Source organism: Bombina bombina, chromosome 3, assembly GCF_027579735.1.
Source record: "Bombina bombina isolate aBomBom1 chromosome 3, aBomBom1.pri, whole genome shotgun sequence".
Taxonomy (NCBI): domain Eukaryota; kingdom Metazoa; phylum Chordata; class Amphibia; order Anura; family Bombinatoridae; genus Bombina; species Bombina bombina.
The window spans coordinates 358,972,761-359,044,849 of record NC_069501.1 but is presented as its reverse complement, the minus strand read 5'-3'; the positions used below and the strand labels follow the sequence as shown (position 1 = coordinate 359,044,849).

At 39.1% G+C, this 72,089-nt stretch overlaps 1 protein-coding gene across 1 annotated transcript; it reads left to right on the top strand.

The window, feature by feature from the left end:
* The first annotated feature begins 17,252 nt into the window (after positions 1 to 17,252).
* Positions 17,253 to 65,703, top strand: C3HXorf38 (chromosome 3 CXorf38 homolog). The gene is made up of 7 exons (XM_053706479.1): positions 17,253 to 17,556; positions 26,102 to 26,236; positions 27,449 to 27,571; positions 58,866 to 59,015; positions 59,537 to 59,731; positions 59,814 to 59,922; positions 63,874 to 65,703. The coding sequence occupies exons 1-7, from the start codon at positions 17,356 to 17,358 to the stop codon at positions 63,888 to 63,890; spliced, it is 930 nt and encodes a 309-aa protein (XP_053562454.1). The 5' UTR covers positions 17,253 to 17,355; the 3' UTR covers positions 63,891 to 65,703.
* The last annotated feature ends 6,386 nt before the right edge of the window (positions 65,704 to 72,089 follow it).

Below are 72,089 nucleotides of genomic sequence, written 5' to 3'. Positions count from 1 at the left end.
GTAAGTCGGGAAGAACCACCTACGGGGTCCCTCTCTAGTTGTCATAAGATTAATTTTAAGGCTAATGGGGGCATGATCTGATATGGTCGCAACATCTATGGTAGTGTTTGTGATCTGTTGTCCCAAGGAGTGTGTTGTTAGGAATAGATCTATTCTGGATAGGGTGTCCTTGGCTGGGGTGGTGCAAGTGTAGTTTCTTTCTTCTGGGTGCTTATCTCGCCATATGTCTGTCAGTGCTAAAGAGTGTTTAAATTTAGACAAGATCAGGGAATCTCTCCTTGCATTTTTATAGGTCGTGTTATGTCTTGCTGCTGAGTTAGGGTCCCTGAATCTGTCTGCTGGGGTTTGAGGGGCTATATTATAGTCTCCCCCTAGAATCATCGGAGAGTCAGCAAACTTTGTTACGATAGTACTGAAAGTTCTCCAGAAGTCCTTTTTATCAGTGTGTGGGCCATAGACTCCTCCTATGATAATGTGTTTATGTTTGAGTTTGATTTTTGTTAACACATATCTACCCTCGGGATCTATCAGTTGTTTTACTATAGTGTAGTCTAGATTTTTTCTAAAGAGGATAGCTACCCCTCTAGCTCTTTTCCTTTCATACGTGGTATGGATAACTTCTCCCACCCATCCTTGTCTTAGCTTCTGATGTTCTGCGTTAGTCAAGTGAGTTTCTTCCAAGATTGCTATGTCTGTGTGTTGGTTTCTCAAATATTTTAGTATGGTTTTTCTTTTGATGGGGGACGTAATGCCCCCAACGTTCCAAGAAACCAGTTTCATGAGGAAGCTTGAAGGGGTGTGTGCTATGGTTATGTAAGAGTGTGGTAGGGGGAAATAGAGTGGTTCTGTCTTTCTCACTTACCGCCCGCTGCCCAGGGGAGAGCACCTGTAGCTATCGAGGTGTTTTGTAGTAGTATTATTACTGATCAGGTCTCTGCAAGGTTAAACAATAAAATAGTACAGTAGATGTAAACAAATATATATATTATCTTACTTCTGTCTACAGTTGTTAATTTATATCAGCTGATTCTGGTTCATTTAAATTTTAAACAGTAACTAAACTTGTAAACTTTCCAACGTTCAAAACTTCACAAAATCCCAAAAGCCCTCCCCCCCTCCCCATTCTTGAAAAGGATATGTATGCAGCGTTTAGCACCAATTTCTGTGCATTATGTCCCTCCAGTCAGCCTTGGTAGGTTAAATAGTCCTGAGTAAAAGATTCCAAATCCTGTTTGGTTTTGTCCTCTTTCATGCATCATCTTCTTCTTCTTGTTGGACCTGCCGTGGTCGATCTGTACGCCTCTTGGCTTGATCTAGAAATAGTTGAAGGTGTTTCGGAGATTCAAATATCTTTGGACCTTGTGGCGTTTGAAGTCGCAATCTGGCTGGATACAGGAGTGCTATAGATTCACCTTGAGCTATAAGGTCTCTGCAGTAAGGCGTGAATTCTCTCCTTTTCTTTGAGACATCTGCAGAATAGTCCTGGAAGATGAAGATTTTCCTCCCTTCAAAGTCAATAGGTGTCTTTTGTCTGTACGCTCTGAGAATTAGCGTTTTATCTCTGAAATTTAAGTAGCGCACCATTATCTGTCTAGGTACACCTTCCTGCTGGGGGGCTCCTACTCTGTGTGCTCTTTCTGCAGTGCAAGGTATGCTCGTGGATGGGAGTTTGAGTATGCCTGGGAGAATAGTTTCTACAAAGTTCATTAAGGCCCCCGAGGGGATAGACTCTGGCACTCCGACGATTCTGAGGTTGTTTCGTCTTGAGCGGTTCTCCAAGTCATCTACCTTGGCTTGCAGCAATTTGTTTTGTCTTTGGAGAGTAGTGATAGAGGAGGTTGTGTCCCTGTATCTTTCTTCTCCCTCCGCTGCTTTCTGTTCCACAGCAGTTAGGCGTGTTGAGAAGGCCCTGAGGTCTGCGGACAAGCTATCCATTCCTGTCTGCAATTGTTCAATTTTAGGCAAGAAGAGCGCAGACAACTGTGATACAATAGGATGTGTGTCTTGCGTTGTGATAATAGATGTTTCTGGCAGTGACTGAGCCTGTTCTTGGTTCTCTGTTTGGGTTCTCTGGCGTCTCTCTGTTTGCTTTTGCCTTCCTGCCATGTTGTCAGTCTTTTTATTGTATGGAGTATAGTATTTTTGCATACAGGCTGCTCACAGCAAAGGTTCTGCTGTAATTATAGTTTAGTAAGAGAATTAAACTTCTTTTCCAGGACTAGGAGGGTTTGTTTCTATTCTGCTTCTGGAGGTTTGTGCATGGGGAGGGGGGTACAACTGGCTCCGGTCTAGTGTGCCATGTCTATTGTTGTTCCCTGAGTAGAATCTACACTTGGGATGTTGGTAGTCAGTCTCAGGTTAAGGTGTTTAACTCCTTAGATATCTGCTTCTTCAGCAGGTCGGACACTATTGTACTGCAGGTTTATCTCCCTCCCACGTGTGTTCTATCTGTGCAGGACTGATAGCATTATTGGGCTCTGTGTTAACAGCTACTCTGTGATGAGCAGGCTCCCCTGCAAAATGATCGATCTCTCTCTGTGCCAAGCGTGTGGTAGAAAGTTATAAACCTGGGAGGAGGGGGGGGTTAATAAGGCCACTGAGTCCCCAAAAGGAATAGCAGTTCAGTATGTTTGTTATGTTTCTAGTGTCTCTTAACGGTTTTTGAATAGGGCCGATATCCAAGATGGCCGCCGTCAGTTTGTTGCGCAGTTCTTAGGCTGTTAGGGCAAGTTGCCTTGTCAGTGTCTGACTTTTAAGAGCTCGGTTTTGGCTCTCGTCTGTGTTCCCCAGCCTATTCGGCTTCTCACCTCCTCTTATTTTGATGGTGCGGGAGGTCCGGTTTCTCTGATCGCCACCGCGATCTTACTCCGACTACTTGTTTATGCGGCTGCCGGCGGGGGAGCGGATCTAGGCGCTCCTCACTAAGTCTTGTCCGGGCAGGTGTCGCTTAGTTGTCCTGCCAAGGATTACAGTTTTCTGGGCACTTTAGGCGTTAAAAAGCACAGGTTTGTGAGCATAGACACACCGAGGTAGAACCTATGTTTATTCATTTTGTCTCCTTTCTTATCCTCCATATTAATAACTCAATAGCCAGATCAAAAAGGAGGGATGGCAACGGACACCCCTTCCCTGGTACCCTGTTGTAGTGGAAATCTTGAGAAGAGAGCAACATTCACCAACACCACTGCCTGTGCTGATTTATATATGCTGGAGATAGCCTGAAAAACCGAATTTGGTCAGTGTGTAATACAAGTGGTTACATAGGACCTTGTCGAAGGACTTCTCTTTGTCTACTGCCAGTATGCACGCCTTTTGCAGTTTGTCATTTCTATCCTTACCCTGATTCCTCCAGTAGTGTGATACTAGTTGTACCTTACTGATGTTAATCGCCAACAATCTGCCTTTTATGAATCCAGTCTGGTCACTGTGTATAAGGAAAGGGATAATGCCCGCTAATTGATTCGCCAGGATTTTAGTAAAAATGTTGTAGTTGCTATTTAAAAGCGATATGGGTCTATAAGATTCCCTCATATTAGGGTCTCTGTCTGGATTTTGGAAGAATACAAATATTTGCCTCTATGAAGCGATCTCCCAATTTGCTGTTAATCTGCATAATAGCATTAAAGAATGTAACTAGCGTACCTATCACCTTATCTATTATTAGTTTGAAAAATTTGCCCAGCAATCCGTCCGGACTTGTTGCTTTACTAAGAGGTGTATCCTGAATATCTTATTTCTGTTATCAATATTTGGGAATTCAATTACCGTGAATGTTCCTCACTAAGCTGTGACAATGTAATGCCCTCCCAATTTTTTTGTCATTGTCTACCACTTGCGAACCATACAATTCATTATAGTATGTACTAAATTCTTTCTTTTTGTCTGGTTCCTCTACTAATATAATAATTTTTACTTTGAAGTAGTTAGTAGTTGCTAGGAGACACATACTAATTCTATTCAGTTTCTTGCTCATGCTCAGTATAGGTATTTTGCTGCAAAAAGTATGTAACAGCAGAATTTAAGTTTTAGATTAGCTCCCTTATCTCACTAAAGGCAGCTATACTGATAATTTCTAAGTGTTCATTTAGCAAGAAAACAAGTAAGTTGTTTACTGTTCTCTTTAACATAAGTTGTTTCTTTTTATGTTTACATTGATTTAACATTTTTACATTTATTTTTACTAAGGGAGCAGTGTTTAGTGTCCCTTTAATGAGCTTTTAATTCCAAATGATTGGAAAATACATGTTGCTATGCCTAGGTATTATTGTCTCACTGCTGTTCCATTGGTGAATATCCGTAATAAAGCTTAAAAGCCGTGCCTATTTGACCTTTCTTTCTAGTGAGACGGTGACTCCATGGATCATCTTAATTACTGTTGGGAATATCACTCCTGACCAGCAGGAGGAGGCAAAGAGCACCACAGCAAAAGCTGTTAAATACCACTCCCCCTACCCACAATCCCCAGTCATTCTCTTTGCTTGTATCAGTTGCAAGGAGGGGTAAAGTTAGGTGTCTGATTCTTCAATCAAGAGTTTGTTATTTTTTAAGCAGAGCAAGTTTGCTCTGGTTTTCTTTGGGGTTTAGCCGTAGTCCATGTCAGTCTCTTCAGTAGAGCAAGTGATGGCTTTTAAGCATTTGGGAACTCGTGGGGTATAATCAGCCTTCTAGGTTAACGGTTTATTGTATGGCAGTTTTGCAGGCACTGGGGATGTTTGGAGGCTCAGTTTATTATGTTTTCACTTTGGTGTACATGTTTTTTGTTTGTGTATTAATGGCTAACGGGAGGTTTGTTAGGCCACGCCCACAATAGGCGGCTTATCTGAGGTAGCAAGGACGTTTTGGCACCCTTTTAGCTGTTTCCTGTTGTTCCTGGATGTTGCAGCTCTGTTGCATAGCTTCCCAGAGGTGGTTCACCGTTCTCTCCGGTGCGGCTGTATAGGGGTCCGGATCATTTTCTAACTTTGTTTCCAGCAGCAAGGAGGTCAGGTAGGCACCTCAGCAGAGCTTGCTGAGGTGTGGAGGATGCCTGTTGTTTTTTTTTGTGGGGCTGCTGCTCTGTTTATATTTAGGTTTCTGTCTGAATTTCTGGGACTATAACGTTTGTGTCTCTTTTGCATTCATTTTGTGAAAAATTGTTGCTGCAAGATTTATTGTGCAGTTTCTTTAAGGATTTTCTAGTTTAAAAAAAAAAAGTCTGTTTAAAATTTAAAGGGACAGTAACGTGTTTTTGTTTCATTAAAATTCTAATTTGAGGGGGGCGGAGCTAAGCCACAGACATGGTCGGACGCCTACTGCAGAGGCTCTTATGATAATCCTCATAATCTGACGAATATCTATGTAATTATACATCATTTTACAAAAAGACTCTCAAACATCAGCTGCGGAACAGATTATATGTAGGATCCTGCTAATAAGGCCATAATCTTACCTTTAAAAGACATACTCCGATCAAGACTGATTTTTATGGCCTAGTTTGCTATACCACCATCCCCCCCCCCGGCTTCCTATTGTGCCGGGTGACAGCCGAGATACTAGAGATACATGATGGAGGAGTTTTACTCATGAGTAGCCGCTTTGTTGGAGGAATTAGGTCGCAAAGCTGAAAGAAGGCTTAATGACCCCCTGACCACCTTCGGACATACGAGCCTTCAAGATGGTGCCAGCCTACCCACAGTGCATAATACTAACTCTTTGGTGCCGATTACTGACCTGCTTATCACACAGCACCCCTTATTATCTCAGACGGCGATGCTCGGAAAGGTTACTACCTATACCGCAACTAAGGAGACAGACAAAGACATCGTACCTCCTTTGTTGATGACTCACCAGACTTTACTGAGGAGGATCCGCTACAGAAGTGTACTACTCCGTTTGTTGGAAGGAAACGCCAGCAATGTCCTCTCCCTTCTAACTAGAGTCCCCGAGCTGAGCCGAAGTCTGCTTGCTCATTTCTGGGCCCGTTTAGGGGAGATACGGCCGGCTCTCAAGGGAGAGTACAGGGAGCTCCCCACATTCCTCGTGGGAGATACATAGAACCGGAGGGTAGTACCGAGGTGATCTGGCTGCTTTCTTTTTGGTGATTTGGGGGACCTACAAGAACTATGGCAGCTGAGCCCTGACCCCATGGCATCTGGAGTCCCAGATGCGAACACTTACATACAGATGGACTCTAAGTCAGGAGTTGGTTAGAGAGGATCTCTTTATGACCCAGTGGACTCTCCCCATACCACAAAGGACACTAAGCCCCAGTATATGTTTGCTTATATATTTTATGTTTGAAGTTCCTCTCAAGTAATTGATAATATGGGATTTATTTGTGGTTTGGGATGTTGCACAGTTAATAGCCTATAACATTGTTGTATAAGTTGAATCTAACTAACAGGCCTTAAACTGTATCTTACCTAATATTTTAGCATTAATCTCTCTGCTGATTCTGTTTCAACCTATATGTGACATATTGCTCTCATATTTATGTAACAAAGCTGCCCACATACAGAGCTATTTGTCAACTTTACCTAACTCTCATTAGTGGTAAGAATTGCAGGTACACTAGCTAAAATAACGATATATTTGGGGCCAACAAATCCTCATATGCATTCCAGCCCTAACACAATCACTTTTGCAGGAGGCATATTCATTCTAACATAGCTAGAATCTGCTCATCACAATGCGCAGGTCATCAGATTTGCTGATACTAGAGCCCCTAGCTGTGCCTACCTATACCACAGTGTAGCTTGATAGGAATATGCAAACTGATAGTCGCCTTAAAGAGGCCAGATTACATAAATCAGCTATACTTCTCCTAGTGAAGTCATACTCAGCTACCCTTCTATCTTATACCACATTCCTCCTCAGATAGTATACATACATAAATAGAGCTTCTATTACACCAATTTTTGCTAAACTCCTCTATTAATATTTAAATATCACATAGAATTAGGCTGTATCTAATTTTTCTCACATGAGCGGCTCTTGCCCGCTGTTTCCTCTCTTTTCTTCTATCTCCCCAACTTACACCCACTATTTGATCCTTATAAGTCACCTAAGAGCGATTACATATATTAAGACCTCTCCTTATATCACACTACATCCCATACATGATGGGGAATACAAATGTCCAGCTTTCGCTTAGGAGTTCACACAATTACATTGAAAATGAGGTTTCATATCATAATGTCTTTTTACATACCTAATGTTGAAAATACCGGATTGCCTGCCGACTTTTTATGGGTGTTAAAGTCAAAGTTATGTTCTTGAAGATATTTACTTACACAAGAGTATTACCGGGGCTCTTACTTTAGGAGTTATTCCACTTAACCCTCTACTCACCATTTTATTTTAATTACTATATATCCTTTGCTGAGGTACCGGGTACACTGTTTATTAGACAAAATATTCCTGTATAACACTTAAATTACTTGGACTGCAAGGTCTCATTACAATTATCCTTATTATTTGTAGACATATGATTTATGCTGTTTACTGTTCATGCCAAAAACCTAAATAAAAAAGTTTGTTTTAAAAAAAAAAAAATTCTAATTTGAACTTAGAATTTTTTATTGATTAATGTTTTTTTTCCCTTTGGAATAAGATGGACCAAGAGACCCTGCAAGCTGTTGCTTGTTCTCTATGTTTAAATACTACTGTTGAGCCTCCTATTCCTTTTTGTTCCTCTTGTATTGAGAGAACATTACATTACAAGGATAGACTTTTTGATTCTGAGCCTTCATTGTCTAGGGCGGATGTTGTTAAGGAGTCTCCTGTTCAGGCTAATCCGCAGCTTTTCTTCTCAAACGTCCCAATCTTCTGCTGTGCCCTGTGTTTCGTCTCAGATTGGTTTTTCCTTGCAGGATATGACTACCCATATATCCTCGGCAGTATCTGAGGCTTTGTCTGCTTTTCCTATGTTGCAGGGGAAGTGCAAGAGGAAGTATTAGGTTTCTGATTCTGTTGCAATTGTGTCTAGTGTTTCTTCTCATAAGAGGAGGAAGATACTTCAGTAGCATCTGAGGGTGAGATCTCGGATTCTGATAGTGTAAATCCTTCTTCTGAACCTGAGGTTTCCTTTAGGTTTAAGCTAGAGCACCTCCGTTTGTTACTCAAGGAGGTTTTGGCTACCTTGGATGACTCTGAGACGTCAGTCATGGTTATTCCTAAGAAACCTAGTAAACTTAATACGTTTTTTGATGTCCCTTCCTCGGTGGAAGTTTTTCCTATACCAGATCGTGTTTCAGATATTATTGCACGAGAATGGGTGAAGCCTGGGATTCCTTTTTCCCCTTCTCCAATTTTTAGGAAGATGATTTCTATTGCTGATTCTATTAAGGAATCTTGGCAGATGGTTCCTAAGGTGGAGGGAGCAGTTTCCACTCTGACCAAGAGGACCACTATTCCTGTTGAGGACAGCTGTTCCTTTAAAGATTCTATGGATAAAAAGATTTATGTTCACCAGGGGTATCAAAGGCAACCGGCTGCACTTATTGCTACAGTTACTAGTGCTGCGGCATATTGGTTTGATGCATTGTCTGATTCTATTCAGCAAGATACTACTCTTGAAGAAATTCAAGATAGAATCAAGGCTTTGAAGTTGGCTAATTCCTTTATTGCAGATGCTTCTCTACAGGTCATCAAGTTGGGAGTTAAAATTTCTGGTTTTGCCATTTTAGCTTGCAGAGCTTTATGGTTAAAATCCTGGTCTGCCGATGTGTCCTCTAAGTCTAAGCTTTTGTCTATTCCTTACAAGGGTAAGACCTTGTTTGGGCCAGGTTTGGCTGAGATTATTTCTGATATTACGGGAGGGAAGGGGCATTCTCTTCCTCAGGATAAAAGAAATAAACAGAAGGGGGCTCAAAATCAGAATTAAGGGTCTGCCCCTGATCTGGGAATGGATCTTGTGGGGGGCAGACTCTCTTTCTTCGCTCAAGCTTGGGTTCGAGATGTTCAGGATCCCTGGGTAGTAGATATTGTGTCCCAGGGTTACAAACAGAGTTCAAGAATTTTCCTCCCAGAGGCAGGTTTCTTCTCTCCAGGTTATCTGTAAACCAGATAAAAGGAGAGGTGTTCTTACGTTGTGTTCAGAATCTTTCTGACATGGGAGTGATAGTTTCTGTTCCGGTTCAGGAACAGGGTCTGGGTTTTTATTCCAATCTCTTCGTTGTTCCCAAAAAGGAGGGAACTTTCAGGCCAATTTTAGATCTGTGTAAACTATGTAAATCTGTGTAAGAGTGTAAACAAGTTTCTCAGGGTTCCGTCTTTCAAGATGGAAACTATTCGTTCCATTCTTCCTTTGGTTCAGGAAGGTCAGTTCATGACCACAGTGGATCTAAAGGATGCGTATCTGCATATTCCCATTCACAGGGATCATCACAGGTTCTTAAGATTTGCATTTCTAGACAAACATTTTCAGTTTGTAGCTCTTCCTTTTGGTCTGGCAATAGCTCCCAGAATTTTTTCAAAGGTCCTGTGAGCATTGTTGGCGGTGCTTCGATTGAAGGGTGTTGCAGTGGCTCCTTATCTGGACGACATTCTAGTTCAGGCTCCATCTTTTCAACTAGCAAGCTCCCACATGGAGTTGTTGTTGTCTTTTCTGCGCTCCCACGGTTGGAAGGTGAATTTAGGAAAAAGTTCCTTAATTCCGGCTACAAGAATGGTATTTTTGGGGACCATTATAGATTCTCTAGAGATGAAGATTTTTCTGACAGAAGCAAGAAAGTCAAAGATTTTCAATAAGTGTCTTGCTCTTCAGTCCCTTCCTCGGCCGTTAGTGGCTCAGTGCATGGAGGTTATTGGTCTGATGGTTTCAGTCATGGACTTCATTCCGTTTGTTCAGTTCCATCTCAGACCTCTGCAGTTATGCTTGCTCAGGCAGTGGAATGGGGATTATGCGGATCTATCTCTAAAGATTGTTCTAGATCAGATGTCCAGAGGTTCTCTTCCATGGTGGTTGTCTCAGGATCTTCTCTCTCAGGGAACTTGCTTTCGAAGACCTGCCTGGGTGATTGTAACCATGGATGCCAGTTTGCTGGGCTGGGGTGCTGTCTGGGGTTCATTAAAGGGTCATGGTCTATGGACTCGGGAGGAGTCGGTTCTCCCAATAAATGTTTTGGAACTGAGAGCAATTTTCAATGCTCTTCTAGCCTGGCCTCAGCTACCTTCAACCCAGCTTATCAGGTTTCAGTTGGATAACATAACATCAGTGGCTTACATCAATCATCAGGGAGGAACTCCGAGTTCCTTGGCCATGACAGAGGTAGCCAAGATTTTTCAGTGGGCGGATATTCACAACTGTTGTCTGTCTGCTATCCACATTCCAGGGGTGGACAATTAGGAAGAAGATTTTCTGAGCAGACAGACTTTTCATCCGGGGGAGTGGGAACTTCATCCAGAGGTATTTTCCAGCTTGATTCTCAGTTGGGTGCAGCCGGAGTTGGATCTCATGGCATCTCGTCAGAGGGCATCAGTGATTCTCATTGCTCCAGCGTGGCCTCGCAGAATCTGGTTTGCAGATCTGGTGGAGATGTCTTCTCTTCCACCTTGACGTCTTCCATTAAGGAAGGACCTTCTTCTGCAGCGTCCATTCCTTCATCCAAATCTCGTTTCTCTGAAACTGACTGCTTGTAGATTTAACGCTTGATTCTTTCTAAGCGTGGTTTTACTGAGTCAGTCATTGAGATTATGATTCAGGCTCGTAAGCCTGTGACTAGGAAGATTTATTATAAGATTTTGGCTACTCGTGGAGTAGAGTTAGGATTCCTAGGATTTTGTCTTTTCTCCAGGAGGTTTTGGAGAAAGGTTGTCAGAGTATCTGTGAGTAACATTAAATAAACTACAGAAGTATCATAGAATCTAATATTCCATTTTGATGTGAATTGGTCTCATAACAGACCAGCCGCAACCCCCATGTTTCCTGATTAAAATACTTCAGCTAGGAACAAAAGGTTTAGCTTTTGAAGCTCATCACTCCACATGAGGTCATTACAGGGACCTGATAATTAACCAAGCTTGGATGTATCCTGGGATATTTGGAGACGACATTCTGTACATAAAGTCAGATAAACAAACATAAATTCTGAGAATACAGTAATTAGCACAGACCTGTTAATTGCCCCTAAACCTCAAAAAACATGTGCTGACCAAGCAGAAACACATGTTGCATTGTAACTCTCCAATTCAATTTAAATTACAACTTGTGTTTAAATTTCAAGTAAAATATACCTCAGTATTACATAAATATCTATATATATGGATCTGAGAAATGCAGTTCAGGTTTGTAATAAATTTGATGGTTAACAAATTCTTATATTTTTCAGGCATCTAATAAGTACATATGTGGTTTGTGTTTTAAATAGTGTCATGTGTTGTATACACTCAGCAAGAAATATGCAGATATGAAATATTTATATGGGATAGTAATAAATATGAAACCACTGAAACCACTGAAACCACATATGATTGCTGATCTCAAGGTATGTATGTGATGTTAAGATGATGGTTGAGATATTAATTGGATCCATGCTGAGTATTAAAGTCCTTTTAAATACCCATATATTTTAAATGTATAAGAATTACTTTGTATTATGAGAAATATATAATATCTGGTCTTGAAATGCTCAGGATGAGTGGTATGACGTGGTCCAATACACATGGAACATGTGACTTATTAATACTAGAAAATATAATACATTGCAATATATATATATATATATATATATATATATATATATATATATATATATATATATATATATATATGAATCCATATTAAACTGTAGCAGTATCTGCTGCCACCTATGGTTTAAAAATGGTATGGCAGCCAAAACAAATTGACTGTTCAAAACATATGTTTCCAGTAGGCCAATTAAGTGTTTCAACTCTAAGGGTGGACCAGGGAAAAGCACCGGATAAAGGGCCAATTCAAATTCTGTGGGAGTGAGTAAAGAAACGGGGGAGGAATTCTTTATTCTTGGAATAAAGGTCCAGACAACTCACTGCTAAAAACAGACAGATTTAAAGAAGCATTAACTTTGGAGAGAAAATACACAGGCTTTGGGCCCATTATTTCCTTTGCCATCTTGGGACACTTTCTTGAACAAGGAAAGATTAACAATTTGAGAGCTGTAACGTTGCATATTGTGAAGTAAACCCTCCATAGATGACCCACAAGTACTCTGGAAGCTGAAAGATTGATTTGATTATTTGGGTGAAGTATAAAACTCTGTTAAAGGGATACCAACCCCACATCTTTTCTTTCATGATTCTGATAGAACATGCAATTTTAAGCAAATTTCTAATTTACTCCTATTATCAATTTTTCTTTGTTCTCATGTTATCTTGATTTGAAAAAGCAGTAATAAAAGGTTAGGAGCCGGCCCATTTTTAGTTCAGCACCTTGGTAGAGAGCTTGCTGATTGGTTTGCTACATTTAGCCACAAATCAGCAAGTGCTACCCAGGTGCTGAACAAAAAATGGTCTGGCTCTAAAGCTTACAGTACTGCTTTTTCAAATCAAGATAGCATGAGAACAAAGAAAAATTGATAGTAGGAGTAAATTAGAAAGTTGCTTAAAATATCATGCTCTATCTGAATCATGAAAGAAAAAAAAATTGGGTTTAGTATTCCTTTAAGTATATAATTTAATATAAATATTTTAAAGCAAATACATTGGATGTTGCTACAGTCTAATTGCAGTTAGTACATTTAAAAGGGCACAGTTTGTATTTCAAGCTTGTGTTTCATAGCCCTGTGTAGTTTAAAACTAGTCTTTTGTTTGCCAAGTAATTTATAATTGCAGCCATACAAATATATTTTAGAATTTGTCTTAATTGTAGATAATTAAGAATTTATTTTGGCCAGTTTCATCACTAGGGTTGGTGTCACCCCCCCTCCCCCCAGAAAGCAGAAACACAAAAACACAGGCACACACACATACAAACACTCAGACACACTCAAAAACACACTCAGATGCACACACAAACACACTTAGACACACACACACACACACACAAAAACACACATACAAAAACACTCAGACACACACAAAAACACTCAGACACACACACACACAAAAACACTCTAACACACACACAAAAACACTCTGACACACAAACACTTATACACACACAAACAAATGCACTCAGGCACACACACACACAAACAAACAAATGCACTCAGACACATACACACAAAAACACTCAGACACACACACACAAAAGCACTCAGACACACACACAAAAACTCTCACACACACATATACAAAATATGTAAACTGCACTGCATTAATTATAAAGTTCATGCCTAGAGCTGCTCCCTGGCTCAACAGAGCATCAAATGAAAGATAAACAGAGCACTCTAAAAATAAATCACTAAAAAAAATGTTTAGGCGTGCAAACGATGAAAATTCTGCTCTCTGACTCTGTTCCAAGTCTGTCTGCCTACCGCTTCTTATGGCCAAGCACCTCTGCTCTCTGCCCACTTCCAGACCCCCATCCGCCCTCCTCTCCTACCTCTTCAGTGTGCACTTAGTGTACCGTAACTGTACCGGTCTGGTGGGCATCATACGTGGCTCCTTCACTTTAGAGTCCGTGTCAGACAGTCATGCGGTTATGTGCCAGGCACCCCTCTCATAATTTCCCAGTTCCCGTTTAGAGAGACAGCACAACGGTGAGTGACTCCACTGCTCCACACGTCACTGAGTAGTGAGCACAGATAGGCAGGCAGGTTTAGGCTAGCAGCGAACTTCGCAAGCCCCACGGCACGCCCACAACATTCATAGTGAAATTGGTCAGGGGAGGAGCAAAGTACAAACAAGCAAAAGCAGCCTGGAAAACTATTTGTGGAAATTGCAGCACTGGCTCAAGGGGTAAAAATATGAAGTGTCTACAACTTCCCCAGTCCCACTAATGTTCACAAATGCTGGCCCCTCTAATAAAAAATATATGCATCTCTATATTGTATTTCTTTGAATTTCAATAAAATAAAAAAAAAAATTGTGGTGTCACCCCCTGAAGGGTGTCACCCGGGTGCGGCCCGCACCCCCTAGTGACACCACTGGCGGGAGTGTGGCGGTTTAGGGGTTAATATGTTTATTATAGTGGCGGCGACGTTGGGGGCAGCAGATTAGGGGTTAATAAGTGTAGGTAGGTTGCGGTGACATTGGGGGTGGCAGATTAGGGGTTAATAAATATAATGTAGGTGTCTGCGATGTTGGGGGCAGCAGATTAGGGGTTAATAAGTATAATGTAGGTGTCGGCGATGTCCGGAGCGGCAGATTAGGGGTTAATAAATATAATGTAGGTGTCGGCGGCGGCAGATTAGGGGTTAATAAGTGTAAAATATGGGGTGTTTAGACTCGGGGTTCATGTTAGGGTGTTAGGTGTAAACATAAAATTTGTTTCCCCATAGGAATCAATGGGGCTGCGTTACTGAGCTTTACGCTGCTTTTTGGCAGGTGTTAGACTTTTTCTCAGCTGGCTCTCCCCATTGATGTCTATGGGGAAATCGTGCACGAGTACGTACAACCAGCTCACCGCTGACTTAAGCAGCACTGGTATTGGAGTGCGGTATGGAGCACAACTTTGCTCTACGCTCACTTCTTGCCTTTTAACGCCGGGTTTGTAAAAACCTGTAATACCAGCGCTGTAGGTAAGTGAGCGGTGAGAATAACGTGCAAGTTAATACCTCACCCCTCATAACGCAAAACTCGTAATCTAGCTGTTTGTAAATAAATACAAAAAAAAAAAAAGGCATAATGTCATAAAAGTTTTTTTTTTATTCAACAGTCCTGTTTGTGGAAACCCAATTTTTATAAAGTACCTTTCTTAATTAGCTCAGTAAAACGAAAAAACTATATACATATCATTATGTAAAGACCATGAATAATTTGTCATATGCATAAAACATCACCTCTTTAGTGACACAGATCAGTGAGATAGGAGACTGCTTGCCTCAGGGTGATTCCTCTCCTTTTTACTTTCAGTTTTAGCTCTAAGTAGTTATCCGGTCTTAACACGCCCCCTTTGTGATCTTGTTGCTCCATTAGTATGATTGACATCCAATGCAGCCAATTAGCATAACAGCTTCCTTTCAAATATATATATATATATATATATATATATATATATATATAAATTATTTTTTTTGTAATGTATATGCTTGTGATCTGTGTATTTTAACCTTTGCTATACCAGGCAAGCAAGCAAGCACTGCCACTTTAACACAATTAAAAAAAAAATATTTTTTTTAAAGTGCTCCCCACTGCTCCCTATTGCGCCCCGGGCCACTGCCCGGTCTGCCCGCTCCTAGAAACGGCCCTGAGAGGAAGGGAGGGAAAGAAGAATACACTTTTAAAACTATCACTGCCCTTCACATGCAACAACATACAGTAATTACCATCATTCAAGTAATGGAACTTTTTAAGTGTCCGTTTACTATTTACTCTATGGTTTCATGAATGCAGAGAAAGCTAGCTATTAGTAGCTAACATACATTAGAGCTGAGAGTTTATGATTAGACATCACAAGCTGATCTAAGCAGTGCACAGACTCATTCAGTCTGATAGTTATTAAGTCCTGCAATAAGCACTGCGCTCGCAGACCCACCACAGCTGACAAGAGGAGGCAGCATATCGGCACAATGTCTTCTCGAGCCTCACCTTGTAAGCATATCCCGGGTAAGTTTCTCACCAAGAACGCTTCCACTGCAAAAATGCCACCGCTCTAAATGAAGCAACGGTTTAAAGGAGCACTGCCTGTGAAGAGTGACCTTAATCAGTGCACGTGCCTTGCTTCTCTGTAAAAGCCTGCATTTTATCGCTCACTGTACTGTGTGCTGGCTTTTAGAGAGAGAATAGAACAGATGTGTTGCCCCTCCTAAAACTTCTGCCCTAGGCACCCGCCGTGTTGCCTTAGGCCATAATACGCCCCTGTGCGTTCTTTAAAATTCTATTTACAGGTGACTAAGGATTTTTGACAGTCTTCTGCCCTTTTTGTTTGTTTCTCAGGAAAGTGTAAGGGTCAGAAGGCTGCTGCTACTTCTCTTTCCTTTTGGTTGAGAAGTATGACTACTTTTGCTTATGAAACTGCTGGACAGCAGCCTCCTGAGAGAGTTACAGCTCATTCCACTAGGGCTGTCTCGTCTTCTTGAGCTTTCAAAAATGAAGCTTCTCTGGAACAGATTTGCAAAGCTGCATCTTGGTCTTCTCTGCACACTTTTTCTAAATTTTTTACATTTGATACTTTTGCCTCAGCTGAGGCTTCTTTTGGGAGAAAGGTTCTTCAAGCGGTGGTGCCTTCTGTTTTGCTCCACCTCTTTTTCCCTCCCTAGTCATCCGTGTCCTCTAGCTTGGGTATTGGTTCCCACTAGTAATTGATGATGCCGTGGACTCACCATATCTTAAGAAAGAAAACATAATTTATGCTTACCTGATAAATGTATATATTTCTGGATATGATGAGTCCAAGACCCCACACTTATATTTAAGACAGTTATTTTTTACTAAACCTCAGGCACCTCTACACCATTGTATTATTCCTTTTTCGATTTCCCTTCGGTCAAATTACTGGGGATTATGGGGAGGGGAGTGGCATTTAACAGCTTTGCTGTGGTGCTCTTTGTCACCTCCTGCTGGACAGGAGAGATATTCCCACTAGTAATTGATGACGTTGTGGACTCACCATATCCGGAAAGAAAGAAATGTATCAGGTAAGCATAAATTATGTTTTTTTGCTCCCCTCTCGAAAATTTTCAGCGAACCCCCACGGATGAGTCTAGAGAAAATTTTACTAATACTTGAAACTATAAATCACAAGATGCACAGGGCAGCAAACTCCCTACACAGCATGAGGGTCTGACAGGGGGACCTTCAGTGCAATGTTTCTAACTGTGCAGGCTACTGCCCTGCTTTCTCTACTTGCCTTCTACTTAGGATAATTTTGCATTTGCATGCCCTATTCCACTACTAATGGTGCTCTGTGCTGGGGACAATGGCATGGCAACCATTAAAACCGCAATGTTGTTTTTAGAAATGTCTTTAATCAAAGCATTTAATAACTATTATCAAATGCTTTATTTGATTATTACTTCAAAACATTATCATGTATTATCATAATACAGGTTAATGTGTGGAAGTAATAATTATACTTTCATTAAAAAGATAAAATTGTGGCAAAGTCAGCAAATGAAGTATGGTTCCAGCAATGATTATGTCTGTGACATGAGAGCTTTCGGGTGTGGCTTAGCTTCGCCTTGCCCCGGAATTACTTATAGACATGTTTCTTATACACTGTGTGCGTGTTGTTGCCTGGCTGTAAATGCTTATTTATTAGTAGCCTTTAAGGTGTGGCAAAAGGGCAAATCAGTCATGGCACCTACTGGTCTGCTTATGAGGCTTAACAGCCCGGGATATAAAAACTGGATCAAAGCCGGGCTTTGCCTTCAGCAGCTCAAGAGCTCCCTGCAGGAATTCCTTGCCAGCGAGATGATGAGATTTCACAGGCAGCTGGCTAGCAGGGTGCCAGCAATACCAGGGCATAGATGCCAGTGCAGACCCACCGGCAAGCAGGTAAGGCTACAGAAGCCACTCGCAGACAGACAGTAACTATGTCCGCTGTGTATTACCTCAGCAGACTACGTCACTGTTTGCAATATAAGAGCGCCTAGGAAGTGTGCGGCGGAAGGTAACTGTCATGTACGATGATGGATCAGTGACAGGAATCAATTATCCTAAATAAACTGCTATTCATATTTTTTTCTTAAGGCTGAAGAGACTTTGAATCAATGATTTAGCTGCAACGATAGTTTCTCCCAAAAACGTATTTGTTTATAAATACAAATACATAAATATGAGTACATATATATTGCATTCACATCTGTAATCTTGGCATCTGTCTGATGAATATCCTTACTGGGTAATCATGATATATTTTTTATTGACACTCAAATACTACTCAGTTAAGATTTTGTCCATAATGATACAATTTACTATACTGTATTACAAAATAACTGCATACAAAAGTCCACTGGCTCCCTACTCACAGAAAAAAAGCTGCTGGGCACAAAGACACTGGCCCTCACTCACTAAAAAACAAGCAAGACAAATCTTATTTACAAGTAAGGTTTCACTGAAGTGTGAGCTCTACAGTACAATGTCAATTTTAGGACATGGTCAAATGCTTTCCCCCAAGCATCAGTCGAGAATTGATGTTAGGTAAAACAGGACTGCTTTACTGAGAACACAGCACAGTATTTGGATTGAAGATATTCATCAACATATTTATATAGATTAGAACAAAGTGAATAAATTCCTGAAACAATTAGTCTCCCTGGTGGGTTCATTACACTTGAATCTAAGGGATATTATAGAATACTAGTCCTAAAGCCTGTGTACACAGGCCATTTTTTGCAGTACAGTGGTCCCACACTTTCTCTTGCGCTCTCTCTTTTGTTCTCTCTCTCTATCTTTTCTCTCTCTCTCTCTTTTGTTCTCTCTCTCTCTCTTTTGTTTTTTCTCTCTCTCTCTCTCTCTTTTAGTTTTCTCTCTCTCTCTCTCTCTCTCTTTTAGTTTTCTCTCTCTCTCTTTTAGTTTTCTCTCTCTCTCTTTTAGTTTTCTCTATCTCTCTCTCTCTCTCTTTTAGTTTTCTCTCTCTCTCTTTTAGTTTTCTCTCTCTCTCTTTTAGTTTTCTCTCTCTCTTTTAGTTTTCTTTCATGTAATTAGCAAGAGTCCATGAGCTAGTGACGTATGGGATATACATTCCTACCAGGAGGGGCAAAGTTTCCCAAACCTTAAAATGCCTATAAATACACCCCTCACCACACCCACAATTCAGTTTTACAAACTTTGCCTCCGATGGAGGTGGTGAAGTAAGTTTGTGCTAGATTCTACGTTGATATGCGCTCCGCAGCAAGTTGGAGCCCGGTTTTCCTCTCAGCGTGCAGTGAATGTCAGAGGGATGTGAGGAGAGTATTGCCTATTTGAATGCAGTGATCTCCTTCTAAGGGGTCTATTTCATAGGTTCTCTGTTATCGGTCGTAGAGATTCATCTCTTACCTCCCTTTTCAGATCGACGATATACTCTTATATATACCATTACCTCTGCTGATTCTCGTTTCAGTACTGGTTTGGCTATCTGCTATATGTAGATGAGTGTCCTGGGGTAAGTAAGTCTTATTTTCTGTGACACTCCTAGCTATGGTTGGGCACTTTGTTTATAAAGTTCTAAATATATGTATTCAAACATTTATTTGCCTTGACTCAGAATGTTCAACTTTCCTTATTTTTCAGACAGTCAGTTTCATATTTGGGATAATTCATTTTAATTTAACATTTTTTACCTTAAAATTTGACTTTTTCCCTGTGGGCTGTTAGGCTCGCGGGGGCTGAAAATGCTTCATTTTATTGCGTCATTCTTGGTGCGGACTTTTTTGGCGCAAAAATTCTATTTCCGTTTCCGGCGTCATACGTGTCGCCGGAAGTTGCGTCATTCTTTGACGTTATTTTGCGCCAAAAATGTCGGCGTTCCGGATGTGGCGTCATTTTTGGCGCCAAAAAGCATTTAGGCGCCAAATAATGTGGGCGTCTTATTTGGCGCGAAAAAATATGGGCGTCACTTTTGTCTCCACATTATTTAAGTCTCATTTTTTATTGCTTCTGGTTGCTAGAAGCTTGTTCTTTGGCATTTTTTCCCATTCCTGAAACTGTCATTTTAAGGAATTTGATCAATTTTGCTTTATATGTTGTTTTTTTCTTTTACATATTGCAAGATGTTCCACGTTGCAACTGAGTCAGAAGATACTTCAGGAAAATCACTGCACAATGCTGGAGCTACCAAGCTAAGTGTATCTGCTATAAACTTTTGGTATCTGTTTCTCCAGCTGTTATTTGTATTGCATGTCATGTCAAACTTATTAATGCAGATAAAATTTCCTTTAGTACTGTTACATTACCTGTTGCTGTTCCGTCAACATCTAATTTTCAGAGTGTTCCTGATAACATAAGAGATTTTATTTTTTAAATCCATTAAGAAGGCTATGTCTGTTATTTTTCCTTCTAGTATACATAAAAGTCTTTTAAAACTTCTCTTTTTTTCAGATGAATTTTTAAATGAACATCATCATTCTGATACTGATAATGGTTCTTCTGGTTCTGAGGTTTCTGTCTCAGAGGTTGATGCTGATAAATCTTTGTATTTGTTCAAGATGGAATTTATTCGTTCTTTACTTAAAGAAGTGTTATTTGCATTAGAAATAGAGGATTCTGGTCCTCTTGATACTACATGTAAACGTTTAAATAAGGTTTTTAAATCTCCTGTAGTTATTCCAGAAGTGTTTTATCTCCCTGATGCTATTTCTGAAGTAATTTCCAGGGAATGGAATAATTTGGGTAATTTATTTACTCCTTCTAGACGTTTAAGCAAATTATATCCTGTGCCATCTGACAGATTAGAGTTTTTTGGGACAAAAATCCCTAAGGTTATGGGGCTGTCTCTACTCCTGCTAATGTACTACTATTCCTACGGCAGATAGTACTTCATTTAAGGATCCTTTAGATAGGAAAATTGATTCCTTTCTAAGAAAAGCTTACTTATGTTCAGGTAATCTTCTTAGACCTGCTATATTTTTAGCGGATGTTGCTGCAGCTTCAACTTTTTGGTTAGAAGCTTTAGCGCAACAAGTAACAGATCATAATTTTATAGCATTATTTTTATTCTATAACATGCTAATAATTTTATTGGTGATACCATCTTTTGATATCATTAGAGTTGATGTCAGGTATATGTCTCTAGCTATTTTAGCTAGAATAGCTTTATGGATTAAACTTGGAATGCTGACATGTCTTCTAAGTCAACTTTGCTTTCCCTTTCTTTCCAGGGTAAATAATCATTTTCGTTCCTTTCCTCACAAGGAACAAAAGCCTGATCCTTCATCCTCAGGAGCGGTATCAGTTTGGAAACTATTTCCAGTTTGGAATATATCCAAGCCTTATAGAAACCTATAGCCAGCTCCTAAGTACCTATGAAGGTGCGGCCCTTATTCCAGCTCAGCTGGTATGGGGCAGATTACGTTTTCTTCAAAGAAATTTGGATCAATTCCGTTCTTAATCTCTGGTTTCAGAAACATTGTTTCAGAAAGGTACAGAATTGGCTTCAAGTTAAGGCCTCCTGCTAAGAGATTCTTTTCTTTCCCGTGTCCCAGTTAACACAGCAAAGGCTCAGCATTTCTGAAATGTGTTTCAGATCTAGAGTTGGCTGGAGTATTTATGCCAGTTCCAGTTCTGGAACAGGGGCTGGGGTCTTATTTTATCTCTTCATTGTACCAAAGAAGGTCAATTCCTTCAGACCAGTTCCGGATCTATCATTATTGAATCATTATGTTAGGATACCAACATTCAAGATGGTTACTGTAGGACTATCCTGCCTTTTGTTTAGCAAGGGCATTATATGTCTACAATAGATTTACAGTATGTGTATCTGCATATTCCGATTCATCCAGATCACTTTTAGTGTCTGAGATTCTCTTTTTAGACAAGCATTACCAGTTTTGTGGCTCTACCGTTTGGCTTAGCCTCAGTTCCAAGAATTTTTTTCAAAGGTTCTCGGTGCCCTTCTTTCTGTAATCAGAGAATAGGGTTTTGGTATTTCCTTATTTGGACGATATCTTGGTATTTGCTCAGTCTTCTCATTTTCGAAGAATCTCATACGAATCGACTTGTGTTGTTTCTTCAAGTTCATGGTTGGAGGATCAATTTACCAATCAGTTCATTGATTCCTCAGACAAGGGTAACCTTTTTAGGTTTCTAGATAAATTCAGTGTCTATGACTCTGTCCTTGTCAGACAAGAGAAGTTTAACATTGATATCAGCTTGTCAAAACCTTCAGTCACAATCATTCCCTTTGGTAGCCTTATGCATGGAAATGTTGGGTCTTAGGACTGCCGCATCAGATGCGATCTCCTTTGCTCGTTTTCACATGCGACCTCTTCAGCTCTGTATGCTGAACCAATGGTGCAGGGATTACTCAAAGATATCTCAATTAATATCTTTAAACCGATTATACGACACTCTCTGACATGGTGGACAGATCACCATCGTTTAGTTCAGGGGGCTTCTTTGTTCTTCCGACCTGGACTATAATCTCAACAGATGCAAGTCTTACAGGTTGGGGAGCTGTGTGGGGGTATCTGACGGCACAAGGGGTTTGGGAATCTCAGGAGGTGAGATTTCCGATCAATATTTTTGAACTCCGTGCAATTTTCAGAGCTCTTCAGTCTTGGCCTCTTCTGAAGAGAGAGTTGTTCATTTGTTTTCAGATAGACAATGTCACAACTGTGGCATACATCAATCATCAAGGAGGGACTCACAGTCCTCTGGCTATGAAAGAAGTATCTCGAATTTTGGTTTGGGCGGAATCCAGCTCCTGTCTAATCTCTGCGGTTCATATCCCAGGTATGGACAATTGGAAAGCGGATTATCTCAGTCGTCAAACGTTGCATCCGGGCGAATGGTCTCTTCACCCAGAGGTATTTCTTCAGATTGTTCAAATGTAGGAACTTCCAGAAATAGATCTGATGGCTTCTCATCTAAACAAGAAACTTCCCAGGTATCTGTCCAGATCCCGGGATCCTCAGGCGGAGGCAGTGGATGCATTATCACTTCCTTGGAAGTATCATCCTCCCTATATCTTTCCGCCTCTAGTTCTTCTTCCAAGAGTAACCTCCAAGATTCTGAAGGAATGCTCGTTTGTTCTGCTGGTAGCTCCGGCATGGCCTTACAGGTTTTGGTATGCGGATCTTGTCCGGATGGCCTCTTGCCAACCGTGGACTCTTCCGTTAAGACCAGACCTTTTGTCTCAAGGTCCTTTTTTTCCATCAGGATCTGAAATCCTTAAATTTAAAGGTATGGCGATTGAACGCTTGATTCTTGGTCAAAGAGGTTTCTCTGACTCTGTGATTAATACTATGTTACAGGCTCGTACATCTGTATCCAGAGAGATATATTATAGAGTCTGGAAGACTTATATTTCTTGGTGTCTTTCTCATCATTTTTCTTGGCATTCTTTTAGTATACCGAGAATATTACAGTATTCTTCAGGATGGTTTAGATAAGGGTTTGTCCGCAAGTTCCTTGAAAGGTCAAATCTCTGCTCTTTCTGTTCTTTTTCACAGAAAGATTGCTATTCTTCCTGATATTCATTGTTTTGTACAAGCTTTGGTTCGTATAAAGCCTGTCATTAAGTCAATTTCTCCTCCTTGGAGTTTGAATTTGGTTCTGGGGGCTCTTCAAGCTCCTCCATTTGAACCTATGCATTCATTGGATATTAAATTACTTTCTTGGAAAGTTTTTTGTTACTTTTGGCCATCTCTTCTGCCAGAAGAGTTTCTGAATTATCTGCTCTTTCTTGTGAGTCTCCTTTTCTGATTTTTCATCAGGATAAGGCGGTGTTGCGAACTTCTTTTGAATTTTTACCTAAAGTTGTGAATTCCAACAACATTAGTAGAGAAATTGTGGTTCCTTCATTATGTCCTAATCCTAAGAATTCTAAGGAGAAATCGTTGCATTCTTTGGATGTTGTTAGAGCTTTGAAATATTATGTTGAAGCTACGAAATCTTTTCGTAAGACTTCTAGTCTATTTGTTATTTTTTCCGGTTCTAGAAAAGGCCAGAAAGCTTCTGCCATTTCTTTGGCATCTTGGTTGAAATCTTTAATTCATCTTGCCTATGTTGAATCGGGTAAAACTCCGCCTCAGAGAATTACAGCTCATTCTACTAGGTCAGTTTCTACTTCCTGGGCGTTTAGGAATGAAGCTTCGGTTGACCAGATCTGCAAAGCAGCGACTTGGTCCTCTTTGCATACTTTTACTAAATTCTACCATTTTGATGTATTTTCTTCTTCTGAAGCAGTTTTTGGTAGAAAAGTACTTCAGGCAGCGGTTTCAGTTTGAATCTTCTGCTTATGTTTTTCATTAAACTTTATTTTGGGTGTGGATTATTTTCAGCAGGAATTGGCTGTCTTTATTTTATCCCTCCCTCTCTAGTGACTCTTGTGTGGAAAGATCCACTTCTTGGGTAGTCATTATCCCATACGTCACTAGCTCATGGACTCTTGCTAATTACATGAAAGAAAACATAATTTATGTAAGAACTTACCTGATAAATTCATTTCTTTCATATTAGCAAGAGTCCATGAGGCCCGCCCTTTTTTTGTGGTGGTTATGATTTTGTATAAAGCACAATTATTCCAATTCCTTATTTTATATGCTTTAGCACTTTTTTCTTATCACCCCACTTCTTGGCTATTCGTTAAACTGAATTGTGGGTGTGGTGAGGGGTGTATTTATAGGCATTTTAAGGTTTGGGAAACTTTGCCCCTCCTGGTAGGAATGTATATCCCATACGTCACTAGCTCATGGACTCTTGCTAATATGAAAGAAATGAATTTATCAGGTAAGTTCTTACATAAATTATGTTTTCTCTCTCTCTTTTAGTTTTCTCTCTCTCTTTTAGTTTTCTCTCTCTCTTTTTGTTTTTTCTCTCTTTTTGTTTTCTCTCTTTTGTTTTCTCTCTCTCTTTTTGTGTTTTGTTTTCTCTCTCTCTCTTGTTCTCTCTCTCTCTCTCTTTTGTTCTCTCTCTCTCTCTCTTTTGTTCTCTCTCTCTCTCTCTCTCTCTCTCTCTCTCTCTCTCTCTCTTTTTGTTCGTTCTCTCTCTCTCTCTCTCTCTCTCTCTCTCTCTCTCTTTTTTGTTCTCTCTCTCTTTGTTCTCTCTCTCTTTGTTCTCTCTCTCTCTTTTTGTTCTCTCTCTTTTTTGTTCTCTCTCTCTTTTTTGTTCTCTCTCTCTCTTTTTTGTTCTCTCTCTCTCTCTTTTGTTCTCTCTCTCTCTTTTTTGTTCTCTCTCTCTCTTTTTTGTTCTCTCCCTCTCTTTTTTGTTCTCTCCCTCTCTTTTTTGGTCTCTCTCTCTCTCTTTTGGTCTCTCTCTCTCTCTCTCTCTCTCTCTCATGCTCTCTCTTTTATGCTCTCTTTTTCTCATGCTCTATTTTTGTGCTCTCTCTCATGCTCTCTCTTTTATGCTTTATCTCTCTCTTTCTCATGCTCTATCTTTTATGCTCGCTCTCTCTCTCTCTCTTTTGGCCTCTCTCTCTCTCTCTCTCTCTCTCTCTCTCTCTCTCTCTCTTTTGTGCTCTCTCTCTCAGGCTCTCTCTTTTATGCTCTCTCTTTATGTCTCCCTCTTGTTTGTGCTCTATCTCTCTCTGTATATACACACACAGGGACCCTTTCCACTGTGCCAGAGAGTCTTGCGCCAATAGCAATCTCCCACCTTGGTTTTCCCGCCTCTAGTGTCCAATGTCCAAGAGTCCCAATGCCCCCCTACAAATAAGTGTCCCCATTCTTCCCCAAGAATATGGATCCCATGCCCAGGTACCTCACCAAATTGCCGACAACATATCAAAAGAGCTAACTGATCCCTTAAACCCTGTTTGATCAGCACCCCTCTGTGCGCAAGTGTACCTAGAACAATTAATGCTGTTTTGAAGGTAAAGGGTGATAACATCAAATATTGAGTTGATTTAGATTTTTCTTCCGTTCACTTGCTTTTGCATTTTAACTGATAAAAATAAAATATTAACATTTCTATTTTTGAAAGCATTCTTACTTGCATCATTTTTTCACATCTGCCTAAAATGTTTGCATAGTAGTTTGTATACCGAAAAATACCTGGCTCCTAGATTATTTTTTTCTCCTAAATTTTGAACATATTTGTCAAGCCCTGATATTTAATTACATACTCTGTATTGCAATCTCAAAGTGTTTTAATGTCAATTTACCAGACACAAAGGCACATTTTCTAATCATTATGATTCACCATGTTTTATATATATATAGTAGATAGATAGATTAGATGTGACAATATATATATACTGAGCATTTAATCAGAAAACAAGGAATGCTTACATTGACATATTATGTTGTATTCTTCTTATTCCAAATTAAAGTCGAAACATTTTAGAAGGTTGATAATACAATAACTTTTTAGTCATTGTTGTTTTGGTTTCATCTCAACCACACATCTGTAGGAGATGATATTGCAGATTGTTACAATTTTACTTTTTTCCCTTTAGTTTCATCCTAGTTGTCCAGTGTGCGCAGAGTGGAAAAAACTAATATTAGATCACCATACAAACAGAAAGGGAGAAATACACTGGGGGAATTGCAACCCTTCGCTGTGGCCTACACATTACTGGGAAGTTGCAAAGGTAACGATATGTACAATTATTTTTCTTTAGGACACTATTGCAATATTTTAGTATTTTGTGTTACACCCCAGATTTACTTAAAGGGACACTGTACCCAAAATTTTTCTTTCTTGATTCAGATTGAGCATGACATTTTAAGCAACTTTCTAATTTACTCCTATTATCAAATTTTCTTCATTCTCTTGGTATCTTTATTTGAAATGCAAGAATGTAAGTTTATATGCCGGCCCATTTTTGGTGAACAACTTGGGTTGTCCTTGCTGATTGGTGGATAAATTCACCCACCAATAAAAAGTACTGTCCAGAGTACTGAAACAAAAAAGCTTAGATGCCTTCTTTTTCAAATAATGATAGCAAGAGAACGAAGAAAAATTGCTAATAGGTGTAAATTAGAAAGTTGCTTAAAATTGCATGCTCTTTCTGAATTACAAAAGTTGGGTTCAGTGTCCCTTTAATGCCTCTGATACTCCAAATACTTATTGTATTTATTAAAATTAGAAAAATGCTGCTAGAAGTTTATATATGGAGTAAGAGGACTGGAGGTGCCTGTCAGGCTTCACAAGTCCAACCCTGCCCCATATGTGTACCTAATTGTCCTCAGCAGAGATTTTCAGAAAATATACAATAAAAAGGAGAACTTTTGATTACAAAATGACGGTGAGAGAGTTGGTGGGTGTTGCTGTTGCAGTACACAAGGTGTTAATGCATTCAACTGTTCACATTGACCTAGTATGTTTATTTACTGCTGAATAATATTGTAATCACAAGGTGATCACAGTCCCTTTTTAAATATATAGTATTACATTAATGGAATATATAGTCATTGTTTATTTAGTTTGTCTCCAAAGAGGCTGAAGTACATACTGCTTACTTATTTATACTGCAGTTGGCTTGACCCTACTACATGCTGCAAAGTGATTGCTTAGATTAGTGCACAAAGTTTTGTACATCTTTCCATGATTTGACTAAAGTTTTGGAAACAGATGAGCATAATCCAAGAGGGGTTCCAAGAGGTGTATACTTGATTTAGGCATTTGTAAAATGCTTTTAAAATATTTATATTGTAGTCGGATCTTTTTTAAGTGCAGTGCTTCATTATGCCTAAATAAAAATAACTGTACGGTACCTTTCATGTGTGACATTTACCAAGGCACTAAATCTTCTTCATTAATTTTTTTTGCTTTGTGTCTTATATGTTTAATGTTATTCTAGGTTTATATGCCACGCGGATATTCTGAAAAGAAATCACCACAAGTCTGTGATGCAACTGCTCTCCTCAACCTGATCAATGCTTGTGATCACTTTAAGGGATTTAATATAACAAAAGTCAGAGAGGTGAGAATTGCTTGTCCTAGCTAAGAAAGGTGTTTAAAGCAATTTAGAATTGTCTATTTTTTTCCCGTCAGTCAAATGGTAATCTTAGATAACTGCCCTTATAGAAAAAAAATAATTTTCCAACTCAAAATGAAATGTATGCATAAGCTGTATTGTTCTATATTAAAAATTACATATTTAATTGCTATCATGATTTGAGTTGCTACTGGCGTGTCTAGTCTTATTTCATTGTTAATTTGAATTAAAGGACATTATACACTAGATTTTTCTTTGCATAAATGTTTTGTAGATGATCCATTTATATAGCCTATACAGTTTTTTTTTAAAAAAGTATCATTTTGCTTATTTTTAAATAACATTGCGCTGATTTTCAGACTCCTAACCAAGCCCCAAATTTTTAGGAGAATACTGATGTATACCTACTCCAAATTGCTCCTGTTTGTGTAAAGGGTCTTTTCATATGCAAAGGAAGGGGGAGGGTCTGCTATTTCCCACTTTCAGTGAGCGTTCTAGCTAATCTATTTAACAGAGCTAAACTGGGAGCTTCTAAGTAAGTTTTTAAACGGTTTTATACTAGATTTTTAGATTAGTATCTGTGCATATTATTCTTTATAGTAGTGTCTATTACACTAGTGTCTATTACATGCAGTTAAATGGAAATTGGTGTATACTGTCTCTTTAGCAGAAAACCAAAATTACAAGCTGTTCTGAGTCCCTTTTTGGTTAAGACTGTTTGAGCACAATCTGAGTATGCATCTATTATTGGTTAGGACTCATTACTGCCTGTCTAAGACTAAGCTGCACAGAGAGAAAAGTGGGTTATAAATGGGAATATGGTTACAGACATTCTCAGATAGAATGACCTGCAGTTCTTTTTGTTGCTTTGGGGCTTTTCACAGAGCAGCAGTTCACTAGCTCTGTTATTCCCTTTTTCTCCATACAATGTCTGTAGCTTTGTTTCTCTGTACCCCACCAGGATGTTCTAATCATGTGTAGTAGGGGTAGTACCGAGTTGCAGAAACACAAGAGTAGCAGGTCAGATTGATTCTTCTTCCAGTCTCTTTTCTCCTTTCTCTATTTTGCTCTCTCCTTCTTTTTTTTCTTACCTCCCCTTTTTTTCTTTTCATTTTCCTTTTCTTTCATGTATTTTCTGAAGGTGGATTGTAAGTGTTCTTGTTCATGACAAGAAAAAAAAAATATTTTGTTGCAATAGCAGAGAGGATATTAGGTGGTTTAGGTTGGAAATTATTGTAGGATAGAAATCGGCAATACAGGGAGTGCAGAATTATTAGGCAAGTTGTATTTTTGAGGATTAATTTTATTATTGAACAACAACCATGTTCTCAATGAACCCAAAAAACTCATTAATATCAAAGCTGAATAGTTTTGGAAGTAGTTTTTAGTTTGTTTTTAGTTATAGCTATTTTAGGGGGATATCTGTGTGTGCAGGTGACTATTACTGTGCATAATTATTAGGCAACTTAACAATAAACAAATATATACCCATTTCAATTATTTATTTTTACCAGTGAAACCAATATAACATCTCAACATTCACAAATATACATTTCTGACATTCAAAAACAAAACAAAAACAAATCAGTGACCAATATAGCCACCTTTCTTTGCAAGGACACTCAAAAGCCTGCCATCCATGGATTATGTCAGTGTTTTGATCTGTTCACCATCAACATTGCGTGCAGCAGCAACCACAGCCTCCCAGACACTGTTCAGAGAGGTGTACTGTTTTCCCTCCTTGTAAATCTCACATTTGATGATGGACCACAGGTTCTCAATGGGGTTCAGATCAGGTGAACAAGGAGGCCATGTCATTAGATTTTCTTCTTTTATACCCTTTCTTGCCAGCCACGCTGTGGAGTACTTGGACGCGTGTGATGGAGCATTGTCCTGCATGAAAATCATGTTTTTCTTGAAGGATGCAAACTTCTTCCTGTACCACTGCTTGAAGAAGGTGTCTTCCAGAAACTGGCAGTAGGACTGGGAGTTGAGCTTGACTCCATCCTCAACCCGAAAAGGCCCCACAAGCTCATCTTTGATGATACCAGCCCAAACCAGTACTCCACCTCCACCTTGCTGGCGTCTGAGTCGGACTGGAGCTCTCTGCCCTTTACCAATCCAGCCACGGGCCCATCCATCTGGCCCATCAAGACTCACTCTCATTTCATCAGTCCATAAAACCTTAGAAAAATCAGTCTTGAGATATTTCTTGGCCCAGTCTTGACGTTTCAGCTTGTGTGTCTTGTTCAGTGGTGGTCGTCTTTCTTACCTTGGCCATATCTCTGAGTATTGCACACCTTGTGCTTTTGGGCACTCCAGTGATATTGCCGCTCTGAAATATGGCCAAACTGGTGGCAAGTGGCATCTTGGCAGCTGCACGCTTGACTTTTCTCAGTTCATGGGCAGTTATTTTGCGCCTTGGTTTTTCCACACGCTTCTTGCGACCCTGTTGACTATTTTGAATGAAACGCTTGATTGTTCGATGATCACGCTTCAGAAGCTTTGCAATTTTAAGAGTGCTGCATCCCTCTGCAAGATATCTCACTATTTTTGACTTTTCTGAGCCTGTCAAGTCCTTCTTTTGACCCATTTTGCCAAAGGAAAGGAAGTTGCCTAATAATTATGCACACCTGATATAGGGTGTTGATGTCATTAGACCACACCCCTTCTCATTATAGAGATGCACATCACCCAATATGCTTAATTGGTAGTAGGCTTTCGAGCCTATACAGCTTGGAGTAAGACAACATGCATAAAGAGGATGATGTGGTCAAAATACTCATTTGCCTAATAATTCTGCACTCCCTGTATGTAATTACATAAATTACAGACAGTAGGCTCTCTTTCAGCACCTACGGACTGGAAATCTTAAATGGATACTAAACCCACATTTCTTTCATGTAATTAGCAAGAGTCCATGAGCTAGTGACGTATGGGATATACATTCCTACCAGGAGGGGCAAAGTTTCCCAAACCTCAAAATGCCTATAAATACACCCCTCACCACACCCACAAATCAGTTTTACAAACTTTGCCTCCCGTGGAGGTGGTGAAGTAAGTTTGTGCTAGATTCTACGTTGATATGCGCTCTGCAACAGGTTGGAGCCCGGTTTTCCTCTCAGCGTGCAGTGAATGTCAGAGGGATGTGAAGAGAGTATTGCCTATTTGAATTCAATGATCTCCTTCTACGGGGTCTATTTCATAGGTTCTCTGTTATCGGTCGTCGAGATTCATCTCTTACCTCCCTTTTCAGATCGACGATATACTCTTATATATACCATTACCTCTACTGATTCTCGTTTCAGTACTGGTTTGGCTTTCTACTACATGTAGATGAGTGTCCTGGGGTAAGTAAGTCTTATTTTTGTGACACTCTAAGCTATGGTTGGGCACTTTTATATAAAGTTCTAAATATTTGTGTTTAAACATTTATTTGCCTTGATTCAGGATGTTCAATATTCCTTATTTCAGACAGTCAGTTTCATTATTTGGGATAATGCATTTGAATAATCATTTTATTCTTACCTTAAAATTTGACTTTTTCCCTGTGGGCTGTTAGGCTCGCGGGGGCTGAAAATGCTTCATTTGATTGCGTCATTCTTGGCGCGGACTTTTTTGGCGCAAAAAAATTTCTTTGTTATTTCCTGCGTCATACTTGTCACCGGAAGTTGCGTAATTTTTGACGTTTTTGCGCCAAAAATGTCGGCGTTACCGGATGTGGCGTCATTTTTGGCCCTAAAAGCATTTAGGCGCCAAATAATGTGGGCGTCTTTTTTGGCGCTAAAAAATATGGGCGTCATTATTGTCTCCACATTATTTAAGTCTCATTTGCTTCTGGTTGCTAGAAGCTTGTTTCACTGGCATTTTTTCCCATTCCTGAAACTGTCATTTAAGGAATTTGATCAATTTTGCTTTATATGTTGTTTTTTCTATTACATATTGCAAGATGTCTCAGATTGATCCTGAGTCAGAAGATACTTCTGGAAAATCGCTGCCTGATGCTGGACCTACCAAAGTTAAGTGTATTTGCTGTAAACTTGTGGTATCTGTTCCTTCAGCTGTTGTTTGTAATGAATGTCATGACAAACTTATTAATGCAGATAATATTTCCTTTAGTAATGTTACATTACCTGTTGCTGTTCCATCAACATCTAATACTCAGAGTGTTCCTGTTAACATAAGAGATTTTGTTTCTAAATCCATTAAGAAGGCTATGTCTGTTATTCCTCCTTCTAGTAAACGTAAAAGGTCTTTTAAAACTTCTAATTTTTCAGATGAATTTTTAAATGAACATCATCATTCTGATTCTGATAATGATTCCTCTGTTTCAGAGGTTTCTGTTTCAGAGGTTGATGCTGATAAATCTTCATATTTATTCAAAATGGAATTTATTCGTTCTTTTCTTAAAGAAGTTTTAATTGCATTAGAAATAGAGGATTCTGGTCCTCTTGATACTAAATCTAAACGTTTAAATAAGGTTTTTAAATCTCCTGTAGTTATTCCAGAAGTCTTTCCTGTCCCTGATGCTATTTCTGAAGTAATTTCCAGGGAATGGAATCATTTGGGTAATTCATTTACTCCTTCTAAACGGTTTAAGCAATTATATCCTGTGCCATCTGACAGATTAGAGTTTTGGGACGAAATCCCTAAGGTTGATGGGGCTATCTCTACTCTTGCTAAACGTACTACTATTCCTACGGCAGATAGTACTACCTTTAAGGATCCTTTAGATGGGAAAATTGAATCCTTTCTAAGAAAAGCTTACTTATGTTCAGGTAATCTTCTTAGACCTGCTATATCTTTAGCGGATGTTGCTGCAGCTTCAACTTTTTGGTTAGAAGCTTTAGCGCAACAAGTAACAGATCATAATTCTCATAGCATTGTTAATCTTCTTCAACATGCTAATAATTTTATTTGTGATGCCATCTTTGATATCATTAGGGTTGATGTCAGGTATATGTCTCTAGCTATTTTAGCTAGAAGAGCTTTATGGCTTAAAACTTGGAATGCTGATATGTCTTCTAAGTCAACTTTGCTTTCCCTTTCTTTCCAGGGTAATAAATTATTTGGTTCACAGTTGGATTCTATTATTTCAACTGTTACTGGGGGGAAAGGAACTTTTTTACCACAGGATAAAAAATCTAAAGGTAAATTTAGGTCTAATAATCGTTTTCGTTCCTTTCGTCACAATAAGGAACAAAAACCTGATCCTTCCCCTACAGGAGCGGTATCAGTTTAGAAACCATCTCCAGTCTGGAATAAATCCAAGCCTTTTAGAAAGCCAAAGCCAGCTCCCAAGTCAACATGAAGGTGCGGCCCTAATTCCAGCCCAGCTGGTAGGGGGCAGATTACGATTTTTCAAAGAAATTTGGATCAATTCGATTCACAATCTTTGGATTCAGAACATTGTTTCAGAAGGGTACAGAATAGGCTTCAAGATAAGGCCTCCTGCAAGAAGATTTTTTCTTTCCCGTGTCCCAGTAAATCCAGTGAAGGCTCAAGCATTTCTGAAATGTGTTTCAGATCTAGAGTTGGCTGGAGTAATTATGCCAGTTCCAGTTCTGGAACAGGGGCTGGGCTTTTACTCAAATCTCTTCATTGTACCAAAGAAGGAGAATTCCTTCAGACCAGTTCTGGATTTAAAAATATTGAATCATTATGTAAGGATACCAACATTCAAAATGGTAACTATAAGGACTATTCTGCCTTTTGTTCAGCAAGGGCATTATATGTCCACAATAGATTTACAGGATGCATATCTGCATATTCCGATTCATCCAGATCACTATCAGTTTCTGAGATTCTCTTTCCTAGACAAGCATTACCAGTTTGTGGCTCTGCCGTTTGGCCTAGCAACAGCTCCAAGGATTTTTACAAAGGTTCTCGGTGCCCTTCTGTCTGTAATCAGAGAACAAGGTATTGTGGTATTTCCTTATTTGGACGATATCTTGGTACTTGCTCAGTCTTCACATTTAGCAGAATCTCATACGAATCGACTTGTATTGTTTCTTCGAGAACATGGTTGGAGGATCAATTTACCAAAAAGCTCATTGATTCCTCAGACAAGGGTAACCTTTTTTAGGTTTCCAGATAGATTCAGTGTCCATGACTCTGTCTCTGACAGACAAGAGACGTCTAAAATTGGTTTGTCGAAACCTTCAGTCTCAATCATTCCCTTCGGTAGCCTTATGCATGGAAATTCTAGGTCTTATGACTGCTGCATCAGACGCGATCCCCTTTGCTCGTTTTCACATGCGACCTCTTCAGCTTTGTATGCTGAACCAGTGGTGCAGGGATTATACAAAGATATCTCAATTGATATCTTTAAAACCGATTGTACGACACTCTCTGACGTGGTGGACAGACCACCATCGTTTAGTTCAGGGGGCTTCTTTTGTTCTTCCAACCTGGACTGTGATTTCAACAGATGCAAGTCTGACAGGTTGGGGAGCTGTTTGGGGGTCTCTGACAGCACAAGGGGTTTGGGAATCTCAGGAGGTGAGATTACCGATCAATATTTTGGAATTTTCAGAGCTCTTCAGTCATGGCCTCTTCTAAAGAGAGAGTCGTTCATTTGTTTTCAGACGGACAATGTCACGACTGTGGCATATGTCAATCATCAAGGAGGGACTCACAGTCCTCTGGCTATGAAAGAAGTATCTCGAATATTGGTATGGGCGGAATCCAGCTCCTGTCTAATTTCTGCGGTCCATATCCCAGGTATAGACAATTGGGAAGCGGATTATCTCAGTCGCCAAACGTTACATCCGGGCGAATGGTCTCTTCACCCAGAGGTATTTCTTCAGATTGTTCAAATGTGGGGACTTCCAGAAATAGATCTGATGGCTTCTCATCTAAACAAGAAACTTCCCAGGTATCTGTCCAGATCCAGGGATCCTCAGGCGGAGGCAGTGGATGCATTGTCACTTCCTTGGAAGTATCATCCTGCCTATATCTTTCCGCCTCTAGTTCTTCTTCCAAGAGTAATTTCCAAGATTCTAAAGGAGTGCTCGTTTGTTCTGCTGGTGGCTCCAGCATGGCCTCACAGGTTTTGGTATGCAGATCTTGTCCGGATGGCCACTTGCCAACCATGGACTCTTCCGTTAAGACCAGACCTTCTATCGCAAGGTCCTTTTTTCCATCAGGATCTCAAATCCTTAAATTTGAAGGTATGGAGATTGAACACTTGATTCTCAGTCATAGAGGTTTCTCTGACTCTGTGATTAATACTTTGTTACAGGCTCGTAAATCTGTATCTAGGAAGATATATTATCGAGTCTGGAAGATTTACATTTCTTGGTGTCTTTCTCATCATTTTTCTTGGCATTCTTTTAGAATTCCTAGAATTTTACAGTTTCTTCAGGATGGTTTGGATAAAGGTTTGTCTGCAAGTTCCTTGAAAGGACAAATCTCTGCTCTTTCTGTTCTTTTTCACAGAAAGATTGCTAGTCTTCCTGATATTCATTGTTTTGTACAAGCTTTGGTTTGTATAAAACCTGTTAAGTCAATTTCTCCTCCTTGGAGTTTGAATTTGGTTCTGGGGCTCTTCAAGCTCCTCCGTTTGAACCTATGCATTCGCTGGACATTAAATTACTTTCTTGGAAAGTTTTGTTTCTTTTGGCCATCTCTTCTGCTAGAAGAGTTTCTGAATTATCTGCTCTTTCTTGTGAGTCTCCTTTTCTGATTTTTCATCAGGATAAGGCGGTGTTGCGAACTTCTTTTAAATTTTTACCTAAGGTTGTGAATTCTAACAACATTAGTAGAGAAATTGTGGTTCCTTCATTGTGTCCTAATCCTAAGAATTCTAAGGAAAGATTGTTGCATTCTTTGGATGTAGTTAGAGCTTTGAAATATTATGTTGAAGCTACTAAAAATTTCCGAAAGACTTCTAGTCTATTTGTTATCTTTTCCGGTTCTAGGAAAGGTCAGAAGGCCTCTGCCATTTCTTTGGCGTCTTGGTTAAAGTCTTTGATTCATCATGCTTATGTCGAGTCGGGTAAAACTCCGCCTCAAAGGATTACAGCTCATTCTAATAGGTCAGTTTCTACTTCCTGGGCGTTTAGGAATGAAGCTTCGGTTGATCAGATTTGCAAAGCAGCAAATTGGTCTTCTTTGCATACTTTTACTAAATTCTACCATTTTGATGTGTTTTCTTCTTCTGAAGCAGTTTTTGGTAGAAAAGTACTTCAGGCAGCTGTTTCAGTTTGATTCTTCTGCTTATAATTTCAGTTTTTTTCATTATAAGATTTAACTTTATTTTGGGTGTGGATTATTTTCAGCGGAATTGGCTGTCTTTATTTTATCCCTCCCTCTCTAGTGACTCTTACGTGGAAGATCCACATCTTGGGTATTCATTATCCCATACGTCACTAGCTCATGGACTCTTGCTAATTACATGAAAGAAAACATAATTTATGTAAGAACTTACCTGATAAATTCATTTCTTTCATATTAGCAAGCGTCCATGATGCCCACCCTTTTTTGTGGTGGTTATGATTTTTTTGTATAAAGCACAATTATTCCAATTCCTTATTTTTTATGCTTTCGCACTTTTATCTTATCACCCCACTTCTTGGCTATGCGTTAAACTGATTTGTGGGTGTGGTGAGTGGTGTATTTATAGGCATTTTGAGGTTTGGGAAACTTTGCCCCTCCTGGTAGGAATGTATATCCCATACGTCACTAGCTCATGGACTCTTGCTAATATGAAAGAAATGAATTTATCAGGTAAGTTCTTACATAAATTATGTTTTTTTTTCTTTCATGATTCTGATAGAGCATGACATTTTAAGCAACTTTCTTATTTACTCTTATTATCAATCTTTCTTCGTTCTCTTGCTATCTTTATTTAAATAACAGGAATTTAAAACTTAGCAGCCAGCCCATTTTAGGTTCAGCACCATGGATAGCGCTTGCCACCAATAAGCAAGCATAACCCAGGTTCTCAACCAAAAATGGGCCAGCTCCTTTGCATTACATTATTGCTTTTTAAATAAAGATAGCAAGTGAACAAAGAAAAATTGATAATATGAGTAAATTAGAAAGTTGCTTAAAATTGCATGCTCTATTTGAATCATGAAAGAGAAAAAATGGGTTTAGTGTCCCTTTAAGTGGAGATTAGAAATTAATTTTGGTCTGCTTGTTTTAAAAAAAAGTTCAATAAATTATTTACTGAATCAATGCTAAAACACTTTAAAGGAAGACTAACGAAAAGCTGCCCATATGTGAATAACAATGTACATTCATACACTGTATACATGGTTATGATTGGTTAGCACAGTTTCTTTTGTTCTGTGAGAAAAATAACAAAAAATACTCCCTCGACAGAACAAAACTACAATATTTATTGACAAATGTGACTGTGATATGAAACTACACTTTTTACACAATTTTTGTAAGCACCTCCCTCTAATCATGGGTGCTGCCATTATGGAACCTAGGTCAGACTGAAGGTTTCTGAAGAAGAGTTTCAGCACATGTAGAGACAGATTTCATCATGGCGGCACCCATGACTAGAATAAGGCAGGGAATAACCTCTATACTATGCTTATAAAATGTATTTTGTGTTTAATGTCTCTTTCTTTCTAATGACAGGGTGAATCCACGGATCATCTTAATTACTGTTGCAAATATCACTCTTGACCAGCAGGAGGAGGCAAAGAGCACCACAGCAAAAGCTGTTAAATACCACTCCCTCTACCCACAATCCCCAGTCATTCTCTTTGCTTGTATCAGTTGCAAGGAGGGGTAAAGTTAGGTGTCTGATTCTTCAATCAAGAGCTTATTTTTTTAAGCAGAGCAAGTTTGCCCTTGTTTTCTTTGGGGTTTAGCCGTAGTCCATGTCAGTCTCTTCAGTAGAGCAAGTGGTGGCTTTTAAGCATTTGGGAACTTGTGGGGTATAATCCCCACTGGGCCTCCCAAGTAATTTCATTGGTTGAAAGTTTGAGTAAGTTTACCTAGCCTCTTGTTTTTTTCCACAGGACCATGTGAGGTAGGAAGCCCCTCTCATACCAAGTGAGCTGACCTGCTGCCGGACAGATTTTTTAGGTAAGTCCCTATTTCTTTCCCTGTTTTGATTAGTTAATCAAATTCTGTCTAAGGGCTCCATGTACTAAGCCGTCAATTCATCCGTCATTTTAGACGCGGCTAAACTCGCCGTTACTCGCCGCGGGCGAAATGGTGTCCGCTGTTGCTATGTACTAATAATCCCACAATAAATAGACACGTCTAGCCCGCCGCGAGCAGTGGCGGAATATTGATAAATTTGACGCCTCGCTCGCCGCGACTAAGCTGATGTACTTAACTTTCAGTTGAATTGTCTGGCCAATTGTTAACACGTGACATGTAAGGTGTCATGAACGTCATAGTAGTCGCGGTAATAGAATTTTGCTCCTATAAATGTACAACTTTTCTAAACAACTTTATTATTGTTCCAAAATTTTTGGAGAGTAATTACAGAGCGATCTTTTTTGTGATCTTTATTTACAAATTCGATATGGCTTCATCTGGATCTGAAACCGCTTCAAAATCCAAGAATCCTCACTTTTCTCATCAGCAAAACGTTGTTTTGATTGACATGATTATTGACTCTTATGATTATTTGTTCGGATGTCGTGTCAAACAGACAAATTTTTCTAGGAGGAAGCAGATCTGGCAAAGGATCAGCGATGCTGTTAGTGCCCAGGGTCCAGGAAAAAAGGATGTCGATCAGCTGAAGAAGCGTTACAACGACATTAAACGTTTCGCCAAAGCTAAATTGGCCAGAGAAAAAAATTTGGCACGTACTACCGGAGGTGGACCAGCATATGTGGCAAACCTCAATGATTATGAGCAGAAGCTTGTTCAGCGTCTGGGACCAGAGATCATCACTGGCATAACGGATGATTGTGACAGTGATTTAAGAGGTAAATGTACAACATAATTGACGCAAATTTTTTTTTTAAATTGTGATAGCTCATTGATAGCTCATAATACAATGAAATATTTTTGAAAAAGCATTTTCTTATGCGATTTGTAAAGGAAATTTTATTTGTTCATGTCCCTTTAAAGGGCCACTAAACCCAAAATCTTTCTTTCATGATTCAGATAGAGAATAGAAATTTAAACAACATTACAAATTACTTCCATTATTTATTTGGCTTCATTTTCTAGATATTCTTAGTTGAAGAAAAAGAAATGCACATGGTGAGCCAATCACACAAGGCTTCTTTGTGCAGCAATCAAATGCTTTTCATCAAAGAATATCAAGAGAATAAAACATTAGATAATATAAGTAAATTATAAAGATGTTTATAACTGCATTCTCTTTCTAAATCATAAAAAAAACCCTAATTTATGTAAGAACTTACCTGATAAATTCATTTCTTTCATATTAGCAAGAGTCCATGAGCTAGTGACGTATGGGATATACATTCCTACCAGGAGGGGCAAAGTTTCCCAAACCTCAAAATGCCTATAAATACACCCCTCACCACACCCACAAATCAGTTTAACGAATAGCCAAGAAGTGGGGTGATAAGAAAAAAAGTGCAAAAGCATATAAATAAGGAATTGGAATAATTGTGCTTTATACAAAAAAATCATAACCACCACAAAAAGGGTGGGCCTCATGGACTCTTGCTAATATGAAAGAAATGAATTTATCAGGTAAGTTCTTACATAAATTATGTTTTCTTTCATGTAATTAGCAAGAGTCCATGAGCTAGTGACGTATGGGATAATGAATACCCAAGATGTGGATCTTCCACGTAAGAGTCACTAGAGAGGGAGGGATAAAATAAAGACAGCCAATTCCGCTGAAAATAATCCACACCCAAAATAAAGTTAAATCTTATAATGAAAAAAACTGAAATTATAAGCAGAAGAATCAAACTGAAACAGCTGCCTGAAGTACTTTTCTACCAAAAACTGCTTCAGAAGAAGAAAACACATCAAAATGGTAGAATTTAGTAAAAGTATGCAAAGAAGACCAAGTTTCTGCTTTGCAAATCTGATCAACCGAAGCTTCATTCCTAAACGCCCAGGAAGTAGAAACTGACCTAGTAGAATGAGCTGTAATCCTTTGAGGCGGAGTTTTACCCGACTCGACATAGGCATGATGAATTAAAGATTTCAACCAAGATGCCAAAGAAATGGCAGAAGCTTTCTGGCCTTTTCTGGAACCGGAAAAGATGACAAATAGACTAGAAGTCTTTCGGAAAGATTTCCACGCAAGAGTCACTAGAGAGGGAGGGATAAAATAAAGACAGCCAATTCCTGCTGAAAATAATCCACACCCAAAATAAAGTTTAATGAAAACATAAGCAGAAGATTCAAATAGAAACCGCTGCCTGAAGTACTTTTCTACCGAAAACTGCTTCAGAAGAAGAAAACACATCAAAATGGTAGAATTTAGTAAAAGTATGCAAAGAGGACCAAGTTGCTGCTTTGCAAATTTGATCAACTGAAGCCTCATTCCTAAACGCCCAGGAAGTAGAAACTGACCTAGTAGAATGAGCTGTAATCCTTTGAGGCAGAGTTTTACCCGACTCGACATAGGCATGATGAATTAAAGATTTCAACCAAGATGCCAAAGAAATGGCAGAAGCTTTCTGGCCTTTTCTGGAACCGGAAAAGATGACAAATAGACTAGAAGTCTTTCGGAAAGATTTAGTAGCTTCAACATAATATTACAAAGCTCTAACAACATCCAAAGAATGCAACGATTTCTCCTTAGAATTCTTAGGATTAGGACATAATGAAGGAACCACAATTTCTCTACTAATGTTGTTGAAATTCACAACCTTAGGTAAAAATTCAAAAGAAGTTCGCAACACCGCCTTATCCTGGTGAAAAATCAGAAAAGGAGATTCACAAGAAAGAGCAGATAATTCAGAGACTCTTGTGGCAGAAGAGATGGCCAAAAGGAACAAAACTTTCCAAGAAAGTAATTTAATGTCCAATGAATGCATGGGTTCAAAAGGAGGAGCTTGAAGAGCCCCCAGAACCAAATTCAAACTCCAAGGAGGAGAAATTGACTTAATGACAGGTTTTATACGAACCAAAGCTTGTACAAAACAATGAATATCAGGAAGATTAGCAATCTTTCTGTGAAAAAGAACAGAAAGAGCAGAGATTTGTCCTTTCAAGGAACTTGCGGACAAACCTTTATCTAAACCATCCTGAAGAAACTGTAAAATTCTCAGAATTCTAAAAGAATGCCAGGAAAAATGATGAGAAAGACACCAAGAAATATGTCTTCCAGACTCTATAATATATCTCTCTAGATACAGATTTACGAGCCTGTAACATAGTATTAATCACAGAGTCAGAGAAACCTCTTTGACCAAGAATCAAGCGTTCAATATTCATACCTTTAAATTTAAGGATTTGAGATCCTGATGGAAAAAAAGACCTTGCGACAGAAGGTCTGGTCTTAACGGAAGAGTCCACCGTTGGCAAGAGGCCATCCGGACAAGATCCGCATACCAAAACCTGTGAGGCCATGCTGGAGCTACCAGCAGAACAAACGAGCATTCCTTCAGAATCTTGGAGATTACTTTTGGAAGAAGATCTAGAGGCGGAAAGATATAGGCAGGATGATACTTCCAAGGAAGTGATAATGCATCCACTGCCTCCGCCTGAGGATCCCGGGATCTGGACAGATACCTGGGAAGTTTCTTGTTTAGATGAGAAGCCATCAGATCTATTTCTGGAAGTTCCCACATTTGAACAATCTGAAGAAATACCTTTGGGTGAAGAGACCATTCGCCCGGATGCAACGTTTGGCGACTGAGATAATCCGCTTCCCAATTGTCTATACCTGGGATATGAACCGCAGAGATTACACAGGAGCTGGATTCCGCCCAAACCAGAATTCGAGATACTTCTTTCATAGCCAGAGGACTGTGAGTCCCCCCCTGATGATTGATGTATGCCACAGTTGTGACATTGTCTGTCTGAAAACAAATGAACGATTCTCTCTTCAGAAGAGGCCAAGACTGAAGAGCTCTGAAAATTGCACGGAGTTCCAAAATATTGATCGGTAATCTCACCTCCTGAGATTCCCAAACCCCTTGTGCCGTCAGAGACCCCCACACAGCTCCCCAACCTGTAAGACTTGCATCTATTGAAATTACAGTCCAGGTCGGAAGAACAAAAGAAGCCCCCTGAACTAAACGATGGTGATCTGTCCACCACGTCAGAGAGTGTTGTACAATCGGTTTTAAAGATATTAATTGAGATATCTTTGTGTAATCCCTGCACCATTGGTTCAGCATACAGAGCTGAAGAGGTCGCATGTGAAAACGAGCAAAGGGGATCGCGTCCGATGCAGCAGTCATAAGACCTAGAATTTCCATGCATAAGGCTACCGAAGGGAATGATTGTGACTGAAGGTTTCGACAAGCTGAAATCAATTTTAGACGTCTCTTGTCTGTCAAAGACAGAGTCATGGACACTGAATCTATCTGGAAACCCAAAAAGGTTACCCTTGACTGAGGAATCAATGAACTTTTTAGTGAATTGATCCTCCAACCATGATCTTGAAGAAACAACACAAGTCGATTCGTATGAGATTCTGCTAAATGTGAAGACTGAGCAAGTACCAAGATATCGTCCAAATAAGGAAATACCACAATACCCTGTTCTCTGATTACAGACAGAAGGGCACCGAGAACCTTTGTAAAAATTCTTGGAGCTGTAGCTAGGCCAAACGGCAGAGCCACAAACTGGTAATGCTTGTCCAGGAAAGAGAATCTCAGAAACTGATAGTGATCTGGATGAATCGGAATATGCAGATATGCATCCTGTAAATCTATTGTAGACATATAATGCCCTTGCTGAACAAAAGGCAGGATAGTCCTTATAGTTACCATTTTGAATGTTGGTATCCTTACATAACGATTCAATATTTTTAGATCCAGAACTGGTCTGAAGGAATTCTCCTTCTTTGATACAATGAAGAGATTCGAATAAAACCCCAGCCCCTGTTCCAGAACTGGAACTGGCATAATTACCCCAGCCAACTCTAGATCTGAAACACATTTCAGAAATGCTTGAGCTTTCACTGGGTTTACTGGGACACGGGAAAGAAAAAATCTCTTTGCAGGAGGTCTTATCTTGAAACCAATTCTGTACCCTTCTGAAACAATGTTCTGAATCCAAAGATTGTGAACAGAATTGATCCAAATTTCTTTGAAAAAATGTAATCTGCCCCCTACCAGCTGTGCTGGAATGAGGGCCGCACCTTCATGTGGACTTAGAAGCTGGCTTTGCTTTTCTAGAAGGCTTGGATTTATTCCAGACTGGAGATGGTTTCCAAACTGAAACTGCTCCTGAGGATGAAGGATCAGGCTTTTGTTCTTTGTTGAAACGAAAGGAACGAAAACGATTATTAGCCCTGTTTTTACCCTTAGATTTTTTATCCTGTGGTAAAAAAGTTCCTTTCCCTCCAGTAACAGTTGAGATAATAGAATCCAACTGAGAACCAAATAATTTATTACCCTGGAAAGAAAGGGAAAGTAGAGTCGATTTAGAAGACATATCAGCATTCCAAGTTTTAAGCCATAAAGCTCTTCTAGCTAAAATAGCTAGAGACATAAACCTGACATCAACTCTGATAATATCAAAAATGGCATCACAGATAAAATTATTAGCATGTTGAAGAAGAATAATAATATTATGAGAATCATGATCTGTTACTTGTTGCGCTAAAGTTTCCAACCAAAAAGTTGAAGCTGCAGCAACATCAGCCAATGATATAGCAGGTCTAAGAAGATTACCTGAACACAGATAAGCTTTTCTTAGAAAGGATTCAATTTTCCTGTCTAAAGGATCCTTAAAGGAAGTACCATCTGCCATAGAAATAGTAGTACGTTTAGCAAGGGTAGAAATAGCCCCATCAACTTTAGGGATTTTGTCCCAAAACTCTAATCTGTCGGACGGTACAGGATATAATTGCTTAAAACGTTTAGAAGGAGTAAATGAATCTCCCAAATTATTCCATTCTCTGGAAATTACTTCAGAAATAGCACCCGGAACAGGAAAAACTTCTGGAATAACCACAGGAGATTTAAAGACCTTGTCTAAACGTTTAGATTTAGTATCAAGAGGACCAGAATCCTCAATTTCTAATGCAATTAGGACTTCTTTAAGTAAAGAACGGATAAATTCCATTTTAAATAAATATGACGATTTATCAGCATCAACCTCTGAGACAGAATCCTCTGTATCAGAAGAATCATTAGAATCAGAATGATGATGTTCATTTAAAAATTCATCTGTATAAAGAGAAGTTTTAAAAGACTTTTTATGTTTACCAGAAGGAGGAATAACAGACATAGCCTTCTTAATGGATTCAGAAACAAAATCTCTTATGTTATCAGGAACACTCTGAACATTAGATGTTGATGGAACTGCAACAGGTAATGGTACTTTACTAAAGGAAATATTTTCTGCATTAACAAGTTTGTCATGACATTTAATACAAACAGCTGGAGGAACAACTACCAAAAGTTTAGAGCAGATACACTTAGCTTTGGTAGTTCCAGCACCAGGCAGCGATTTTCCAGTAGTATCTTCTGACTCAGTTGCAACGTGTGACATCTTGCAATATGTAATAGAAGAAAACAACATATAAAGCAAAATTGATCAAATTCCTTAAATGACAGTTTCAGGAATGGGAAAAAATGCCAGTGAACAAGCTTCTAGCAACCAGAAGCAAAAAATAACGAGACTTAAATAAAGTGGAGACAAAATTGACGCCCACATTATTTGGCGCCTAAATGCTATTAGCGCCAAAAATGACGCCACATCCGGAACGCCGACATTTTTGGCGCGAAAAACGTCAAAAATGACGCAACTTCCGCCGACACGTATGACGCCGGAAACAGAAAAAAATTTCCGCGCCAAGAAAGTCCGCGCCAAGAATGACGCAATAAAATTAAGCATTTTCAGCCCCCGCGAGCCTAACAGCCCACAGGGAAGTCAATTTTTAAGGTAAGATAAAAATGATATATTCAAATACATTATCCCAAATATGAAACTGACTGTCTGAAATAAGGAAATGTTGAACATCCTGAGTCAAGGCAAATAAATGTTTGAATACATATATTTAGAACTTTATAAAAAAGTGCCCAACCATAGCTTAGAGTGTCACAGAAAATAAGACTTACTTACCCCAGGACACTCATCTACATGTTGTAGAAAGCCAAACCAGTACTGAAACGAAAATCAGCAGAGGTAATGGTATATATATAAGAGTATATCGTCGATCTGAAAAGGGAGGTAAGAGATGAATGTCTACGACCGATAACAGAGAACCTATGAAATAGACCCCATAGAAGGAGATCATTGAATTCAAACAGGCAATACTCTCCTCACATCCCTCTGACATTCACTGCACGCTGAGAGGAAAACCGGGCTCCAACCTGCTGCGGAGCGCATATCAACGTAGAATCTAGCACAAACTTACTTCACCACCTCCATAGGAGGCAAAGTTTGTAAAACTGATTTGTGGGTGTGGTGAGGGGTGTATTTATAGGCATTTTGAGGTTTGGGAAACTTTGCCCCTCCTGGTAGGAATGTATATCCCATACGTCACTAGCTCATGGACTCTTGCTAATTACATGAAAGAAATGTGGGTGGCATGTCCCTTTAATGATTGAGCCTTCATTCACTGCTGCCTTTTATATATGTCTAGACTGGCGTCTACAGTGACTTTCCTATTGTTTTGTACCGAGGCAAAAATAACGAGGTAGGGGCGGAGATTGACGCGAGCGGACAAATAGATTTTTTAGTACATTCGTTTTTGGCGAGTTGGTGGTCAAATGTGTCTAATTACAGTGAAAAATGGAGAGGTAGCGAGGTTTGGCGGATAAGTACGCTCGCAATTTTAAAAATGCGAGTTTTAACATAATTGACGGCTTTGTACATATCAGTTTGCGAGTTTTGACGCGAGATTTGTTGCGGGTAGCTCGCTGACGGCTAAGTACATGGAGCCCTAAATATACAATCAGCCTTCTAGGTTAACGGGTTATTGTATGGCAGTTTTGCAGGCACTGTGGATATTTGCCTCAGTTTATTATGTTTTCACTTTGGTGTACATGTTTTTTGTTTGTTTATTAATGGCTACCGGGAGGTTTGTTAGGCTACGCCCACAATAGGCTGGCTTATCTGAGGTAGCAAGGATGTTTTTGGCGCCCTTTTAGCTGTTTCCTGTTGTTCCTGGATGTTGCAGCGTTCCTCAGAGGTGGTTCAGCATTCTCTCAGGTGCAGCTGTATGGGGGTCCGGGATAATTTTCGGACTTTGTTTCCGGCAGCAAGGAGGTCAGGTAGGCACCTCAGCAGAGCTTGCTGAGGTGTGGATGTTGCCTGTTGTTTTTTTGTGGGGCTGTTGCTCTGTTTATATTTCTTTTTAAAAGACATGATGAGTCCACGGATTTCATCCTTACTTGTGGAATATCGCCTCCTGGCCAGCAGGAGGCGGCAAAGAGCACCACAGCAGAGCTGTATATATAGCTCCTCCCTTCCCTCCCACTCCAGTCTTTCTCTTTGCCCGTGTTAGTGACAGGAAGAGGTAAAGTGAGGTGTTAATTTAGGTTCTTCAATCAAGAGTTTATTATTTTTAAAATGGTACCAGTGAGTGCTATTTTATTATAGAATGTAGCCGTATTCCTTGTCAGCCTCTAGAGTAGAGCTACAGGTGGCTTTAAAGCAATGGGGACTGGTGGGATTAAATTCTCACTGCGCCTCCCATATTGAGTGCTGCCCTTCAGTAAATGGTCTTAGGATATATTAACTAAGACCCTGTATGTCTCCACAGAACTGCAGGAGGGAGAAGGCCTCTTGATCCTGTGGGACCGGTCATGGTGTCGCTCAGCATAGAGGTATGTGCAGTCATTTGTTTCTCTGGGACATAGATTAACTCAGAACAGGCTGTGTATTTTACTTTCTGACGAAGGGTTGTAAACTTTTATTTAGGGTTTCCCTCATTTCTCCTTCCCCGGGTGATTGCTCGAGTCAAACAGGGCATCGGTGATCCTTATCGCTCCTTCATGGCCTCGCAGGATTTGGTATGCCGATCTGGTGGACATGTCATCTCAGCCTCCTTGTTACGGTTGCCTCCAGGCTGGCTGGAAGTTGGACCGTAGAAAAGGATGCTCCTAGCACTCACCCAAGGATCATCAGCACCGTAGACACCATAGACTACTGCGTAGCCACCATAAGTAATGCAGACTCTACGAACCACCGCTGCTGGGCTGGTATCTCGTTGTCTGCTCTGCGCCCTGGACCTACGACTAGGCTCCAGTAGGTGAACCTCTTCCTTCTGTAGCGTGAAGCAGGATCAGGAACAAGAGCTCAGTAGCTAAGGGAGTATATAGAGCATAGCAATCCCTGTAGTGATTATAGCTGTCCCCTACAATCATGAGTCAAGGCTGCAAGTTAGAGGGTCAGAAAAGGTCTGATGTGCTGGAACACACAGCCTGCTTTTTATTGAGGTTACATGCAAAAAAAGGACACTCTCAGGGGGAGGCATAAAATCCCCAATCACACATTTTGATACATTTAGATAGAGAGACAACGCCCTTTGACAGGCCATAGTAGAATTACATTTCTTCAGCAGATAACAAGTTACACACAAGAAAACAATGCAGTCCATCTTATCACTAGCAGTCTGATTAGACAATGGGAATGTTTATCACTAAACTTAATTAGAGCTGATCCCAGCAAACTTGTATTTAGAATAGCTTCTTGAAGCTGAACAAAATTAACTCTTAATGGCACACAATGAAAACTAATGCTTTTGTAACAGTGCTCCCTTTCTGTGGAACACTCTGCCTGTGTGGTACTTGGTTCAGTAAGCCCTATTTACTGAACCAAGTGGGAGAAAGCCAGGGACAAGTTATTTTACAGGTCTGGAGACATAGTCTTAAAGGGGCATTGTTCACCAAAGTCACAATATGTCCCCAGACGGTTCTTAAAGGGCCATACACACCCAATAAAAGTTAATACATTTTCAGGGGCACAATCTTCCAGGGGCCATAGTCATGAGGAAGGAGGCTGGCAAATAGGCTTCTCCACAATCCAGGGAAGCAGGGCAATTTTCCATTTAAAGGGCCAGTTACAAATAGCAGTTTGTAACACTCCTCATTCAGGGTCCCTTCCATCATCCGAATCTAGTTTCTCTGCAGCTGACTGCTTGGAGATTGAACGCTTAGTTTTATCTAAGTGAGGTTTTTCTGATTCGGTCATAGATACTTTAATTCAGGCACGTAAGCCTGTTACGAGGAAAATTTACCATAAGATATGGCGTAAATATCTTTATTGGTGTGAATCCAAGGGCTACTCATGGAGTAGGGTTAGGATTCCCAGGATTTTGTCTTTTCTCCAAGAGGGATTGGAGAAGGGGTTATCAGCGTGTTCCTTAAAGGGACAGATTTCTGCTTTATATATTTTGTTACACAAGCGTCTGGCAGATGTTTCAGATGTACAATCTTTTTGAATCAGGTCTGTATTTAGACCAATTGCTCCTCCTTGGAGTTTAAATTTAGTTCTTAGTGTTCTTCAATGGGTTCCTTTTGAACCTATGCATTCCATAGATATTAAGTTATTATCTTGGAAAGTGTTATTTCTGGTTGCTATTTCTTCTGCTCGAAGAGTATCTGAGCTTTCGGCATTACATTTTGATTCTCCTTATCTTATTTTTCATGGTGTTACGTACTAAACCTGTTTTTCTAAAAGAATATTAATCAGGAGATTGTTCTTCCTTCTTTGTGTCCTAATCCTTCTAAGAAGGAGCGTCTGTTACATAATTTAGACGTAGTCCGTGCTTTAAAGTTTTATTTACAAGCGACTAAGGATTTTCGACAAACGTCTTCTTTGTTGGTTTTTGAAGGAAATGTAGGGGTCAGAAAGCTACGGCTACCTCTCTTTCTTTTTGGCTGAAGAGTATCATCCGTTTTGCATATGAGACTGCTGGACGGCAGCCTCCTGAATGAATTACGGCTCATTCCACTAGGGCTGTGGCTTCCTCATGGGCATTCAAAAATGATGCTTCTGTTGAACAGATTTGCAAGGCTGCAACTTGGTCGTCTCTTCACACTTTTTCCAAATTTTCCAAATTTGATACTTTTTGCCTCTGCTGAGGCTGCTTTTGGGAGGAAAGTTCTTCAAGCAGTGGTGCCTTCCGTTTAGGTCCCCTGTCTTGTCCCTCCCTTTTCATCCGTGTACTATAGCTTTGGTATTGTATCCCACAAGTAGGGATGAAATCCGTGGACTCATTGTGTCTTTTAAAAAGAAAAGAAAATGTATGCTTACCTGAAATTGATTTCTTTTTAGACACGATGAGTCCACGGCCCGCCCTGTTCTATGAGACAGGTTATTATTATTATTTTTTTGTTAAACTTCAGACACCTCTGCACCTTGGCTTTTCCTTTATCTTCCTAACTTCGGTCGAATGACTGGAGGGGGAGGGAAGGGAGCAGCTATATATACAGTTCTGCTGTGGTGTTCTTTGCCTCCTCCTGCTGGCCAGGAGGCGATATCCCACAAGTAAGGATGAAATACGTGGACTCATCGTGTCTAAAAAGAAATAAATTTATCAGGTAAGCATAAATTTTCTTTTTTAGTCTCTGTCTGAATTTCAGGGACTATAATGTTTGTCTCTTTTTGCATTCATTTTGTGAAAAATTGTTGCTGCAAGATTTATTGTGCAGTTTATTTAAGGATTTTCTAGTTTAAAAAAAAAAAAAAAAGTCTGTTTAAAATTTAAAGGGACAGTAACGTTTATTTGTTTCATTAAAATTCTAAATTTGAACTTAGAATTTTTTATTGATTAAGGTTTTTCCTTTGGAATAATATAGAACAAGAGGCCCTGCAAGCTGTTGCTTGTGCTCTATGTTTAAATACTAATGTTGAGCCTCCTATCCATTTGTGTTCCTCTTGTATTGAGAGAACATTACATTACAAGGATAGACTTTTTGATTCTGAGCCTTCATTGTCTAGGACGGATGTTGTTCAGGAGTCTCCTGTTCGGGCTAATCCACAGCATTCTCCTCATACGTCCCAATCTTCTGCAGTGCCCTGTGTTTCGTCTCAGGTTGTTTTTTCCTTGCAGGATATGGCTACCCATATATCCTCGGCAGTATCTGAGACTTTGTCTGCTTTTCCTATGTTACAGGGGAAGCGCAAGAGGAGGTATAAGTTTTCTGCTTCTGTTGCAATTGTGTCTAGTGTTTCTTCTCATAAGTCTGAGGAGGAAGATACTTCAGTAGCATCTGAGGGTGAGATCTCGGATTCTGATAGTGCAAATTCTTCTTCTGAACCTGAGGTTGTTTCCTTTTTAGGTTTAAGCTGGAGCACCTCCATTTGTTATTCAAGGAGGTTTTGGCTACCTTGGATGACTCTGAGGCATCAGTCATGGTTATTCCTAAGAAATCTAGTAAACGTAATAAGTTTTTTTGATGTCCCTTTCTCAATGGAAGTTTTTCCTATACCAGATCGTGTTTCAGATATTATTGCACGAGAATGGGAGAAGCCTGGGATTCCTTTTTCCCCTTCTCCAATTTTTAGGAAGATGTTTCCTATTGCTGATTCTATTAAGGAATCTTGGCAGATGGTTCCTAAAGTGGAGGGAGCAGTTTCCACTCTCACCAAGAGGACCACTATTCCTATTGAGGACAGCTGTTCCTTTAAAGATCCTATGGATAAGAAGTTGGAAGCTTTGCTTAAAAAGATTTATGTTCACCAGGGGTATCGATGGCAAACGACTGCATGTATTGCTACGGTTACTAGTGCGGTGGCATATTGGTTTGATGCATTGTCTGATTCTATTCAGCAAGATACTCCTCTTGAAGAAATTCAAGATAGAATCAAGGCTTTGAAGTTGGCTAATTCTTTTATTGCAGATGCTTCTCTACAGGTCATCAAGTTGGGAGCTAACATTTCTGGTTTTGCCATTTTATCTCGCAGAGCTTTATGGTTAAAATCCTGGTCTGCGGATGTGTCCTCTAAGTCTAAGCTTTTGTCTATTCTTTACAAAGGTAAGACCTTGTTTGGGCCAGGTTTGGCTGAGATTATTTCTGATCTTACGGGAGGGAAGAGGCATTCCCTTCCTCGGGATAAAATAAATAAACAGAAGGGTCAGCAGAGTAATTTTCGTTCCTTTCGTAACTTCTCTGGTAAATCTTCCTCTTCTTCCTCCAAGCAGGAACAGTCCAAGCCATCTTGGAAGTCAAATCAGTCTTGGAATAAGGGGAAGCAGTCCAGGAAGCCTGTTGCTGACTCAAAATCAGCATGAAGGGTCTGCTCCTGATCTGGGAATGGATCTTGTGGGGGGCAGACTCTCTTTCTTTGCTCAAGCTTGGGTTCAAGATGGTCAGAATCCCTGGGTGGTAGATATTGTGTCCCAGGTTTACAAACTGGAGTTCAAGAATTTTCCTGCCAGAGGCAGGTTTCTTCTCTCCAGGTTATCTGTAAACCAGATAAAAGGAGAGGCGTTCTTACGTTGTGTTCAGATTCTTTCCAACATAGGAGTGATAGGTTCTGTTTTTTTCAGGAACAGGGTCTGGGTTTTTATTACAATCTCTTCGTCGTTCCCAAAAAGGAGGGAACTTTCAGACCTATTTTAGATCTCAAGAGTGTAAACAAGTTTCTCAGGGTTCCGTTTTTCAAGATAGAAACTATTCATTCCATTCTTCCTTTGGTTCAGGAATGTCAGTTCATGACCACAGTGGATCTAAAGGACGCGTATCTGCATATTCCCATTCACAGGGATCATCACAGGTTCCTAAAATTTGCATTTCTAGACAAACATTTTCAGTTTGTAGCTCTTCCTTTTGGTCTGGCAACAGCTCCCAGAATTTTTTCAAAGGTACTGGGAGTATTGTTGGCGGTGCTTCGATTGAAGGGTGTTGCAGTGGCTCCTTATCTGGACGACATTCTAGTTCAGGCTCCATCTTTTCAACTAGCAAACTCCCACACAGAGTTGCAAAATGGGTGGAGCAATGGCACTACAAGCCAACAAACTCCCAAGTCTTTGCCCAGTGGTAAATTATAGATAAAAATATGAATGTTGTACTGGTATTGAAGGGGAGGGGTGCTTTGCACAAAAATTTATTATAGAGCAAAGGCATGGAGATACAAAATAGATCCCCACTAAGTATAGGAGAATAGCACTCACTGTCCTGACTCAAAGAGGCGGAATAAAATTACCTAAAGGAAAACATAACTTTTAATAAGTGATAAATAAAAAGGGTTTCGACAAAAATTAAAAACCTAAGATTGAGTGGTCATAGATAAGTTACCTTAAAGGGACATTAAACCCCAAAATTTTCTTTCATGCTTTAGAAAGAGCATGCAGTTTTAAACAACTTTCTAATTTATTTCTATTATCTAATTTGCTTCATTCTCTTGATATTCATTGCTGAAAAGCATATCTAGATAGGCTCAGTAGCTGCTGATTGGTTGCTGCACATAGATGCCTCGTGATTGGCTCTCCCATGTGCATTGTTCTTTCTTCAACAAAGGATATCTAAAAAATGAAGCAAATTAGAGAAGTACATTGGAAAGTTGTTTAACCCCTTAACGACTGAGGACGTGCAGGGTACGTCCTCAGAAAAAAGGCAGTTAATGCCTGAGAACGTACCCTGCACGTCCTCAGTGTGGAAAGCAGCTGGAAGCGATCCTGATCACTTCCAGCTGTTTTCCGGTTATTGCAGGATGCCTCGATATTGAGGCATCCTGCAATAACATTTTTTACCCCTCCGGTGCAGAGAGAGCCACTCTGTGGCCCTCTCTGCACCGGACATCGATGGCCGCATTCGTTGGTGGGTGGGAGCTGAAGTGGGAGGTGGGTGGGCGGCCATCGATGGCTTCTTGGTAAAAGAGGGGGGCGGGATCGGGGGCGGTATCGCCGGGGGCGCGCACGGGCGCGCGCGCGTGCACGGGGGGTGGTGGGCGGGCGCGTGCACGGGGAGGGAGCGGGTGGGAACCACTTACACTACAGAAAGGGTTTTTTTATTATGGGGAGAAAGGAGGGATAAAATCCCTGAATAAAGTAATCTAAGGGATCTGGGAGGGGGTGGGGGATTAGTCTTGGGGGGGGGGGGGAAGCTACACTGCAGAAAAAACAAAAATAAAAATAAAATAGACATTTTTACATGCAAATTGGGTACTGGCAGACAGCTGCCAGTACCCAAGATGGCCCCCAATAAGGCAGAGGGGGAGGGTTAGAGAGCTGTATTGGGGGGGATCAGGGAGGTTGGGGGCTAAGGGGGGAATCTTACACAGCAGCATATGTAAATATGCTATATATAAAAAAAGGATACCTTTTATTTTAGTACTGGCAGACTTTCTGCCAGTACTTAAGATGGCGGGGACAATTTTTGGGGTGGGGGAGGAAAGAGAGCTCTTTGGGAGGGATCAGGGGGTCTGATGTGTCAGGTGGGAAGCTGATCTCTACACTAAAGCTAAAATTAACCCTGCAAACTCCATACAAGCTACCTAATTAACCCCTTCATTGCTGGGCATAATTCACGTGTTGTGCGCAGTGGCATTTAGCGGCCTTCTAATTACCAAAAAGCAACACCAAATCCATATATGTCTGCTATTTTTGAACAAAGGAGACCCCAGAGAAGCATTTACAACCATTTGTGCCATAATTGCACAAAATGTTTGTAAATGATTTCAGTGAGAAATCTAAAATTTTGAAAAATTTAACGTTTTTCTTTATTTGATCGCATTTGGCGGTGAAATGGTGGCATGAAATATACCAAAATGGGCGTAGATCAATACTTTGGGTTGTCTACTACACTACACTAAAGCTAAAATTACCCCAAAAAGCTCCCTACATGCTCCCTTATTAACCCCTTCCCTGCTGTGCATAATACATGCATGGTGCGCAGTGGCATTTAGCGGCCTTCTAATTACCAAAAAGCAACGTCAAAGCCATATATGTCTGCTATTTCTGAACAAAGGGGATTCCAGAGAAAAATTTACAACCATTTATGCCATAATTGCACAAGCTGTTTGTAAATAATTTCAGTGAGAATCCTAAAGTTTGTGAAAAAATTTGTGAAAAAGTGAACAATTTTTTTTATTTGATCGCATTTGGCGGTGAAATGGTGGCATGAAATATACCAAAATGGGCCTAGATCAATACTTTGGGATGTCTTCTAAAAAAAAATATATACATGTCAAGGGATATTCAGGTATTCCTGACAGATATCAGGGTTCCAATGTAACTAGCGCTCATTTTGAAAAAAAGTGGTTTGGAAATAGCAAAGTGCTACTTGTATTTATGGCCCTATAACTTGCAAAAAAAGTAAAGAACGTGCAAACATTGGGTATTTCTAAACTCAGGACAAAATTTAGAAATTATTTAGCATGGGTGTTTTTTGGTGGTTGTAGATGTGTAACAGATTTTGGGGGACAAAGTTAGAAAAAGTGTGTTTTTTTCCATTTTTTCCTCATATTTTATATTTTCTTTTATAGTAAATAATAAGATATGATGAAAATAATGGTATCTTTAGAAAGTCCATTTAATGGCGAGAAAAACGGTATATAATATGTGTGGGTACAGTAAAAGAGTAAGAGGAAAATTACAGCTAAACACAAACACTGCAAAAATGTAAAAATAGCCTTGGTCCCAAATGGACAGAAAATGGAAAAGTGCTGTGGTCATTAAGGGGTTAAAATGGTATTCTCTATCTGAATCATGAAAGAAAAAATGTGGGTTTAGTGTCCCTTTAATATAATTAATTAAATGGGCCTCTGTGGTATGATAGCCAGAATAGTTATTAAGGTAATAACATATGCATATTTTCTTGTGTTATTTGAGGTATAATGGATATATGTTAGTTGGGTTATATCTAACTGATAAAATATGATAGGGGTAATTAAATTTGAATACCCTGGTGGTGTATACCATCTAAAAGATAGAGAGTGGAGTACACCTAGAGGGACTGCCAGAATCAGTATGAGCTATTTACAGTCAGAATGAATATTAACATAATGTATCTAGAGTCACCAAAGGGTAAGTTTATGAAGTATTACCAGATAGTGGATATGTAATGCTTGAACACATGTGCGTATATATTTATTGTTATTTGTTATTGTGTGCTGTTTATTGCATCAGCAATAGTTATAGTCCCAAGTGATTTTGTGTATTCACTTATTAATTGTACACCTGTGATAACTGGGTTAGTAATCTACCAATTCCAGTATGGGGCTGTAGAGTATAAGCACTATTATAGATTATAATCCATTGGCATATGTAATCTATTAAACTGCATTACTGTGTTGAAATGGTATAAAGGATAATTGAAGGATAGAAAATATGAGGTGCTTGAACACGTTAGTTTTATTATTGATAATACATCAGCCACAGTCCTCCCTCATATTTCTTGTTAATATTGGTTACCCAAGTTAACAGAGATCTATGTCTTAAATATCACATTTTGTATCGCAACAGCGTGTTTGACTTGTAGTAAATTGTCACTACGTATCAGAGGTAATTACTTGGATCAAATTATTTAGTTATATGGAAACCCTTTGTAGCGTCAGGTAGGTATAATGCAGAGTAAGGTCACCAGTATCGTATTCACAATGGGTTCTTCAATTATCCTTTATACCATTTCAACACAGTAATGCAGTTTAATAGATTACATATGCCAGTGGATTATAATCTATAATAGTGCTTATACTCTACAGCCCCATACTGGAATTGGTAGATTACTAACCCAGTTATCACAGGTGTACAATTAATAAGTGAATACACAAAATCACTTGGGACTATAACTATTGCTGATGCAATAAACAGCACACAATAACAAATAACAATAAATATATACACACATGTGTTCAAGCATTACATATCCACTATCTGGTAATACTTCATAAACTTACCCTTTGGTGACTCTAGATACATTATGTTAAGATTCATTCTGACTGTAAATAGCTCATACTGATTCTGGCAGTCCCTCTAGGTGTACTCCACTCTCTATCTTTTAGATGGTATATACCACCAGGGTATTAAAATTTAATTACCCCTATCATATTTTATGAGCTAGATATAACCCAACTAACATATACCCATTATACCTCAAATACCACAAGAAAATATGCGTATGTTATTACCTTAAAGGGACACTGTAGCCAAAAATGTAATTCCGTGATTCAGATTGAGCATGAAATTTCAATCAAATTTCGAATTTACTCCTATTAGCAAATTATCTTCATTCTCTTGGTATCATTATTTGAAATGCAAGAATGTAAATTTAGTTGCCGGCCCATTTTTGTTGAACAACCTGAGTTGTCCTTGCTGATTAGTGGATAAATTCATCCACCAATAAAAAAGTGCTGTCCAGAGTACTGAAACCAAAATAAAGCTTTTTTTCCAAAAAAGATAGCAAGAGAACCAAGATAAATTGATAATAGGAGTAAATTAGAAAGTTGAGTAAAATTGCATGCTCTTTCAGAATTACAAATGAACAAATATGGGTTCAGTGTCCCTTTTAATAACTATTCTGGCTATCATACCACAGAGGCCCATTTAATTAATTATATTAAGGTAACTTATCTATGACCACTCAATCCTAGGTTTTAAATTTTTGTCGAAACCCTTTTTATTTATCACTTATTAAAAGTTATGTTTTAATTTAGGTAATTGTATTCCGCCTCTTTGAGTCAGGACAGTGAGTGCTATTCTCGCATACTTAGTGGGGATCTCTTTTGTATCTCCACGCCTTTGCTCTATAAATCCCACACAGAGTTGTTGTTGTCTTTTCTGCGCTCCCACGGTTGGAAGGTGAATTTAGGAAAAAGTTCCTTAATTCCGGCTACAAGAGTGGTATTTTTGGGGACCATTATAGATTCTCTAGAGATGAACATTTTTCTGACAGAAGCAAGAAAGTCAAAGATTTTCACTACGTGTCTTGCTCTTCAGTCCCTTCCTCAGCCGTCAGTGGCTCAGTGCATGGAGGTTATTGGTCTGATGGTTTCAGTCATGGACATCATTCCATTTGCTCGTTTCCATCTCAGACCTCTGCAATCTCCAAAGATTGTTCTAGATCAGATGTCCAGAGATTCTCTTCCATGGTGGTTGTCTCAGGATCTTCTCTCTCAGGGAACTTGCTTTCACAGATCTGTCTGTGTGATTGTAACCACAGATGCCAGTTTGCTGGGCTGGGGTGCTGTCTGGGGTTCATTAAAGGCTCAGGGTCTATGGACTCGGGAGGAGTCGGTTCTTCCAATAAATGTTTTGGAACTGAGAACAATTTTCAATGCTGTTCTAGCCTGGCCTCAGCTAGCTTCAACCCAATTTATCAGGTTTCAGTCAGACAACATAACGTCAGTGGCTTACATCAATCATCAGGGAGGAACTCTGAGTTCCTTGGCCATGACAGAGGTAGCCAAGATTATTCAGCGGGCGGAGATTCACAACTGTTGTCTGTCTGCTATCCACATTCCAGGGGTGGACAATTGGGAAGCAGATTTTCTGAGTAGACAGACTTTTCATCCGGGGGAGTGGGAACTTCATCCAGAGGTATTTTCCAGCTTGATTCTCAGTTGGGGGCAGCCGGAGTTGGATCCCATGGCATCTTGTCAGAATGCCAAGCTCCCGAGGTACGGGTCGAGGTCAAAGGATCCTCAGGCTGTTCTGATAGATGCTCTGGCAGTTCCTTGGACTTTCAGTCTGGCATATGTGTTCCCTCCGTTTGCTCTTCTTCCTCGGGTCATTGCTCGGTCAAACAAGAGAGGGCATTGGTGATTCTCATTGCTCCGGCGTGACCTCGCAGAATCTGGTTTGCAGATCTGGTGTCTTCTTTTCCACCTTGGCGTCTTCCATTAAGGAAGGACCTTCTTCTGCAGGGTCCCTTCCTTCATCCAAATCTCGTTTCTCTGAAACTGACTGCTTGGAGATTGAACGCTTGATTCTTTCTAAGCGTGGTTAGACTATGATTCAGGCTCGTAAGCCTGTGACTAGGATTTTTCTCCAGGAGGGTTTGGAGAAAGATTTATTTGCTAGTACCCTGAAGGGTCAAATTTCTGCTTTATCTATTTCATTGCACAAGCACCTGGCGGATGTGCTAGATGTTCATTCTTTTTTTCAGGCCTTGGTTAGAATTTGACCTGTGTTTAAGCCTACTACTTCACCTTGGAGTCTTAATTTGGTTCTTAGAGTCCTTCAACAGTCTCAGTTTGAACCTATGCATTCAAGAGATTGTTGTTCCTCCTTTGTGTCCTAATCCTTCTTCTCATAAGGAGTATTTGTTGCACAACCTGGATGTGGTTCGTGCATTGAAATATTATTTGCAGGGGACTAAGAATTTTCGCCAGTCTTCTTCTTTATTTGTTGTTTTTTCTGGGAAGCGTAAGGGTAAGAAAGCTACGCTACTTCTTTCTTGTTGGTTGAGGAGTGTTATTCGCTTGGCATATGAGACTGCTGGTCAGCAGCCTTCTGAGAGAATCACGGCTCATTCCATGAGGACTGTTTCATCTTCTTGGGCTTTCAAAAATTGAGGTTCTGTAGATCTGCTTTGCAAGGCTGCGACTTGGTCATTTTTCTTACTTTTTCTAAATTTTGCAAATTTTATAATTTTGCTTCAGCAGAGGCTTCTTTTGGGAGAAAGGTTCTTCAAGCAGTGGTGCCTTCTGTTTAGGTTAACTGTCTTGTCCCTCCCTTATCATCCGTGTCCTCTAGCTTGGGTATTGGTTCCCAACAGTAATCCTGTTTAGGTTAACTGTCTTGTCCCTCCCTTATCATCCGTGTCCTCTAGCTTGGGTATTGGTTCCCAACAGTAATTAAGATGATCCGTGGACTCACTGTGTCATTAGAAAGAAAACATAATTTATTCTTACCTGATAAATGTATTTATTTCTTGACACGGTGAGTCCACGGCCCGCCCTGTTTTTCAGACAGTTTGCTTTTCTATAAACTTCAGGCACCTTAGATTACTTCCTTTCTCCTTTCCCTTTGGTCGAATGACTGGGGATTGTGGGTAGGGGGAGTGGTATTTAACACCTTTTGCTGTGGTGCTCTTTGCCTCCTCCTGCTGGTCAGGAGTGATATTCCCAATAGTAATTAAGATGATCCGTGGACTCACTGTGTCAAGAAAGAAATACATTGATCAGGTAAGAATAAATTATGTTTTTAATGTCCTTTTTAAAATGCTTCTGACTTTATCACAATTGTTACTGTGCTTTAAAAGTAATACAATTTTCCTGGCTAATGGTCATGCATTTTGTAAATCCATTTTAATAAAATAAGTTGTTTCCGTCTCTATTCTTTTCATAGGTTATAAAGTGTCGAAATGACCTAATGCACTCTTCTGACATGGAGCTGTCATCTTCCTGGCTGAAAGATTTTGGAACGACAATAAATAACTTTATTTCAGAGTTCAGACATGTTCCAGGTCTTAAAGAGGAAGGTAGTAAGATAAAACAGGTAAGAAGACAGCGTGTTTGTGTTAACTATAAAATGCCTTAAAAGGGTATTTTCTTTAACTATAGATAGCTAAAATGATTCTGACTGAAAAAACATTTTGAAAACGTAAAATAAAATATATTTGTTGCATATATTTTAGAGTCTCATTCTTTATTTTGTATTACAAGTGCTATGTAGCTTATAATTATTAAAGGGGCATGAAAGTTGAAATGAAACTATCATGGATCAGAAAAAGCATGACATTTTTAGAGATTTTACAATGTTCTTCTTTGATCACTCCACTTAAACAACTTTTGTATTTACTTTTGTTATCTAATTTGCTTTGTTCTCCTGGTATCCTTTGTTGAAAAACATACCTAAGTAGGCTTAGGTGCTAGATTCTGATTGGTGGCTGCACAAATATACTTTTTTTTTATTGGTAAAGAGAATGAAGCAAAATTGATAATAGAAGTAAATTGGAAAGTTTTTTTTTAATCTATCTGAATCACTTGTGTTTCATGTTCTCTTAAATGTCCATGTAGGTACTGCATTCAGACTGGACTACTGAAAGCTTCTGTCGATATGAAGTTGATGGCCCTGTATTAATGGGTGACAACGAAGTATTAGCTGAGGAATTTTCGTTAACATTAATATACAATACTGAGAAGCAACTTATTCAACAATTGCTTGAAGAGCGGTATCTACAACTGGAAGAAGATGAAGCATTGTCTGAGGATGTGGGTATTAATCTATTGTAATAAACCATGGGTAATGGAAACTGCTATGATAGATTGCTTTAATTATTTATTCTAATACCAGGATCTGGATGGTGTGCATAAACTGAAGACGGTTATAACTGACCATGAAGATCTGCAAGAAGACATGGATAGGCTTGAACTGTTGCTGAGGAAACCTAATCAACAGGAAGGTGGGTCTTTGTCGTTTTTTTTTAGTTTTTTTTTTATTAGATTTACTTTAGTCAACCATAATAAATATTCTTTGTATACACGAGGCAGTATAAGCTAAGCAACGTTGTTTCATTTACAGGGGCATTAAAGTCAAATAGAACATGCAATTTCAAGACAAAGTTTTCTAATTAAAATCAGACTTTTGTAAAGTGACTTATCATCATTTTTACTTTGTTCTCTTTGTATAGTTTGTTGAAAAGCATATGTACATATCCCCAGCTATAGCAATGCACTACTGGGAGATAGCTTGTGATTGGTGGCTACATACATTGCCTTTTGTCATTGACTCACCAGATGTATTTAGCTAGATCTCATTTGTGTATTGCTGATCTTGCTGTGCTTTTAACTCCTGCAAAGGAACTAAAGAGCATTTTCTTTTTGAATTTATTTTCTAATGTGCAAGAAGGCCTGGATTATTTTTTACATTGCTTAGTTAAGTTTAGTATTCTTGGGTAACCATAGATGTTTCCCCATATTATTGAAATGCAGTCTGTTAAGAGATTTTTAATACTTTGTTGTTACAGCCATTCTATATTCCATAATCTGTGATAAATTTGGCACATTTGTCCCACTGCAAACATAGTTTTATCCACATTCAATTTAACATTGGCACTGATAAACTAAGGCAACAAAAATCATTAAAGCTTACAACAAAAATATTTTCCATTTTTACTTCCATTATCAAATTTACCTCTTTCTCTGGGTATTTTTGTTTGAAAAGTAGCTCTTTTCCATGAGGGCTTACTGAGGTAAGCGCAGCAGTGTGCATGTTTCTTAAACTCTATATTTAATGTTGTTAAGAAAATTGTTGCAAAACTGTTGCCATATAGAGCTTAAAGGACAGTTAAATGCAGTAAAATTAAACAACATATAAATGCATAATACAAATATAGAGCTTATTCTGAATTTGAAATAAATAGTAGATTTTTTGACAGATGTTTCCTTCAATTTTCCTTGCCCTGTATCATGTTACAGCCATTAGCAAATCACAGGCTCATATGCATATACGCAGAATTTCTGCACCTGCTCTGTAGGAGCAAGTGCCTCAGAAAATGTACATATAAAAAAACTGTGCACGTATATTATGAAGGACATGAATTTAAATTGCCTGATCTATCTGAATAATGAAAATTTTAACTTTAGACGTTAGTGTCCCTTTAAGATACATGACTGCTCCTGAACCTATCTAGGTATGCTGTCATGGAAAGGTGCCACATTTTAACAAAGAGTGCCATGACAAAAAGATAAACATTATAAGAGAAGTAAATTGAATTTTTTTTTTAATTGTATTTATGAATTATGAATTATGAATGTTTAACTTTTGAAGTCATTTTAATGCTACATAACACTCACTATTTATTATTGTATTTATTATGCATATCAAAGTGCAGCAGTTTTCATTTTTCAAGGCACAGTACATACACTGTGCCTTGTCAGGGAGACCGTGGTGGCTTGTGTGACACAAACTAACTCTTTGCTGACAGTACACACTGCCTCCAACTCCCTAAGAAGATGGTCTTTAAATTCTGGTGATAGTTGCACTTGCAGCATATGTGTGCATGCGTCTCAAACACTAATAACATTTACTAGAAGAATTCATCAAATGGAAGTATATTACAAAAATTATTCTATTCAAAATTGAAAAACCATTATGTCTCCTTTATTAATCAAATACTTTTAAGGTGTTGTGCAAAGCCTAGATTTTCTATCATGATTCAAGGTTCTTAATATTGCTAAGGTTTTTTTAATGTTATTTTTTATGAAAGACCCATAGTTTAGAAGTCTTTTGCATGACATTTAAGAAGCTAAGTGTTATGTGCATTGCTGACAGTGGGGTGGAATTGCCAAACCCTGTTTTTCAATATAATGGGTCTGGGGTCATACTTGACTCAGATCTTTCTTTCACTCCTCACATTCAGTCCTTGGCCAAATCCTGCGTGCCCACCTTAAAAACATCTCTAAAATTAGACATTTCCTTACACAAGACACAACTAAGATTTTAATCCACTCTCTCATCCTTTCCTCCAGGATTAAACACAAAATTCTCACTCTAACATACAAGGCCCTTAACTGCACTGCTCCCCCTATATCTCAGACCTTGTCTCCAGATACTCTCTCACCTGTCCCCTTTGCTCATGATCTCCTACTCTCCTCCTCTCTTGTTACCATCTACAGGACTTCTCCAGACTGACTCCTATCTTGTGGAACTCTCTGCCTCGCTCCACAAGATTCTCCCCTAGTTTTGAAAGCTTCAAGCGCTCCTTAAAGACTTTACTGTTCAGAGATGCCTACAACCTACACTAACATATCCTAACCTCTCCTCCTTTTTATCCCCTTGATCCCCTAAGCATGTAAGCCTATGAGCCCAGCTGTTTGTAGATCACCTTCATAAGAGCCGACTACAACAGTGCAACTCTCGGCAGGGCCCTCTACCCATTTGATCCCTATAAATGTTATCTTGTATACCGCCTATGTTTAGAGTGCTGCGGAATCTGTTGGCGCACTACAAATAACTGATAATAATAATAATAATATACTGAAAAAATACAAAATTCTTATGGAAATAAATGTCCTCCAACATGACATGCTAAATTAAAAACAATCCCAATAAAATGTTCAAATATCAGGAGTAAATCAACCTTGCAGTGTATTTTATTTTGACCCATTTCCTGCAATCCTGTCCATCTTACAAATCAATAAAGCAGGTTTATTTATAACTAGAAGTGAGTGTGTAGACTGTTGATTATCAAAGTCCAAATATTGACAACACCAATGTCTCTAGATGGTGTTTGTGGTTAAAGAGATATGAAACCCTAAAATGTTCTTTTGTGGTTTATACAGAGCATACCATTTTTAAAATGTACTTCTATTATCAAATTTGACTTGTTCCAATAGTATTCTGTGTAGGCATCTGGAGCACTAAATGGCAGGAAATAGTGCTGCTATCTAGTGCTCTTGCAAAACTGATGCCATATAGTGCTCCAGAAATGAGTCGGCTCCTAAGCATTTATCCCTGCTTTGTAACAAAAGATACCAAGAGAATGAAGAAAATTTGAAAAAAGAAGTAAATTTGAAAGTTATTTAAAATCGCATGCTCTATCTGAGTCATAAAAGAAAAAATTGGGGTTTCATATCCCTTTAATATTTCCCTTTGCGTCATCGTCTTTTCCTTTTTTCTTCTTCATCCATACTAACAACTACAGTGTTGATAAAGTCCATATTTCCTCTTCAGTCAATTAACATCTCACAATACTAATATGTAGACCATATAACCCCAACAGATAATGTCAATTTAACATTAAACATACAAGTGCCTAAGCTTCCACAATACTGTCATTTTTATGGGATAAGACTGATCCTTTTTTAAAAGGTATAAACATGGGAAAAAAATAATTACAGCTATATTTTTTTTCCACTTGACCTTCTCCTTTGTTGTTTAGAAATATTTTACTTAATCCTATAGCTTAAAGGAACACTCAAGTCAAAATTAAACTTTCATGATTCAGAAAGAGCACACAATTTTAAGAATTTTTTAAAAATTTACTTTCATTATCAAATCTTTTTATGCACAGTTTTTGAGGCACCAGGTCCTACTGAGCATGCGCAATATATATACGTATACTAGTCTACAATTGGCTGATGTCTGTCACATGGTACAAGGGGCTGGCAGACAGAAGAAAAAATACATTTGCCAGAAAAAAATCCACTGCTTTTTGTGAAATTCAGAGTGTGTTATTGCTTTGTCTATTTATTATGCACTTGTTAATTATGCAATTCTATTGTATTTAGTGGTCCTTTAAACATTTAGCTGTAACAATATAATGTGTTCATTATTTAGTGACAACTATTAGTTTGGGATTTTTTTCCCCACCAAATGCTATTTTAATGCCTAATATTTTGTTTGTTTTTAGCAAGTTCTTTGCCATGAAAAATGGATGAATAGAAGTCGCCTCCAGAGAAAAACACTGCTGCAAATCTGTGCAGTATATTTAAAAATATGGTTGAATACTGCCAGCTGGACATAGTTTCCAAGAAAAAGCCTTTGTCTCTGTAAGACATACTGTAATAGCTGGGTATAACATAAGAACAATATTATAACGCCAGCAATGCTATTTAAAGGGACAGTTTAGTCAAAATTCAACTTTCATGATTCAGATAGGATGTGACAATTTTAAACAACTTTCCAATTTACTTTGATCATCAAATTTAATCTCTTGGTATTCTTTTTTGAAAGCTAAACTTAGGTAGGCTCAAACTGTTTTTTTAAACAGTATAACCCCCTCTTATCTCAGTGCATTTTGACAATTTTTCAGTTAGACAGTGCTAGTTCATGTGTGTCATATAGATAAGATTGTGCTCACTCCTGTGGAATTATTTAGGAGTCAGCACTGATTGGTTAAACTACGTCTGTCAAAAGCTCTGAGATAAGAGGCTTAGATACCAGGTAATAACAGAGGCAATACGTGTATTAACATTACAGTGTTGGTCATGCAAAACTGGGGAATGGATAATAAAGGGATTATCTATCATTTTTAATACAATAAACATTTTCAAGTAGACTGTCCCTTTAACTGCTTTAAATTGACTTGAATCAGAGACCCACCAATAGCAACAAAGCTTCACAAATGTGTTAGCAGCAAAGAATAACTCTACACAAATAACATTCACCAATGAACTCCGCAAAATGAGACACAGTAACACTGGCTGTAAGTGTACACTATATTTTATATAGATAAATACTCGTAAAACATTTAGTTTTATGTTTAAATATATATTAGGGATTTTAACGTAACATTCTTTAATAACTCTTAGATATAGTCATTTTAAAGGTCTGCTTTCATTTTTCCACTTTCTACCTTTGCTCTGTATATTCTTATTTTCACATTACACCTGCTTGTATGTCTTACTGAGCTGTGGTTGCATACTTTGATACTATGCTTCTTAAAGGGACAGACTAGTCCAAAATAAACTTACATGATTTAGATAGGGCATGCCATTTTTTTTAAAAATTCTTTTTATTGAGAGCCAACACATGAGTACAATAATCAACAATTCCACACAGTATCATGAAGGTCACATCCACAAATACAGTAGGTATATCATCTCCTTAGGGTTGATATTATTCAAGACATAACAGAGATTCAATAGATCAATACATGACAATTAAGATAATCCGGATGCTAATGACAATTGACATTTTTGGTATCTACATATGTTTAGCCCTCTCATTTTACATTTTCATCCCCAACTAGTCCCCGAGCCCACCCCCCAAACCCCAAAATCCTAACCACCTTATATTATATTAAAGAGAGCTTGGGCATACAACATGTAAACATTTACATACAGGCAAGTTGAAATTGTGTAAGAACACACTTAATACATACACAATGGATATTGTAAGGAAATCAAATGATACGCAACAAATGAGAATAATAGACATGGATTACAGGGAAATAACCCTATGAACTGGTTTGTTTCATGTCTGTAAACGACTATGAAGTGGGCTTCCATAACATGCAATATATTGGGTTATAATAAAAGAATACATGAAAATTCATTCCAGACAGACATGGCAAATATCAACTGTACAAGTTCACCAAGATTTTCTCATTATCTGCTACCCGCGCTCTCTTATTTTTAACTTTTTAAACTAAACTAAACCTAAAACAAAACTGTAGGTTAATATGATTAGTGTGTATACCTGAATATGTTGCCCAGTACAATAAATTTAATCAAATATGGTTGCAGGTTGTAGAGACTCCATACTTTGCAAAGACATATGTAAGTCGAATATTTTTAGTAGGGATCTTGTTATTAGTTGGCAACTCAGGCTTAATGTGGTTATTCATCACAGTATATTAACTGCAACTGGGTGTTTCTGACGAAGGCAGATTAAGTTGTAACAATAGGAACTGTTCAGCATGGCTACATAACTTTTTAATCTAAACTGAAAAAAAAAAACTAAACAGTACTGTAGCTCAATATGCTTAGTATGTATACCTGAATATGTTGCCCAGCACAACATACTAGATATGATTGCAGGTTGCACAAACACATGTGAGCCAAGTATCCCTTGCAGGGGTCATAGTATTAGCTGGCAGCATGATTTCCTGAGCAAATTACAATTGGTAAACTAGCTACCCTACATCTCATCTCCACGAACGAAGGTAAGTCTGAATAAAACCATGTTAACGTAAGCCATGTAGTTATCGTAGGTGTTCAGATGTTAGTGAACAACAGTCACAGCAGCAAGAAAGATGCAGAAAGCTTTTGGCTCTACATAATAAAAGAAACATAATAAAAGTGGTATCCCCAGGGATGTAAGCCACTTAAATGTTCCCAACATATATGGTCATTAATATGCTAATTTAACCTAAGCACAGTAGTAGGGCTATATTCTGATCGTTATTCTGTAGGTTGAGATCCTGTAGGAGAGGTCTAGGGGGCCCTACTAATATAGGTGTGATTTAATAATAACTGCTGATCCTATTCAGAGAGTCCCCGGCAGCCACACAGCAAATGTTAGTGTTAAATAATCGGGTAGAAAGCTGTGGTACTAGAGTCGAATACATCCCTTAACTAATGTACAATTTGCAAGTCATCCTAGGTCGTACACATCTAAATATGGGAGAGGTAAATAAGAGGAAGTGGCACAAAAGCTGCATCAGAAGTGGCTTAAATTTGACGCAGATTACGTAACACAGTATATTAACTGCAGCTGGGTGTTGCTAGTGAAGGCAAATCATGTTGAAATTTATACACAACCATAAAGACACATATAAAGGAAAGAATAGCAATGACATATCTGGGAGCTTTTTAGTACAATTATCCCACCAGCAGAGTAAATATTCCCAAGGCATTAGTAAAGTGGCAGATTAATGGTTGAGGGGTGGTTGGAAAGGACCAATCCGTCATGAGATGTGCAAAATAAGCAAGATTTTTTAATTCTAAATAACAATAATAATAGCCAACAGGGCTAAAACCTGTAATAAACAACTCCAGAATAACTATGTCAGAAAATGAGCAGGAGGGAAACATAAAGGCTCCGTGCATGCAGGAGCAAAAGTCACACACGTTTTGTAGTGCATAATGTTTCCTATCCGGTGCGATACTAACCAATGCTTGTCACTGTGGCACTATTACACCAGAGCCATATTGTGTAGATTCCCTGGCAGTGCCCCAGCAGAGCATAGTCCCATAAACAAATTCACCCAACACCGGTGGGCGAACCGACCCCTGAATGTCTCCCCCAGCAGTCTCTCAAGTATGCATAACAACATAGGGCAGCTAGTGCTTCAGATGTGATAGAGCCATAGATCAGGATAGAGGCGCTTTTGCGTGAGGGATGGCCACTGTCATGCTGTGCTTCAGTCGAGCGGGTCGTGTGGGCAGCCAGAGGCCGGTTCATGTCAGTTTCGTTAGTGCCCCATGTAGAGTTGTCAAGGGCTCTATGAGCAGAGTGACTAAGTCGGCTCGGTCCACAATCTAGGTATCTCACCGAGTGTGATAGGGACGATGCCTGTGATCCCGCCTCTAATATCTTCTTCGGCCAGGTGGCCTCACTGTGGATATAAGTCTTGGGCTCCGTTACTACCGCCATCTCACTCCCCCACGAGAGTTCAGGGGCAACATGATGTACCCCTGGTGTCAGGATCAATATAGGCTCAGCTTCTGTCTCCGGAGAGACAGTGTTGCAGGAGGGTGTTTTTTGCCGGTCTGGTTGCTTCTGTGCGCTGACAATCGCACACAAGTCCCGGCAGGAAAACAGCAAGCGGTCCAACTTAGGCAAGAGTACAGATTTCAATTCCGCCAAGATGAAAAGGTCAGTGCAGCAATCCGTATCGTTAGGGAGCTCCATTTTTGTTTCTTTTATCCCATAATCAGGGGTAGCTTGGGGAAGCATGGTGGCAGTGTTCCCACCAATGTGCCAAACGGCTTATTTTTCCTTCTCGGTGGCCAAGGGGTGGTATGCCTTGATCCCAAAGAGTTCCTTCACTGTCAAGGGAGAAGAGGATGGCAAATTCTATAGCCACTTTGACTCCAAGCTAGACGGAGCTTTAGGAGCCCGTGGCCATCTTGGATTGCCGCCTACCGGAAGTCAGGGCATGTCATTTTTAAATAATTTTCTATTTTATTTTTAGCACCAATTTTGCTTTGTTCTCTTGGTATTCTTAGTTGAAAGCTAAACCTAGGAGGTTCATATGCAAATTTCTTAGACCTTGAAGGCTGCCTCTTTTCTAAATGCATTTGACAGTTTTTCAACACTAGAGGGTGTTAGTTAATGTGTTTCCTATAGATAACACTGTGCTCATGCATGTGGAGTTCCTAGGAGCCAGCACTGATTGGCTAAAATGCAAGTCTGCCAAAAGAACTGAAGTAAGGGGGCAGTTTGCAGAGGCTTAGATACAAGGTAATTACAGAGGTAACAAGTGTATTAATATAAATGTGCTGGTTATGCAAAACTAGGGAATGAGTAATAAAAGGATTATCTTTTAAAACAATAAAAGTTCTGTTGTAGACTGTCCCTTTAAGATAGCAATGGACTGAATTACTTGTGGTTTCAATGATTTATTAATACCACTAGATAAGGTTTTTTTTGTGAATGTTCTACAACTTTTCTATTTTTTAAAAAATTTTTTTAAAGATATACAGCACTAATAAGACAAATTGTGTTGTCATTAATGTTTAATGTTAAAATATTTCAAGATGAAACAAATATCTAAAACATTTATGAGGGCACTAACCTACTTTCCAATTTGTGTTTGCTATACATAAACATTATATGCAGTTTGACTGAGTGTAGTGTACACTCCTAGATCCCCAGTTCCCCTGGGGATAACACATGAAATCAGTAGCAGACAAGTTTGTGTTTTATGTCTCTCTTAATGCCAAACATACTTGTAAATACGGAGCTTCTATCAGATTCAGAATCATCCTCAACCAATTTCACAGCAATCACTCTGGAAGTGTACCCAGTTGCTGTGGAGGGAAGATAGAATCAACCAACCAGTGTCTCATGATTCAGTCTCAGGAAATGACCCATCAGTAATGATAACGAGAGCTAGAATGACTGAAGCAATTAATAAGTGGGACATTCCAGTAGAATGTTCAGCAAGGCCTAGGTCACACACATGATTTAGTAAAAAAACAGAGTGTGTTAAGTACGGGCTGGAGTAAGCAACGGGAGGTCAATCAGAAACAGTAGAAAGAAAATAGTCGGACAAGCATGGGTCCGCAATAGGCAAATGGCCCAGAGAAAATAGGCAGGAGGAGGAAACACGAAAATAGCAGGCACAGTTTGTTAACCAGAGGACCACAGCTTTGCAATTAATTGCTTCAAAAAAGGATCAAAATGGTCACATGGATTGCCAGCCAATTAGGATGCAAAGCTTCAATCACTACAAAAAGTGACCTGGAGAACAGTTAAATCAAAATGGAATGATGCGACAACATGGTGGTGCCCAAAAACCCAAAAGTATTGACAACCACAGATGTGAGGTATGACAAAGAGGGCTAAATTTCCTCTGATTGCTCGTCTTCTATGTTTTTGAGGAAGAACTAGAAAAACTTCTTAATGCTGTTTTATTGCTATTAGATTTTAAAGGGGATGTATTAAACCTGTATGAAATGGATACATTGTTTGTTTCTATATCTATTCTTGGAAGGAGGTTTTCAGTTTTATCAGTTTTGGCCCTCTTCACTAGTATTTGTGGCTCCCAGGAAAAGCAGTACTAACAATGTGTTTCATAGTTTATTTGACCTGAGGAAAATTGGAACTTAAAATGTATCCTTTTATGGTGACCACAACCTGTGCCCACTGGTTGTTTTTAGTAAATATATTGTTTATTTGTTAAATAGTCTTACATTTGTATGTGGCCCTTAATGCAGCTAAAATATTTATCTGCAGCTCCCCAAGTGTTAGGAAGTTGTATATTTATTTCAGTTTGATGGCCTGTATCTCCTTGATACCATTTGGGAAGTTTTGATTAAAGGCATAGGAAAGTAAAAATTAAACTTGCATGATTCAGATAGAGCATGTAATTTTAAGACACTTTGAAATTCACATTTTATTTTTTCAAATGGGCTTCGTGCTCGTGGTATCCCTTGTTGAAAAAGAATATGTACATATTCTACACTAGTGGTAGCTAGTTGCTGATTGGTGCCTGCACACATTTGTCTCTTGTGATTGGCTAACTAGAGGTGTTCAGTGCAATGCTGTTCCTTCAGTAAAGCATAACAAGATAATGCAGGAAATTTGATTACAGAAGTAAATTGGAAACTTGTTCAAAATTTTATGTTCTATCCACATCATGAAAGAAATTTGTAGGGTTTCCTGACCCTTTAAAGGGACACTGAACATTATTATTCACTGCATTTAAGTCACTGCAGTGAAGACAACACATATTGGCAAAGTTTGATAAGCTTTTTTAAAAGTAAAAATCAACTCCCATTACCCCTCAGCTTAACGTTACCTCCATCTGTTTTCTTTCCTAAGATATGGTGAGTCCACTGAATCATCAATTACTAGTGGGAATATCACTCCTGGCCAGCAGGAGGAGACAAAGAGCACCACAGCAAAGCTGCTATATATGTCACTTCCCTTACCCATAATCCCCAGTCGTTTTTTTTGCCTGTGGTGCAAGGAGGAGGTGAAGTTTTGCTATCTGATCTATAATCAAGATTTCGTTATTTTAAAAGCAGAGTAGGTTTGCTCTGATCTTTCTAAAGGGTCTAGCCTTAGCCCATGTCAGTCTCTTCAGTAGGGCAGTGGTGGCTTTGAAACAATTGGGAACTTGTGGGGTACAATCCTCACTGCGTTTTCCAAAACATTTTGCTGCCCTATTTAGATAGCCTGAGTAAGTTTACCCAGTCTTTCTGTATTTCCACAGGTCCATGGGAGGGAACACATCCTCTCAAACCAGGTGAGCTGTCCTGCTGCCGGACAGATAAATATTAAGGTAAGTGCCAATTTTATTTTTCTATTTAGCAGGGAAAAATTTGGAACTTATTCAGCTGAAACGCTGCAGGAGGCGTTTTTTATTATTCCACACAGAGTGCAGGTTTTTATGGCAGTTTTTGCAGGCACTGTTAGTGTGAGTTTTTTATTTTTATTTATGACTCAATGGGGTTCCATTTTTTAATGGATTATGTACTTTTTTATAAGGGGATTTTTTTGTTGTAAAAAAGAAACAGATTTTTTTTGTCAGCTGAAGTACTGCTCCTTTTAGGGAGGTTCAGTTTCTTGATGACAGAGTACTTTTGGCGTTTTTTTTTCACTTCCTGTGGAGTGAGGTGCGCACTTTTTCAGATGTCTCTGCTGCTTTGATTGCTTCTTGCCGTTTTAGCTTCTCTGGAATCCGGATTGTAAACGGAATCGTTTTTTCCTCAGTTTGCTGCGGGTTGCAGGACAGGTAGGGTACCTCATTAGATCTGCTGAGGTGTTGCCTGGGGTATGTTTTCTTGATTTGGTAATATAAAGGGAACATTTAATTTAGTGATAGTGGATGGTACACTAAGTGCCTGCCTCAAGGACCCTAGCTCTGGATATTGGCTCCTAGTAGCCAATAGAATAAATGAAATAGAAAAGGGTTTGAACCAAAGCGCCTGAAAGGCCGGGTCTGAACAAAGTTAATTAAACAGATTCACTTAAAATTGAAAATGGAAAATTACACTTTAATTCGTTACAGACATGGATCCATGTTACATAATAAAAACAACTTAAAATTCTTCAAACGATAAAATTCTTTAAACAATAAAATAATAAAGGAATCACTGATGATTCTCTTATAGGTAACTGGTGCAGACCTATCTATACTGGTATCCCAGTATCTCTAGGTATTCTTTAAACAAAATAATAAAAGAATCACTGCTGATTCTCTTGTGGGTAACTGGTACAGACCTATCTAGACTGGTATCCCAGTTACTCTAGGTACGGCGGTCGCCTTTCTAGATGTTGTGTGCCTTGGTAACTGATATTGCGGTAGACTCCCTAAATGTGTGAGTGGTGCTTTAAGTGCAAAAATGTGCTAGAGGATACCAAATCCTTCTATATAAACAATGAACAAAAAATGATGAAAAAAATGATGAACAAAGTGACGAAAAAACTAATATGGTTGTGGTGTTTGGA

Excerpts from the sequence above, each read along its gene's own strand:
- C3HXorf38 (XM_053706479.1), top strand. The coding sequence starts at position 17,356 with ATGGCACCTACTGGTCTGCTTATGAGGCTTAACAGCCCGGGATATAAA. Across the intron at positions 27,572-58,865 it reads ATATAACAAAAGTCAGAGAG|GTTATAAAGTGTCGAAATGA; the intron begins GTGAGAATTGCT and ends TTCTTTTCATAG. Across the intron at positions 59,016-59,536 it reads AAGGTAGTAAGATAAAACAG|GTACTGCATTCAGACTGGAC; the intron begins GTAAGAAGACAG and ends ATGTCCATGTAG.